Below are 72,089 nucleotides of genomic sequence, written 5' to 3'. Positions count from 1 at the left end.
GCGTTAACCCCCGACCGACGCGTCAGAATACCCGAGGAGGCCTCTTTCTACCCAACATCCACCCCCTCCCCATCACGCTGCCTCCTCGCTCACTCACAACCACTGGCGCACGTGAAACGTAATGAGGCTGTACCGACGGGAAAAACTACCTCCTATTTTTCGGCACGGACTCGTGACTCAACGCCAATTTTACGCGTAAAAACTATACAATAAAATTAGGCGCAAATTAATTTTCACCCAATACAGCTATATAACATATTCTCTATTTAAACATTTAAATATTTTTAGTAAACTCATTATTTTTTTATAGCACAGTAAAATATTAAATTCGTATATTTAAAAAAACTGCATGCCATAAATGTGCAGGGCATAATAACATTAAAATAATTACTAAAAAATGCTTAAATTATATACCTCTAACTAATGTATCCTCTAACTACGAGTACCTGGGTGAAGAAAAAAATATATCTGAAAGATGCAATACATATGTATGTAATAATTTAGCGCAATATTTTTAATAAACATTAGTCTTATTAAGTGATTTTATATATATGGTATAAATATGTCGTTGTGGCCATGGATGTAATTTACAGCATAACAATTGATGCAATTGCCGAAATTTAAAAAAATACTCATATATCCGAGTTAATATTGTGCAGCTGTGTACTTTGTCAATAACCGGTATTGATGCTTTTATTTATAAGTAATTTATTATTTATTATGGTAATATTTTTTAAACATATTTTATACAACAGGTATAAAAAATCGTAGTAGTTAAATGTTTAAAACACTCAATGTCATATTATTTTTAAAATAAAAATAAATTGTTTTGTTTTTTTATAACATGTGTTGTCATTAATTTAAGAATATAGTACCGTTAGCTATTTAATAATCGACTAATAATTGCATTAACAATTACCGCATGTCAAGCTATTTTGGAAACGGAAGAAATATATATTATGTAAGATAACCTAGATTAGAAGGTGTAGTTTATACCGAATTAACAACCAGATATTTCATGTATTAATTATCGATTTATATTAACTTAAGAATTTATCATGTTAGCTCTACCTGATAATATAAAGGAGTTACCGTAAATAGAAATTACATAAAGACCATCAGGATCTAAGTATATAAAAATCAATTAAGAAAGAGAAATAATCATAAAGTCAAACGGCACAAACTGGACCAACTTCTCATAGCTGACATTAAATAGAACAATGTGCAATTCCAGCATATTAAGAAGCCATAAGCTAGTCGGATATTGCGGACATCCTGACTGTAACGGACAGAAGTGATTCTCGAAGACTTTTCGAAACCCAAAACTAGAGTAGTTTGATTGTCAACAGAACCCTTCAGTAGTCTGAAGAAATGTTATATACTAATACTCCAAATCATTGATCCCGATACAAAAATACTGAGAACCAAGTAACAAAAATGACGAATCGTTGAAGTGAAATATGTTCCTCATAACAAATACGAGCATCTTGGAAGATTTTTCGCAGACGTCGTTTATGTATAAGGAGAACCTCTGTTTCGAAATTTTAAGTGAAAATCTGTTTGTATTTTTCAAGGCTTTGTTCCTTATGCGATATTTTCACTATTTTTTAAAACTACTTAATCATAAGCATTATTTAGTTTGCCAACAATTTCTGCTGCTTTACCGTTCATTTAAATTCATACAAATTAGTTTTATTGGCTCATGTTACACCCTTAAATAGAAAGCCAGATTCAAGATAAAATTAATATTAAAACCGAATTCTATATCAACGGAATACAAATGCGCTTTAAATTGCTATTTTCATGAACACGATTAAATGACATTTTCATTGATAAAGCTAAAATTTCAAATAGCAAAACCGCAATTATTTTCCCAGTAATATAACTAACCACACTTATAACCACGTTTGTGATGTAATTTTATTAAATTTCAATATAAATAGCAGTAGTTTTAATTAAGATAAATTATATAAAAGCATTTTATAATTTAAAAAAGAGAAGACAAATCAAAATACAAAGCAATTTTAAGTCAAAGATTTGGAACCATTGTGAATATGTACTTATAAAGCTAAAGCAACATGTGTTTATATTAAAAATTGAGATTGCTTTTATCTTTATCGTAGTCTCCGATACTTGAGATTAGTGGGATAGTGTGTTCACGAAAAATATTTTTATAGTATTTCCTGACGTTACATAAAAAAATCTGTTGCTTATTGTGATGTGTTTTTAAGATTAAGAATAAGTAGGTGTAATACTAACTATTTATATGCTATTATTATAAATAACTGTTTTCCGTATTGTATTAATAATTCACTGTTATGTAATTGCTTATGCTATTTATCAAGTTGTCCCATTAATCTTTGCTTTTTTTTCTTACATTTGCAAAAATGTATAACTCTTTATAAATTAATGATCAAATATGCGATTTAGTAACAGAATATTTTTTGTTTTAATATGTTCAACCCTAAATACATAATGACAGTGGTGATAAAATAATTCAGTTAAGATATATTATGCTTTATGAGTTTCAACTCGGTCTTAATGCAACAATGAGCAGGGATGGCATTAAATTCAGAAAAAGTCAAATGTGGTTCTAGAAATTTCGTTCCAAGAATTTTGACATTGAATATCTACGTAAGAACGTGTAGTCCTTCGGGGCTGTTAGTGAGTATATTAGAGCTACAATCAAAGCAGGTGTGAGATTAACGAATCTAGCACAAAAGCTCAAGTGGCACCTACATTAGTTCACAGACATTTAAATATTTCAGAATATGGGTTTCTTATAAATTAATCATTCTAGAACAGAAAGATTTATTTTTTAGTCGATGTTACTGAAGATGAAAAGTGGATCCTTCGTGAAAAGTAGCGGCTGGATGCCAATCGACCCCCAATTCCAACCTCTAGGACAAGATTACATCTTAATAAAACAAAGCTATGCATTTGGTGGCCAATAAATGACATAATTCATTGCGGGTTATTGGATTATGGACAAACAATTACAAAAGACACATAGTGTACTCAGTTAAACCATAAAAAATACATTCTCTTATAAATTATAAATGGGTGATTTTACACAAGACAGTAATAGCCCTCAGATATCACAGAAGACGGTAAAAAAATCAATGGGTTTTTCAATGAATCAATGGATCAATGGAGCAATGTTTCATTACCTTTTATTAATTTTTCAAAACCATTGGTTATAAATACTTGATCAACCAGTTGTAGCGTTTTATTTTTTAGGTCGGTGAGCTTTTCTGCTTAATCGTAAAGAGATACTTCCACCGATTTGAATTGAGCTGGTTAGTGATGAGAATCCGCATGGAAATATTTATTCGTATGTATATTTTTATAAAACCGTTTAGATTTCGTTTCAGATAGATAGCATACGTATAAATCATTTAATGTTTTTTTATCAGCTATTAATACTATCATGCATTGTCTGCATGGTATGGAAGAGTTTACACAGGCTTCGATAGTAGCAATGTTGTACTCGCGATGTGTTTAAATAGCTATGTCAACTTCTAATCCCGCGAAGTTCCCGTGAAAGTGCGAGGTTGCTTCAATGATCCATTCTCTTTGTACTAAAGGAAAGAAACTGCTGCTAAAACGTATGGCCAACTTGTTTTTGCTTAAAGCTATTGAGGTCTAGGCAGGTGTAGGAAACTTGAATTTTTTTAATGAATGGAAATATAAAATAATTTTAAAACAATTTGTTGAAAATATTGAACCACTTGTTGAAAATATGCTACAGATTATTTCGCTCATTCTGGAGTACAACAGAGATCCAATCTGGGTCCTTTGCTCTTTTATATAAATGCTGCAACTATTCGGAATATTTATTATATGCTGTTGACCTTATACTAAAATATTTTATAAAATTTTAATTCATTCTAATTACAAAAAGCCCTGGAGAATATAACGCTAAGAACTACTTATTAATGCATACTCTTGTATAAAACAAATCACGTTAACTTGTGCAAAAATTCAGCTGAAATGCAACCTAATAATAAAAGTATTTCCTTTAAAAAGCAATCATATCAAAGGTTAGTTTATTTTAATATATTTTACTATCAATAATGTTTCAATGCTATGATTTTGTTAAACTAAAATGAGTACAAAAATAAAGCGCCAAAACTTATTTGGTCATAAGCTTAATAATAACACAAGAGTTGAATAGTACAAAATATGTTGGAGTTTTCCCTTTTAGCCTTTTAGCGACCTTTTAACGTGAAAAGATTCTTTATCCATGGATAATGCCTAACGGTATATAAAGCAAGTTTGCTACTTCTTACCTATGAAACTTAATTAATTGAGGTGCATATATATTTAAAAAATAAAATGTTTATAATGACTATGCTAAAAAAATAAATGTCAAATATGTATAATATCCCTCGCACAATATATAGTAAATGCTTAAGGTTTTTAATAACTATATATGTTTTTTCACTATCTCCTCTCTGAAAAAAGCAATCCATTAAGTACCATATTTCTGAATCTACATCTATATATTTTTTAATAAAGATCTCTGCCCTCAAAAACACAAGTTCACTTTCCGTAGACGTAGGTTTAATTATTTGAAATGCTCTTTATTTCCAATACCTGGAATTATATTCTTGGCACGGTAATTAAAGTTCTTTCTTATTTATTATTTAGTACCATTTGATAATGAAATATAGTTCATAATAAAAATTAAATTAAAAAGTATTAACTATTTATGAACTGCTTGAATATTATTGTATTTTATAAAAACAGAAGTATTGTTTTATGTAATCAATGGTGTATGAAGTATATAATAATGATTTATAAGACATTATTATTTAAATTAATAAAGTAAATCCTTAACAATGGTGTTGAAGGCTTCTATTAATGTCTATTTTGATCTTGCAACTATGACAGTGTCATCAGCATAGCAAAGATTTGACTTGATTTATTATATATACTGTCGGTTATATCTAATTTTCAACTTTTTGTAGGGCAATATTAAATAGAGAACATGCTAGAAACTCCCCCGTTAAACAACGTTAAATGAATATCGTTATTCTATTTTTATGGTGTAGTGTCATTTTTAGTGTCATTTAGAGGCGCCGATGAGGTATTCACTATGGATGTATTTTTTTATAAGGGCCAAGCAATGCCTTTGGGTGGCAAGCCCGCTACTGTGTGGATGGCATCTGTAAAAACCCGACCGGCTAAGGGCAAAGCCCCGACGCTGGAGCTGAGAGCATATGCCCACTTTGTTGTGCGCATTACGGCCGTCTTTTGCTATGACTAAACATTACGTTTGTTGCAACCTGAGCTTAAGTTTTTAATATCTGGCGTAGAGAAGGACCTTTTATAAGCAAATCTTTATTCATTTAGTTTACTGATTAAAAATTCCATCGATATGTAACAATGAAATATATCATTTGATGTAAAGGTTGTTACGATACTTTAAATAAATACATGCATAAGAGGTTAAGCTACTTGATATAAAAAAATATTATACGCGATGCGCCAAATTTTTGCACTTTTTAAATAGCTTCTGAACAAAAATTGGTGTTCAATGCTTGGAAATTTAGTCGCAATGGATCGCTTCACGAGGGAACTAGAAAACCAAAGATTCTTATGTGATTGTTCTGCGCCTGTTTCGCGCTCATTATCGATTACACAGTGTGAAGCAATGCCCGAATATTAATTTAATTAACTCGTGATTCAGCCTCCTAGTTAGAGAAAATCGGTTCAACCGGAAAAACGAAGAGAATGTCATGCAAGTTAACGAGTCTGTACGAGAAGATCTGAGTTTGTTGACTCGCAAGCGTTCTGCTGCTATAGCGATGCCAAAATAAGCTTTGCGTCGAATTTTGAAACTGAACTTAAAATTACACGCATATAAGATATATACACCTGACATACATCTAATGGGTCTCTACCGGTGGTTAATAAAATGTTTTCTAACAAACCAATATCACATATAGGTGACATTCCATGGCTCCAGATAGCCCAGATTTTTTTATGGGATTATCGCAGAAGTTGTGCTTACTTAATTACACAGACAAGAGATAGACATTTTTTTAAAACATGAATTTCCGAATTGTGGTTTTTTAGTGAGATAAGCATTCATTATCTTTTTTATCTTTTATCTATCTTTTAAATGTGCAGAATCTTATATACCACCCTATATTTTAACTCAAAATTAATTTTATTGAGTAAAATACTTATCGATAGCCTGAACTTAAAAATTATAGTTTAAGTGTCGGTGGTTTATTCACGTACAATTTTACTTCCACTGTATGACAGCTATAGCTTGTAATGAAATTATAATTAAACGGAAAACTTAAGTGCTGCCAAAACGTCATTTTATTTTTTAAATGAAATATATTTTATAGAAATCAATGTATTGTAAAACACAGAAAAATATATATAATTTCATACTAAATATTTTGAACTTTTAGATCACTATAGAACTTATTGTGTACTAATTTATGTATTTGGAAGGAAAATATATATGTAACTACTATATATGTATGTGTCAACAAAAAAAAGTATTAAGAATAGGAAATGGAAACAAACAATTGTGTGGTTCGTGGGTTAACTTTTTTTGTAAATTTTTCAAAGGCATGTTGTGGTTTCTGTTATACGGGTTTTATGGGGTAAATGAGGAAATGGCAATGAAATAGAATATTATTCAAAACAACATAAAGTGATAAAATATTTACGGCACAGTTATTAGGTGCCTATTCAATAGGATTTCGGGTTTCATTGCGATTAAAACTTACTATTAATCTAATATTTACTATAATATTATAAGGACCACCACTTTATTTATAAAACTGTGATATATGAATACATTTTTTTTTTAAATAAATGTGAAATGAAATTAAATATAAATGATATTTTTAAAGCATGAATTAGTAAAAAAAAAACATGTTCGTGTGTACCTTATCTTAATAAATTTGTATAATAATTGTACACAGTTATTAATATTATCTTAACAGTTAATTAAATCGAAGTAATCGTAGCTGTGAGCTATCAATAGTATAATATAAGTATTTTTTACAAAGCCTCTCAATATATAAATTAAAATTGAGGGTTTTAATATAAACTAAATTAGCAAATTTAAATATTAACAAATAGTTTAATTGTATGCATTGTCAAGATTGGTCATAATTATTCTTCTATGCGTATATTTAATATTATTTTCCACGTCGTGGAGTACTATTATCCTGCACTACCAACGTAGGAAGATAATTAAATGACATAGCAATCTGCCCGACAATATTCTACGCTTCGACGGGCCGTAATCGAATAAACAAACCAGCGACACCAAAACTTTGTAACAATATTACCGACAAATTAACACTATTTATATAAAGGTAACTACCGAATTATTTATCACATATAAAAGTTAAAATTAATAATCAAAATATTATTTAAATACCTAAAAAAATATTTAGTACCTTTATAACACAAATATTTATTTTGTTGAGATATATATATCGTTTTAAATATTAAAAAATAATATAAATAAAAAATATTGCCATATTAGTTTTATTATGTTTTTTTAATATTTAAAATAGGTTGAACTCAAGAGTCAGTTGAATTTTAGAGAGAATGTATGTTATTTTATAACATTTTACGTAATTAAAGTTTACTGGTTGAAATTTTACAAAATAAATTTATTTTACTTTAATACGGGATACTTGATACATGTCGTAATTTTTATTACGATTGCGCTGTATCTTTATGAATGGTTAATGTTGAATTAAAGTATATGTGACGCTTAGTCTTAATTTCAAAAGATTTTTTTTTAATTATGCTAACTAAATTAAATACTTATAAAGAAATGTTCTAAAATTATTACAATAAAAAAAGTTTTCCTTATCTTCCAATTCAGTCATTGAGTCTCAATCACATTATTTTTAAAACTGTCTTCATTAATATTTCCGGTGATTTTTTATTAACAAATTTTAAGAAACATTTGTTAAATACATTGATTAAATTTGAAAAATATGTAATGCTAATTAATCAACCATTTCAAGCGTTTAAAAATTCATCTGCATATTAGGTTATAATTAAAAATAAAATAAAACACTATTTAATAATATAATTGTTAATTAATTATGCATTAAATATACGTTTTAAGTAGTTTTTCAATATATTATTAAGACAATCTTGAGATTGGTTTTTATTTGTGGAATACTTTTATTTAAGCTCCAAAATTAATTACAAAGTTTAGTGATATTTTTTTTTTGATATGTAATTGAATTATTTTTGATATAAATTTATTGTGATAAATACACACGATATGTGTTTTGATGCTTTCATTAAAAAATGTTTTTTTCTTTAAATTCTAATTATAAAAAACATTTACTGTATGATAATAGCAGTATTTTAATTGTCAAGATATATTTATGTTTAATTTTTCAGATACTTCATATACAACGATATGTAATATTGGTTATTTTACATATATAGGTATATTATTATTTTCTGTTAATAAGACTAAAAGCCGCAATGCCATTAAACTAGATCTAATTTCTGTAAATTTAAACTATCTACGACAGCAATTTATAAACGCAACCAAGTAACAAACTTCCCCTACTTAAAGTTTTACCTCTTGATGAGTTTTCAAAGCATTTTAGTTGGCACTAATCTAAACAACTAGGTATTGGGAATTTAAATTAAATTTAATCAAAAATGATTTATTGAGTGCCAATAACATTGTGCAACAGAAAAGTGTATGATATAAATAATCAACTTAATAAAAATGAACGACAAAAAATATGTTTCATCAAATACAAGTTGATCCAATTTGTTAGCAGCACTGAAAATCAGACAGCTGTCAATATTTACGCGTGTTCAAAGTGGCAAATTTTAGTTAGTAATAACACATTTTTAAAATAAATCGCTTAATCACCGCGCATTTGTTTCTACAGAAATAATAATTCTGTACAAACTATGTATCAAAATTTACACGAAATATTATAGGCAATTTCATCTTCATACTGAGCGAACAATTCGTAACGTAGTGAAAATAATTGAAGGAGAGAGGGTAAGGCTTTGCATTTCAGAGAATATTGCTGTAAGCGTGGCCGAAGTCGATTCGTTGGCGTTCGCAACTTTTGGGCTTTTATTATGGCTCCCTTTAGCGCATTTTGCATACTTGCATCTACGTATAAATTCAGATAACGCAAGAATTGAAGATCAGATTGCGTGTTAAAGCAGCAGTAAGTAGAAACAAAAAAAAAACAAAGATGATATATTTACAATTATAGAACAAAAACAACAAAAATTCGGAACTTAAATTGGATCAACCTTTATATACATCATGAAAAAATATTAATATTCATATAAATAATCATTGTGAATATACATATTTAAAAAATAATAAACGATATATTTATTTGTTAATTATAAACTTTGACGTTAAAGTGAGATCAATCTTTAAATTCATAACATTTGATAAGCAATGCTCCAAAAATAATTTAAGTCGTAGATTTAAGCCCCGCATAATTAGCAACGACTTACAAGTTAAAATTATAAATTTGAAAGATCGATCGTATCTGATTAACCTGTTAATAATGTCATATAATTATAGTGTTTATCTATAGCTAGATACAAAAATAAAAACATAAATACAACAGATTCCTTTGTTTATTTTTATTACAAAATGAAGGTGTATTTAAAATAATAAATAATAGTTATAGGTCACGATTCGTTGTTCTTTAACCTGTACTACAATGTTTGATTTAAGCCAAGGAACGGATAGAAAATATCATTCTAAAATGGGAATGTTGAACTGGATATTCGGTTGTAAATTGGGAATATCATACATATTATATGTATGTAACCACTTTAAGTCAATCAAATTTTCTTTGGATATAGGGCAAAACATTAAATTTTAATCGGCTTTGAACTATCCATTTCTATGTAATACATATACCTGCATATATATAATACAGAATTTTTTGCACTTCTTACACGCCACAGAAACGTACAGTAACATATTATGAAAAAATCATTATTTTACAATAAAAGCGGTGTTTTGTTGGCCTGATCTAAATATACTTTACTACATGTTTTTTATAAAATCTTAACAGAAATATTATTATTTAGATATATTGTCAAAATGTATAAAAAACTATAAAATAAAGTCCCTGTATTGTTAAATTAAATGGTTCAAACTCCATAATCAACACCATACAATTTACGTTCTCAAAATTAAGCTATAAAATTACGTTATTCACGACAATCATTAGACATTTTGCCAATAGATTATCAATAAGTAATAAGTTAATTACCATCTCAGAAAAATAAATTTAAAGGTGATAAATAATATATTTACTTTCAATATATATCGTTTATATTTACATACCTTGTTTATATTTAGAAGCTAGTCATACACTAAATAATAAAAGCTAGGAAAATTATACGAAACTTATTTTATAGAAATCGTGGATTGGAAAAATATTTATTTCTAGATTTCCGCTATGCATTTAATTGTCTGAAAGTGAAAATTCTTCACTTTGACCAACAATAGATCGCCTTTATTGAAAAAGCAAATAAAATAAATGGAATTTATAAACCAATATATTAAATTATTATTGAATATCGCACGTATGCTTGAATATAATAATTTTGATTAATGATTAAAAAGTTCGTATACACAAATAATCGGAGATAAAAAATATTTGTTTTCTAAAATTAAGTTTGTTAGCTCACTATGTCACTGATACACTATAAAAAAATGTAAAATACTAATATTGTATATATTAAAAAAATGAAAAATACACGTTGCCCAGTACGGCCCACTCCGCTTAAACCACAGCCCGGGGCCGTCGTTTCCCGGCCGACGCCGTCGGCACGCGCCGAGGGTGGGCGACGGCTGCCCGTGGGCGGCTATTGGCAGCGGGTCGCCTGGACTATTGCACACCATATAGGCAGGGCTCGAATCTACTTCGATTTCACCAAAAGACCTGATGTAAAATTACGACGAATACAGTATGATAGCAAATCCGTAGGCGGCATTTAATAATATGAGATCGATTGTGGCGTATTTAAGGGTCAGACAAAATTCCCTATAACCACAAGGTTAACATAGGACATAGGGCAAAGTCAGTTATTTTTATACTGAGGGCATATCTATTATTTATAAATATATATCATAAGATTCTACATGATTATTTATTTGTACAAACTGTAACAGTTGTTCTTGTATTAATAATAACACAGATTATCATTTGATTGACTTAGAAAAACAGCTAAATATTTTTATCTGAATAATTAAATTAAAACATGTCTCAAAAGTTATATGTTTGGTTGTACTTTGGTTAGTATTTTTGACACGCTACTGAGAATACATTTTCACAATAAGATTTGCGAAATACAACTCAATTTTAAAATTATAGGGATCATACGGATGCATAACATAATTCAAGAAACAATTACTAATATTCAGAAGATTGTAAAAGCACATAAAATTTCTCCAGTTAGAAATAGTATGTTACAAAATTGCAAGATAAGTGTTGCAATCCAAAATAACGGTGTTTTATTCAAGAAGGTGCTAATTGATTCAAATATCGATATTATTATCACCTTGTGGAATGACAAATACATTGAAATCGCTGAAATATTACTGTCGATATCAATACCTCTTAGATCAATGACGAATGTTTTCGCAGATAAGTTTATAAGAGGTAAAGAAAAATATATAAGAGGTAAAATAAGTACATCGTTTTATCAACATGAATATAGCGTTAAACATAAACAGTAAAAGTGCTCAAAAAAATAATTCTCAATAAGATCAACTTAATTAGTATATAACAAAAAAATTACGATGATAAATATCAAGCTCTTACTAAGTAAATTAAGGTTAAACTGAGAAATACATTGCTTATGATAAACCAGTGTACGCATAAAATATACACAATTTTTCTATTAGTAATAATTAATAGCATACAAAACGGCAACATTATTATGTAAACCCCTTCGGGAGTTTCTCAAGGGACCTAGGTCTTTTGACTTTACTTATTATTAACGTAATAACGACAGGTAAAAATTCCAGTTTTTTGTATGCAAATTATTTATAATTGCTTTGATGAATTCGATTTTTTGTGGACTCTTTCTCTATACAGAGTGATTTATGATAGACTTCCGTTTACCATCTGCTTTTTAGTGTCGGAAATCGGTATTATGTGTCAATTTTTCGATATTGCTCGCCATTAGATTATTCTTACAATCTCGGTGGAACCGTTTTGGTTAAAAGAACTTCCACTAAGGATCTCGAAATCCCTTTTAAAAGCAATTATTTCTTCAGACCACTGAAGAGCGTTGCTGGCAAATAAACTACTCTCGATGAGTTCCAGGGTTGCCATTGCAAATTAATCTATTTAATGTCAGCTATGAGGAGCTGGTTCGGTTTGTATCATTTAAATTTAATATTTTATGACTTTTCTTTCAATTATTTTGTGCACTGTTTTTTATATATTATTTTTGTATTGTAATTATACAATATATAATAGCTTTTTACCATCGTGTCCCATTGAGCTAATCTCGTTGTCCCGATAAAAGTTTGGTCATGATGGTCTCAATTCAATTTAAATAAATAAATGTGCATATATTTTAATTGTATTTTACCTTTTATTATTTTGCGATCATATATGCTGCATAAATATTGTAATATGATCTGGAAGGCGAAGGGAGGGACTCAATCAGAATTCCGGATGTAGCACTCATGGGCTTGAGGGCCAACTTGATCTTGAATGGTGGCAGGTAATGCTGCTTGATATTGTCGCATACTGGCATAACTCGCATAACTACAACAAACGCAGAATAAAACAAAGCAGACCACCGAGTGAAAGATATTGAAGAATACAGGTCGTACATAGTTGCTTCGATAAGCTTTTATTACAACGGTAGGTCGATGTGCGAGTTTCGGGACACGATGTTCAAACAAGAGGTGAGACGTCGTCGTCGAAGTTCCGAAGATCTATGTGTAGTGAAGTCGAGTGTATCTAGTCAGGTTTTATACCACATTATATACACAGTTATGCGCTTAAAATGTATACCCACCCCGCACGCTGAAGAGGATCGTAAGAATTCGGTGTGCTTCTCGACGGCTGCTAGTTCCGTGGGCATGATTCGCGAGACTTCAGACGCCCGTGTCCGTGTCTCTTGAGTAGATACGCCATATTTGCTCCCCTCTTGAATTTTCTCAAAAAAATACATGTCATTTAATGAAATAATATGAATCTTAATAAAATCGAAATATTAAAATAATAACCATCGACTGGCCAACTTTTGCCTTCACCCCATAAAAACTGAAATAACATCCCTGAATCTAAACAGGAAATTCTTGGGTTATCCCTCAAAGAAATTCTAAAAAAAATAGTCTCGAATCTATCCTGAAAATATTTTTTAAGATATGGTATTTCAGTGAAATCTAAATTCTCATACTAGTAACTATGAAGTTGCGGTTTTGAGCCCTAGCAGCAGCTTTCGAATTTTTATTTATAAAAATACGCTATTATTAAAGACTTTTCGCACATCAGACTTAATACAGGAATTTCTTAATAGACCTTCTACTTCTGGCACTATCGATTATTTTATAAACATGAATTTACTTTGTGTAAAAATAAACATGTACAAGACTATTTCGAGAAGCGTATTATTGACTGAATTATTAAAAAAATCAGGTGTGTGTAGTTTGTGACGTTTTAGTTGGTAAGCATTAACTGATACTGATTAGGGATTCTGAAGTCTCGGGTTTTTTCAATTCCCGGGACTCGAAACCCAATTTTTTTAAATCCCGGGAATTCCCGGGACTCGAGACTTTGATTATTTTTCGTATAATCATGAAAAAAAATTATGGAAAAGAATTAACTTATTATTATTAACTTTAATTAACTTATTATTATTAACTTAAATTAATTTTTTATTATTAACTTATATTATTTGTGTTATTGGTACGATAGGTGAAAATTTATTGAAACAATTTAAAAACACTTTATTCGATATTTATTAAAATTTAATTTATTACAAATTTTTTAATCGAAATATTTATATCAATATTAAGTTAAAACCTTTACTTTTGTAAGGAAAAATATGTTTTTAAAAACACCAAGACGTTTAATGATGAATCACATAGCCTGTTCCTGGTTTTTGTGGCATATATTCCAGATGTAGAAAAAACTCTCTCGCTTTCTGTAGATGTTGGCTTAATTGTAAGCAATGATTTGAATAAAAGCTCTAGATTCGGAGTTCGATGGATATTTGAGTCTAATATCTGAAACTCCTTTTTAAAGTTGAATTTTTTATTTCTAGTCGTTGAAATATTTTGGTGGTTCGTGTGACAGAGTTGTGCTGATTTCAAATATTTTTTTAAAAGGAAATTAACAATAATTTCGGAAGTTAATAAAGTGGCATCTCGACGACTTAGAGCTTCAACTGCCAGTTTTATAGGAGCGAGTACTTCACAAATAGTTTCCAATACGTGAATGTTCGATTCATTCCAAATTTGGCCGATGCCAAGATCAATTAATGATTTTCTAATGCAATTTCGTAACTTTCAAAATCTCGAGATCATGGGTAATAAAGAATTCCACCTTGTCTTCATATCGAGACATAAATTAAGCTCGACATCAAATTCGCTCTTTACATATTTTTGTGAAATTGCGCTTCGGAAAGTCTCGAGTCCCGGGTTATTAATTTTTAAATTCCCGGGACTCGAGACAGCAAAAAATCTTTGAATTCTCGGGAATAAATTCCCGGGTTGTCTCGACACAGAATCCCTAATACTGATCCACAATGCAAGTTGTATAATACGTATAATTATTGTATTAATAATAATAATAATAATAATGTCACAAATAACTTAAATGTTCAGTTAATCGTTTTAAATTCGTACCCAGGCCGAGTCGTGGCGCGTGGTCGTCGCTTGAGCGAGCTTAGGGGGCGCCGGGCTATGGAGGCGCGGGGGTGGCTGGGGCGCGATGACGACAGGGGGCCGGCCAGGGGGGCCGGGGGTGGACCAGACACAGACACAGGCACGCGACGACACCAACACATCATCATCGCTGACGTCTTCTCCGTCGTCGTCCTCTTTCTCCATCGTTGCGTCTCCCGTGGTCGATTGCATCGATTTCCAAAATTGGCCAAATTGAAAACAAACTGCCGCGATCCGACCCTGGACTTTCGCACCTTCGCGTCATCCTGCCTTTGGCGGCGCCTTTGACCTCACTCTTCGAACGTATCGATTCACAGCGTGTCAGGAAAAAAAAGGTTGCGGACCGCTGGTCGTACGGTTGTAGCAGTCGATTGCCCGACACGGTCTATTTTATCGCCACTGTATTTTATTTGATAATTTTTATTTTTATTCGAAAGCTTCGTTCGTTAGGCGCTAATTAAGGATCGTGTCAGATTGGAATGGAGAGTAGGGGATAGGGTCAGTGTGTCGAGCCACCGTCCCCCGCCTCGCTGTTGAAATTATTATGGAGTAGTGGACTGAGTCAAAGAAAGCTTTAATAACATTTCCAGTAGTCTCTACGACAGTAAATAGTTATTTGAAATGAAATTCAAACTTGTTTTTAAGTCATAAGAAAAATATATAAGCGCAAGCGCTAGAGAAGCAAATATAAAAATATAATAATCTTACTTTTCATGATGATTATATTTGGTAATCCTAAAATGAATGTTTTTTTAATGAAACTAAAAATACAGATATAACAAAATACGAACTCATATATCAACAACCAAACTGATAATTCGGGATTACAGAATACATTAAATGGTTAGGTATTTTAAGAATTAATGGTCATTAACATTTTAACAGACTGTCAATAAATCTCCAATTGCGGATGCTAACACGTCATAGCGACAATAATAAAATTACTTTTGTCATTACATATGTATATATGTACATACAATTCGGAGGAATATGTGTAATTATTGTATTAAAATATTTTATATTTGCTTTTCACGAAGCTATTTTATAATGCATTTATAATAATAAATTTTATGGTAAATATATAATTAATTATTTAAAATAAAAACATAAAAAAATTATTTAAAAAAATACCATTTACCAACTTCTCATTTTAATACATATTACAATATAAATTACTAATGTACATACCAATCTATTTTTTTTTTAAGTCATCCCTTGAGCATGAGACTTAACACTGTCGAAATTGCTTGTTAAAATTAACATATAATATCTTAGTTATTTACGACTTACAAAACAAGCTTATTTGTTACGCCGACACATTCTGTTTGGGGTGACCGGGTTTTTAAAATTTCCAGGATTTAAGATACCCGTTTTAAAAGTTCCGTGAATTCACGCTACTTGAGACTTTGACTATTATTCATTTAAATCTATCAAAAAGGCTGAAAACTTGTGTATTATTTTTTAAAACATGCAATAGTGGCGATATTTGTTTTATTATGTATACAACTGTGAACGACGATATTGAAGTACTTTATATTTCGCATCAATAGTCAGACTGAAGCGAGCACCCGACTCTTTGATCACCCGATCGCTTCTTCGGCAATGTATATCCCTTTTGCCTGATGAGATATCGAATGAACGCACTATTTGTGATTATTTTAATTGACAAATCGTCTTTAGCAACTAACTGAGCGACAGTTTTATTGAGCGTTTTTTTCCTTCACTAAATTTGATAGTTATGGCGCACTTAATTTTATTATTTTTGCACTGTTCTTCGGTGTAAATTTTATAATAATATACGTAAACAAAAGAAATATATTTAATTATATTAATAAAATAAAAAATTGAATTTGCTTTGATTAATTTTCGAGCCGTCGGTAATGCATTCGGTTGTTTCGACCAATAAAATACAAGCATTCAAATATAAAACAAAATGGCCGACACTACCGTGACAACAGTTTTAAATAATTATTATTTATAAACAAAATTTTGCTTTAATTCGTCATGTACGTTGTTCGATTTAACTGAATATAAATAATCAGATTGCAAATTAACTAGGTGTGTTATAACTATGAAAATTAAATACATACATAATGTGTTGAGGAGTAGAATAATACATTGATTAAGCTAAATAAACAATCATAAAACAATCTTCGTAATGAAATCTTCAAATTTTGAATTCCCAGCGACGGGCTCCGAGGCCGAAAAGTGAGTTTTTCCTTTTATAAATTATCGGATTGCAAATTAACTAGGTGTGTTATAACTATAAAAATTAAATATATACATCATATGTTTAGGATAAGAAGAATACATTGATTAAATTAGATAAACAATCTTCGTAATGAAATCAACAAATTTTGAATTCTCGTCGCAGTGCTCCGAGGCCGAAAAGTGAGTTTTTGCTTTTATATTACATAAACATTATCATTGCTTCCGATTTAATGCACATATACGGTAGATTTAAAAATTGCAAATAAAACAGGTACATTTAAACGTGAACGTGTAATATATCATTAATATGTATGTGGATTGAAAGTTAATGTCGATCAAATCGGCGCTGTCGCAGTGGGAACGCTATATATATAAGCCAACGGACAGCTTATAAATGTGTAGTTTTTTTGATGTTATCTAATAAACGACATTTTACAATGATTATAAATATGTGATTGCATACTTGGAATAATCGATAGGCAAAATATCTAGGTGGGCTATTTTAATTCCGATGTGGCAAAATATGTATACGCCATGGTTTTTATTCAATTTTTGTTCTGTGCCATCATTCCTCTTTTGGAATAGCCAAATTCAAGATATTCAGTTACATCAAACTTATGTTGTATGTCCTTTATAAAAATATAATACTTGCTGACAGTGACTTCAACATGAGAAGATTCACTTTTTGTTTATATATACCAATTCTCGATTTTTAAAGATATCACTTGAAAATACGATAGATTGTGCACATAATAAAGCTGCTTCTATTTTAAAGGTTCATTTTACCTAAGAAGAACATAACAAATGTATTTTGCATGCACTGCATAATTCATCGTTGGTTTTAAGTTGTGAAATGCTTTGAAGCACCTTTGTATGACAGTTTTTATTAAATCATAAAAATCACTGCAAGATAGCTTTTCCAAAAATTATATGAGGAAAACAGTGAAAATATCGAGCACCTATTACTGCATACAGAGGTTCGTTTGCTGTCAAAAGGCATTTATCTTCGTCGAGTTGTTTCGGTATGAGACAGTGTCACGTCTTTCGTAAGTGATAAAAAATGAAATAGTTAATATAACGGGTGGCATGTTTAACTTGTCAGATATATTTATATAATAAATTTTGGGACACCCTATATGATATATTGTAAAATATTATTTATTATTGTTTTTTTAAGTGCTTTATAGATGTTGACTCACATTTAAAATATTTAAAGCGACATAATATATCGACGTTTGCAAATCATGGTATTTTGCAGTTTTGGTATTTTGATCGTTATTAATTAATAAATTACCATTAGAAGAATCTTCTATGGCTTTACTCAAACTGAAGTTTCTTTATAAATTAAAGGCTCGTGAATAACCTTTTCAAAACAAATGTTCAGAAATATTGACACGCTTTTGGTGGTAGTTTATGGTTTCAAGTTTCACGTTTAAAAATTTTCACGTTCTTCCTCATTATGTTTTTTAACTAAATTTAATTGAATCATTTATTTTTGTTTTTAAATACACGTGTTATGCACAAAAGAGTTATTGCGTCATTAATTTCAACTTTCATATTATTTGTGATATTTTATTTTCGGAAAAATTGGGTAATTAAAATATACTAAGCTATACGGCCTAATAAAATACAACATACAATTTTACTCATAATGTCGATTACGTATAAAACCTGTTGCTTATTGTATTCAAAGAAAAAATAATTAACTCTCGAATCACAAAGCTTTTGTAAATCTTAAAACCTGGCTTGATCCAAGGTTAGACTTATTGCTTCATAATTGTCGTTATCGTGTGTTATCTCAGTATGTAAACATTTTAAATTCACAATGTAAAATAGAAGCTCTTATTTAATTGAAAACCGCTACATTGAACTTTTGTACTCGATGCATTTTAGCGGAAGATATTTTATTTTAACATGGATTCAATAAAAATAATGTAACATATAAATGCTATCTACGACAAAAGCTCCACGAACTTTTAGTACATAGCAAAATATCTAGCAGACTAATGCTCCAGCTGACAAATGGTACGCATGACATTTGTCCCAATATCATAATACCTCAAAGAAAATATTCATAATGATTTTTTAAAATAGAGCGCTTAATAAATTGATAAATCGAGGGGTGACAAAAACTTAAGAATATTTTTTTGCAAATGCAAGTAAGCCAAGCAAATCAAATCCGATCGCGAAATATAAATTTAACGTGGGAGTGTCGAATTCTTTAAAATAAAAAACTTTATTTACATAAAAAGCATATACGCTCCTAAGTCATAATGCTTGCACTACACTCTCTGGAAGCTGTCCGAACCGAAGTTCAACTGAAGTCGGCCGAGGTCGCTGACTTCTGAGTAGCGGTCACACTGCCACAAATTTCATATGCCGTCCGGACGGCGGGCGTGAATGATGTACAGCTGGCTTATTTGCGTGCGATTGAAAAATGTGCCAAATAATCGCAATTTTTAAATTGTTTTATTATTAAAATTGCGCTACTACGAAAAAAATATTTTATAAACCTCGTAAAAAAGCCATTGTTTATTTCGTCCCACGTTATGACAAGACAGACAACATTGTTTTTACTTGCAAAATGTGTAATCTTTAATGAAAATAACAAATTTCAATAACTCGATTACGGGAAACAATGAATCGTTTGCGCCCGATTTATTATATTATAAACCGGCCACATCAAAAATCCATTTCTTTAACTATGTCAGCAGGTTAATGCGTTAAAATGCATAAAATCTTCCCTTTTATTAATTTTCCTTCAAAACGTCTTTTACGTTAACTCTCTCTAAAGGTAAATGAAATGTTAATGCAAATTTAAAAAAAATCGCTTTTACATTTTAATAGAGTTTTCATAGTTGATCTAAAAAAAAATTCTGTTTATGTTATATATGTTTAATTAAAATTTGTTTGATGTAAAAATTAGCAGATAAGCTAAATAAATTAATAAAATAATAAATAAATAAATCGGTTTCGAGAACTTTATTGCATCGTTAATAAATAACCCACTGAGTTTTGTCACATCAGCTACAAAACCGAATGAATATAAGATAAATCGTATTATTGAGTGAAATTAGTACGAGGTCTTTCGATTATGGATAAGGATGCCAATGAATGACTAATTATTTTTTTAATTTACACGTGCAAGTGTTCTATGTTGTTTTCCCATCGAAGTATTAATGATTTATTTTTTGTTAAGCCAATGGAATCCGAATAGATATAAATACTCAATAATGTCGAACGGCAAATTGAATCTTACATTAATTTAGGAAAATTGCATCTCAAGGAATATAATTGTTATCGTAGTAATAAATAATATATATAATAAATCTTACTTGGATATCATATTTTCATTAATTTCTTTAAAGCTAATTCGTAATGACACTTCAACGAGTAAACTTATAATTTTTGTTTCTGTTTTAGGTGACACTAGTGTAGACCATTTGTCAGCTAGATTTTTGGTAGTGGACTTACATACATATATTTGTTATTGCAAAAGTCAAAAAATAATAAAAAAGAGACGTAGTAAAACATTTACTATATGATATTTATTTTTATTTTCATCTCTCAAATATGAGATTAATTTTCAGATTAGGACAAAAATAGATAGTTCCAATTATTAAAAATCCGATTTAATACAATAATATAAATAAATTGTATAATAATATGTTTTTTATTTCGAAAATAATTATGAATCGATTATATTGCTTATAAATAGATATATTTGCTGTTACTATGGTTTTCTGCTCACCGTGCGATATATTTATTTTTAACCAATCTTCTTAACGCTTTCTTCTTTTAAATACAATAGACCCTTTCCTCCAACGAAAAAAATCGTCTGGTATCATTTAGGCACAGCAGTAATTCACATGATTTCTTTTATGCTTAAACATAGCAAAAACGTGCCTTTTTCCTTCGTTCAATTAAAACATTCTCCCAGCCGAAATATAAGCAATAAAAGTTACTTAAAATATATTTTCTATTACTATATTACAACGTGCTTAATATTAATTAAGTATGATATCGTACAAATATTATTTGTATTATGAATAAAAATATATTTTTCAATTAACTCACAAATCACAAATTCATAATATATTGTACATAACTACCAATAAAATATTATTTAGTTTACTCCCTCTATGTTTAAGCATCTTCAGATATAATATATTTAGCAAATACTATAACCATCAAGAGCAATTATATTAATTAATTATAATAATACATTAATAAATTATTGAACATATCAATATTACGTATTTATAAATCTAATTGTAATTTTTATTATTTTTAACAGATGTCGCTATAAATCATATTCTCGATTACTGGTATTTATCTAAAGCTGCATCTACGAATTGAACAATTACTTAGTGAATTAATATTATGTATTTAAATTATAGATTAAACATTATTCCAAGTATTAAATATGCTTTTATAATTTTTTAAAATATTTTACAACGAAAAGGAAGGCTACATACTTGTGTAAAAAATATCATCAAATTGCTAACCTTGTTTATTTTATTTTCTATTCTTAGTCCTTAAGCCTGCATCAGGGCCATGACCTCCTGGACAAGGTTTCGCAATCTCCCCGTTCCTGAATTTAATCTCCCACTGACTCAAGATCAGCGTCTAATATAGACGTAATCTTTGCCAGCGGTTAGCTAAAACTTCGATTCAACTACAGCAGTATCTTGTATTCTAGCTAAATTTTACGATCTCGAAAATGTCGATAGAAATAAATCTCCGTGATTGTTTTTATTAAGACCTTTTTTGCTACTGCAGCGGTCCAACGTGGCCTGAATAATCTTGAAGCTGTGTTAAAACTTGGTTCTTTCGATAACAGCAAATCATTTAGTATTTCTTACGAGTCGTAATAGAATGTTATTTAATAAGCTTTTATGATAATTAATAGCCTCTGCATATTCAAATTATTGTAGCTATTCAACTCCATAACAAATTAGCATAAACTCTCAACCCAAGGGTCAGTAAAATGTGACTCGCAAGCTAAATGCAGCCCTTGGAGATATAGCTTTCTAAAAATGAATGTACAATTAATATTGCATTATTTTTAAAGTTATAATATACACTATGTATCATACATTTAATTTAGCTAATTAAAATTACTATGTATTATTTCGAACTGCCGAAAAAAAATATCATAAACATTATTTTTAACTGAAATATTTCATTTAAAAAAATAATTCTATTTTTAAATTAACTTGTACTTTTAGTAGAAAAGTAGAGATAAATAAAAAAATACACATGTAAGAATACCTCTTTATATATAGAGGTATGAAATGATTGTGATTAGTCACTTTTTTGGCACCCATCGCGCGAATTTCAGTTATCCTTGTTCCACAGATTCATGATAAGGGAAATTGCGCTTCATCAAACATCATACAAAGTTCAATCATAAACTTTATCTATCTAGTCATAAACGTCAATTTATATTTCTTTAAATTTACATTAACGTGTGTTTCTTAAGTGCCCAACTCAAGCCCTCTGTTCTATGCGCTATTTATTAATGACATAAATACGGTAGTTACATAATCCGTTTTTTTTTTCTATAAGTCGATAGATGTATTCAGTATGTTGCAGGAAGAAAATCTCTCTAAGGAATTATTTAGATATACTATAGAGATAGACTTCTATTAACCATCCACTATTTAATGTCGGAAAGACATAATTCCGTCAAACATCTCGAAATCACATCAACGAAAAATCTTTGTTTTAAGGAACGCGTTCCACTTTGACGATCCGTCAATTATGAAACCTAAGGATTTCAATAATGCCGTAATTTTTAATACTTTTAATTAATTGACCGAAAAAATAAACCGAGTACGCCACGTTTATTGATTAGCAAAACCAAATCATTTAAATACTATTGGTTCGATATATTAAATGGCAATACAAGTGACAAATGGGTGCCGCCCGAACTGAATCTAAAACTAAAATTTTGTCTTAATAAAATATGAAGTACGATTAAAAGTGGATCCTTTCAAGGAAAAAACAGAAAGTGATCTGCACAATAATTGGACAAAAAAGTCAAATTGAACTTGAGTTATTTTATTTCTTTGCGTGTAGCCGCTGATTAAATGTCTTATGTGACTCGCGAGGCTATACAGGTTGCCGACCTTTGCTTTATATTAACTAGACAAAAAAAGTAGCAATGGCCTTAAGTGTAAATTTGCTTGCACTATAATTTTTAACATTTCTGCATGCACAATTTTTTTTATAGTATTGAATATTTTTTCAACTGGTTACAAAATAACACTCACTTTTAATACATATACTAATGCTAATACCAAATAGTGGGAATAAAACTTGAAAATATAAGCCCTTAAGTTTTATTTTATTTTTTTGTATTATTAATCTTCCATTGCAACTAATGCGTTACAACGGGGTAAATCTGTACTGTGATTTTAACGTAAAATCTTTCATAAAAAAAAAATATGTAAAACATAAATTACAAAAAAATATGTTTGATACAAATGACTTTTGTGCCAGAAATTATATTGAAATATATTTTTGCCGAACATTTAGGTTTGATAATGCACTTTCACAAAAACTTCAATGATTTTGATTTCACAAAGTTCTCATTGGGCACAGAATATATTTTTCTAAGAGCAACATGATTTGGATAAACAACTTTTAAAAACTAAATTCTGATTATCATCTAAAACTTTATTGAAACAATTTTTTTAAACTAAAACTTAAGTTTAATTTTAGTTAAATAACAATGAATAGCTTTTGAGAGATTTTGTTAAATAGTGTTGATATTCGTAACATCTTTTTAATGTAAAATCGGATTTTCTACAATAAATATCGACCCTGTTTTATGATAAAAAATCACCCCGAGTTATATTTATATTGCAAAACTTTGTCTTGATAGACAGTTTATTAAAAAAATTTCATTTTTAAACATACATATAAGCAAACCTAATTGTTAATTTTATGTAAATTGCGTTTTTTCGCTATTAAACTATTTAAAAATATGGCTGAATTATTTTATGAAATCAGAATTTTTAAATATGGATCGCAGTAACATAGAGTTTGGAAAACACTGCTCTAACATGTATTCATATATCTCGAAAGATCTATATTTTTAATATTTTCAACAACAATGCAATATTTTAACGCACTCCTTCAAAAATTGTAGATGTAATTGAAAATTTGCCCTAGACTCCTACTTTAATATGGAGGTAATAGACAATCTGTTTATTATAATTATAAAATTTTAAAATCAGAAATTTCAGATAATCAGTATTTCGACTACAAGATTGTATTATGAAAGTAGACACGCAAGGCAAGTATGTCAAATTAAATTAATTGCACACTCAATTAATGGTATGACATTTTTGCAAGAAATTTGTGCCCAGGGCAATCGTTCCAAATTAACTCGAAACATCTCTAAGGATTGCTGTTTTTGCTCCATACAATAAAATATTTTAAAACGCAGTATATTTCGTTGTATTTAGAACGCTATATATTTTTTAAATACGCCTATCTTGTAGCTTTTTGAGCATACGTCTACAGTAGTATAATAACAACTTTGGCCGCACTTGATCTTGAATTACTAATTTATTTACTGCCAGAGGCTGGACTTGCCTTTCACTTGTCCAACCGAAATATTTTCTCACTCGTGTAGAAACTGTTGGCGACTGTCTGCCTCATCTGGTTCTTCTCCAAGAAACGCGAGAAGAAAGATTAATTAATTCTACATTAGGAAACTTTTCGCATAATCTCAATAAGCGCCGTCATCCGTGTTGCAATCGTTCGTTGAAAACAATTCATTGTTTTTATTCAAAATGCGTGGATTGTTTTAAAAATGTGTTTCATTAGTCAGATTTCACGTTAAGTTTCAAAATATAATAAGAACATTTTTCAATACACTATTACAGATAACCTATGGGAAATAAAAATTCTTTATAAAATAAGATAAGATTATAATAATTACAGTCTAGTCAACTCATAGCAAATCAGTGATTTTTCAATTTGATATTCTTATAAAACACTACAATAAATAAATTTTAATTAAAAAAAAATATTTTTTGACAAAATAACTAATTGAAAAATTAAATATATTCTTGAAAATTTTAAATAAAATAATAGAAGGATCAAATACTAATTAAAATATATTTAGTCTAAGTTTTGGGGAATGCTTCTGTCTCATAAGCTAATAAGTTCTTTGACATTTTGTTATAATGTTTTAATTTCTGTTTTTTTCTATTGTAGCTAATGATTAAGTTTTTTAAATTAGTATAAAAAAATGTATTATAAATTATTTTTATCGATTTCTTTTAGATGACTAATTGTTTTATTTAGAGATGTTTTCGCCTTCCGCTTGGTCGCTTTCTTCTTCTTTTACTTGATCTTTAGAATTGATCATCAAAAAAATTGAGCACCTTTTTGTTGCATCAACAGCATGGGCATGGTCCTACCCGTCCTACTGTTACTATCCTTCATCAAGTTCATCAGTCAGAAAGAGCCTCACAGAGTCATTTTTTCGTACTCGTTCGCTAGATTAGATTACTCCTTGATCTTGGGATTATTATATTTTCCAAATTCGTATTAATAATACAATGAAATCGAAGTTAAATTGAAAAAATACAAGGTTTATAGAAATAACTTTGAAGTTCTACCGGTTGTTTCCATTATCATTAATTATTCATTTATATTCAATTCTATAATTCGAAAAGTTCATTTTCATATTTTGTAACATCCACGCCCGTTACAACATAATATTTTTTACGAATGGGGGGAAAGAATCTTCTTATACGTTGAACTTTCTTATTTTTATGTTGTGTTCTTAACATAAATTTAGTCACTTTTGGAGAGATTGTATACGCGTGCTGATTAGACAAACGATCGTTGGCGATACAATAATGTAAACGGAGAAAACCGCAAGGTCAAAGACCAAGAGCTATAGTCACTTTATTATCTTGAATCATATGAAATTCCGGCGTGTTAATGGGGGGTTTAGAAACAAAGCCGACAATGTTCATTCATTCAAGAATAACGTATTAATTCAAATTAAATACATTTTATCATATTATAATTAACTTTAAAATTTAAAATACAACTTGTGTTAATTTAATTTGCTCACCGGTTTTTTCATAAAAATAGAGCCGACGTTAATGTTCGTTTTAAATATACCTTTCAGTAACGAAACTGAAACTAACTCTATCAGAGACATAATCTAATTGCAACAATTAATTTATAAATATATTTATTTAGCAATTATCATTAAAAATAATAATATATTAATTGCAATTGCGCTCAAGAGATGTCTCTAAATAAAAATTCCTTTCCTAAAATGGGTTAATAGGATATGTGATAAACCATATATCGTATTAATAAATCTAGTTGAAAGACAACGGGATACCACTAAACCTGTTCGTAATATAAAAAATATCCTTAGTGACTGAGAAAAAGTATTATGAAAATATTCATAACCACTTATGTTATTTATTATAATATTATATATAATAAATTACAAAGTTTGAAAGTCAAAAATGATGTGTATCTAACCAAGAAAAATATCGCTAGTTTCATGGGCAACTTTCTGATACAAAATTAGTAATTAAGCTTGCTCTGTTTTTAGAACAATGGAACGTAAATATTAGAAAAAATACAATGATTAGTTCATTTTTCCATAATATGTTTTAATATGATGTAACAATTTATTGTAAATAAAATATATAAATAATAATTATTGTTACATTCATGAATTAAAAAGAGAACTTCTACGATGCCAAAGGAAAAAGTGAACGGAGCTTTCGTCTCTCTTTGAAAGACATAAATCTTACAATAGAGGCCAAAGAAGCAACCATAGGTTACGTTTATACATACATACGTTTTTTATTCTTGTAAAAACAATACATATAACAACGATCGATGCATACAAATTAATTGTAGCAATTTAAAAATAGATATTTTTAAACAATAGCGTTGACATTGATCTCCTCAGAGTTTTAATTTGCCAGGCAACAAATGTTCCTGGCAAACGTGTGAACGTTGATGGAATAACTTTGTAAATGACTCATTGTATCAGTATTCCTTTTATTAGTATTCACAATATATTCAGTGACGTGTTGGATTTTTTCTCACATGTAAAGTAAATTGGAGCTCTTAAATTTATTAGAATCTGTAAATTTTCTCTATTTTAAAACCTTAAATATTTTTATTTGCCCCATCAGAGTTGTGATAAACAATAAGTAAGATTTAAAAGACATGTTGCTGTTGCTTTCTGAATCTATAACTTCCTACTTCATTCGTACATTTAGGTATGCAATTATTTGTATTAGTATATATTAACTTTATTAACACCTTTTTATATATTTTTCAACATAGTTGATCAGAATCAGAATTTAAAATAAATTTCTTCATTCCAACGTCATAAAAATCTCATACCGTAAGGAATTTTCTAGCGACCTTTTTTAAAAAAATGTTTCATAAAGCTTATCAATCGTTTAAACTTCTTAATATAAGTTCATCAGTGCGAACAGATGACCTTTCACTCATTTATTCTTGCTTTAATTTATTTACATATTATATTCATTGCGGCATTGACATAAACTGGTAATAAATTTCAGCTGTAGTTTCACTTTTTGTACAAAATAGACAATTCCTTGCATTAGACAAAAATTAGAAACTGACACAATATTTTTTTATTACAAATATTAATATCACGACTTGACTGGTTTTTTCTAATGTGTCACGATAGTCATTATACACAATATTTATATTATACAATATTTGGAAACAATTATGGTGCACACATTACGTAGATATACCATCGTATATATTTTTATCTAGGGCCTCACAACTATCGCCAAAAACGTTCTCAAGCACTGACGTCTTGGTCGAAACGTTCAAGAATACGGGACGCGATCGTGACTATCTAGCGTATTATAAAGCTCGCAACCGAAAATTGCCGAGCATTGATGAATTGTCGACAGCACCCCTTAGCAACTTTAAATATGCTTCATTGAGTAAATACTACGATTTATAATTAAGAAAGATATGCAAAATTTAAATTTTCTCTAAAGCACACGATACCGATATATTCTTGATATACTTATCATTACTCCGATTGATTGATAAATATAAAAAAAATTAGTAATGACTTTAACTTTAAGGAGTAATGATAAGTATATTTGTATCGTGTGCTTTAGAGCTAAACGTAAGGGCATAAATTCAAACTTGGCATTTATTTTTTAATTATGAATAATGATGAAATAGATAGCTCTTGAACTGACTGTGTTAACGCAAATATAATATAGGTTTGAGTCCCATATGATCCCTAGTGTTATATATTTATAATGTATATATATAATTATATTCCCGATCAATTATCAATAATCTCAGGGATGAAGAATCGTAATGATAAATTAAATTCGAGCTAGGTCGTGTCTATATACATATATGAAATAAAAGTTTCTTTAATAATGAATTAATTCATCACATTAGCATAAAAACAATATGAGTGCAAAGTGTTAAACAAATGGCAAAAATACTCTAACGGTTATATAAAAAATAAACAACATGTAAAATTACTTCATATTTTATAATATATAGAACTGACTGTGTTAACGCAAATATAGTATAGGATATACATACAGTTACGACTCATACTTTTTGTATAGATATCTCAGAAATTAAATTCTCTCCAACAACAACAAGTTCAGGCAATAGAGTCATATTTGATGTCGCTACAAGTGTATCGTATAGATCGCGAATCGCCAATAAATTATCGGAGCTACACGCGCTCCGCATAACGAAACCGAGCATCCTCAACATCATATTGTAAATTTTGGCAACGTGCATACAAAATTTTCATCGGCACACTGTGATGTCTTGTCGTGTATGTAGACGACTTTGTTTTCCTGCTGTAAAAATATGTTTTATTATTGTGTGCACATACGGAATGCCAGGAAGTGGGCTCGAAACGTTATGTGCAGGTTGGTGTGACTATGCGGCAAGCATAGGGGTTTGGTTTACAAGTATTTACACGCTAGTCTAAATCGTTAACGTCTATTCTATTAATTATAAGCTATTACTAAAATATACAAGTAATGGATATAATTTTACAAATGGAGCACTTGTTATTAATTATATAAATTAAAATCTGAGTCAGCTACGGGACTCGAACCTGCAGCTTTAAATTATTAGTCTAGTACTTTACGAACTGCGCTGTTTCTGCCTTGACTTGATTATGTTATTTTAATTAATAATATGTACACCTGCTTCAAAAATAACGTTACTTCAAATGAGTATCAATAAAAAAATATGTTGTATACATACATTAATAAAGTTCAGATCTGTTTTCACAGATGATTCTGAACTTATTGCGACCATAAATATCGATCAAAATTGGCAAATTGGATCTCTATCTAAAACATAAACATTACTGAGTTAAAATACTACGATATATTTTTGCTGATTAATGTCAAAGACAATTCTAACAAATTATTCCATTAGAATTTAAATATGTATTAGTAATTTAAAATACCTTCGCTTTAGTTTTATAAATAAAACATACACTTTCGTTTAATGTCTCTTATTATTTTACCGTTGAATAAACCAATTAGATTACAATAACATACTTTCTCTATAATTTTATATTATGTTTTAAATAGATCTCGGTTAAATTATGACAAAGTTATAAAATGTATGTGATTCAACAATGAAAATCCAATTCGACCGGTTTGCACAACTAGGTGACGAATTGGTTCAACGCAATGATCGATTTGATATTCCAAGGTTATTATTAATGCTTCCGAAAAATCCTTATGACCGCTTACAAATTTCACAATCTTAAATAAAAATTTTCGTACAGTAAATATCATGTCTATCTAATTTTAATTTATTTTTGACACATTTTTACTGATAATTCATGAATCATGCACTTCACAGATATTTTATAATGTTTTAATTAACGTGTTAGTATTTGAATTGTTAACTGATATCAACACATTACCTAGCTTTTGGAGATGGGAGGGCTCGCATATCACGCCTTTTTTCTCTCATCTATCTTGCTCACGTTTCGACCTCTGATGTTGGAATTATCGTCGCGGACCTAGTCTGGAACTTATCTTGGCTGCCGCAGATTTTTTAGCTGCATCGTTTTTGACTTGATATTATTTTTGATTTTTCAGTTTAATTGTTAAGGATCAACAAGTACATTAACTTTCGATTATGCTTATTTGTGTGAATAATATTAAAATTGAATTTAACTTGATATAAAACCGGTAACCAAGTGTTTGAAATTGCTTTCGCGTCGCCTCTTTTATGTATTGCTAACATTTTTAATTACTTTTCTAAATTTACTAACAATTGGGTTTTAAATTTTGCATAAAATTTAGGTTTTATCAACATTTTTGAATTTTCCATCAAAATTTTTATCGCATTTAATTTTCTTTGTGAAATTCATTATAAATTTTGTCTTTTACAATCGGAAAATGGTTCATATTACATTATTGTTTGGAAAAGACAGAATTTTTTTCCAGGTCGCTCAAATACGTGGTAAATTTTTTATTTTTATTTCAAATATTAGTGAACCCGTTTAATTTTAATGCTTCTTTGACTTTTTTCAATCCCATCTTCAAAAGCTATGTAACGTATTTATTTTTGTTAACAATTCACTATGGAATAAGTCTATCATATATATGTCACGCGGATTAATGCGCATTGTCGATTACTGTAAGCCAAGTATTACCTGTTCAGGTAAAAATTGCCAACTTAGCCGAAGGTGTTGTCTCTGTCTGATGGATCCCGGGGGCCTCAGTGGCAGGGGGCCCCGTCAGTCGAGTGGTAGGGGCCCATACTATAAAATAACCACCAGCGACAGGCCGCGGAGCTTAAGTCAAACAGCTTCAGCTGGCGTTCAAGCTACATCCACCAGCTCTTCAACTTTTTCCTTAAAAAAATCCGAATCCTCTCCGATAAACATAATCAATTGTGATGGTGAGATAGTGGCCAGAGACTTTTGGGGTAATCGATAGATAAAAAAATCATTTTGTGATATTGTTTTATTGATAAGAAAAGATTAAGTTCAAAGAAGACATGCTGCCCAAAGTGATACTGTGAGTACTCAATTTTTTATTTTTATTTTTACTTTATATAAAAGCAAAACTCGATTGCCTAATGATTCAAGAAGATATATATAGTGATACAAGTGAAAGTTAATGCTGTAAAACTGGTATTGATAGGTCAAGGCTATTTAAAACATATACAAAAGTAAAATCCTTAGCGTTGTATTGCAATGCGTCTATACATTATTTTTTTATTGCTATGCGTTATACAAAGTTTGCTATTGATGCGTTTTTATATTTTTTATTAAAGCTCAAAACCACAGCTTTCCATTTTGACAATAATTTTTAATTTACACGTTTTATTTGAACATATTATATAGTATCACTTATTAGCCATTTGGGCGATTATTAGAAATTCATTTCAATGTCTCGGACCAGCGAGAGTTTAGCTAAAGGTCAAAAGAAGCTGTAATAACTTTCGCTTTTTTAATGGCCGTCACGGTCGTCTCTTATCAATACATGTGTGTGTGTGTTTTACATGAGTATATATTTATATATATATATATATATATAAAATAGAATACAACTTTCATGCTGACCAACTGTAGTGGTAGTAACAATGTGGCCAGACAAGTCGTGAAATAAGCCACATGCATCGAATAGTGACCGAACAATATTAATCAGGTTTTGCCGGGTCCACCGATTGGCTAAGTCAAACGGTGACCCAATTTCTTGCGACTCGTGAAACCTTGGCAAAGAGTGTGTACTAGTACAATGCCTGTAGACCAGTACAATCACACAATTGAAACTTATCTTAAAAATCTAATAGGTTAATTCTGCAAATTCACATAATTATTACCGAAATTTAGATTTTGGAAAAAGACAAGAGACAATCCTCTTTTTCGGTCATTTCTACCAATTGATATATATTATCACATACATCCACAGAGTAATTTTATTATTTGTCATAAAAATTATCAATTTATATAGAATCTGTTTAGTTTAATTAAATTATGAAAAATAACGAGTTAAAAATCGAACAAATTATATTATAAGTAAGAAACGAGTATTTTAAATTTTCATATCTACTAAAAGCCATACCAAAACACAAAACACACTTTGTCAAATAAATAAAAATCACAGTAGTTAAACATTGAAATCAGAAATCTATAATATTTGTACTGTGCAATATATATTATATGATACATACTTTAAGCGACGATAATGTTGAATTTTAATGTTATTGCACGTAAGCATTGACATCAGAAATAAACAAGAAATGTGCAAATATATTCAATCAAAAATTAAGTATTCACAATCTTCTCAATTATGCAACATATGCAAAGTTAATTAAACGGATTAATGTTAAAAAGATTCTACTGCATTTGAATATTATGAAATTGTAATGATTTATTTCACAGAAGTTATGTTTACTTAGATTGTAAGTATGTGATTATTTAAAATATTAAACCAATTAAATATTTAATTGAATATCTTATTAAATTAAAAAAAACAAGACAGCATCTTAGATAATTTTAATGTTAAAAAAATATGATATAAATCTAACGATAACTAAATTACTTAAATCATATTTTTTAAGTGATTGAAACAAGCGGAAGTTTTTACCATTTTTTTTAACGGAAATATCGGTACATAAACGAACGGATGTTGTTGTGTATTTATTATAGGCACATGTGTAGTGATACTTGATTTTCCGGTCAATATGGGGAAAACTATCACCGGAAAAAACTAGTTTCGCTCTTGGGAAACTTACCTTGAATGTCGCACAATTATTTCACTAGTGGTGCTAATTACTTTTAGCATTGACGTAATTTATCAATTATTATTATTTCATAATGGTAAATAGCTTGGCTTTAACTGCAATAGATATTTTTATATGGGGTTGTATAAAAGTCTACTTTACTGTAGCCATACATAGTCAATAAATTGAGTTAATCAACAATTTCAAGGGTAAATGAAATATAATACATATGTGCTTCTGTATGGGAAAGAAAAAAAACTGTTTTTTAACTATGCAAAATTAAAAAAATTATAGTAATTGAAGTATTATTAATATATAATTTTAATTCTGATCGATCAACACAGATTAGGTTTTCGTAGCTTTTTATGAAATTACAGATTAAAATAGTGATGATTAGTTAAAATCAATCTAGAACAATCTAGACCAAAACACACATAATATAAAAGTTATATCAGAAAAAAAATGTTTTTAGTACTTTACAGAACAAAATTACAAATAATCAATATAGATTTTTTTAAGGCCAGTTCATACCTTTTTGATGATGTTTTACAAGATCAAAATGTTTTTTATTATTATATACATAATTTATCTTTACGTATTAATTTTTATAAATATAATAACATAATTTTATTTCATTTTTTGCCCATAAGAGTAACTTTTTATCGATTTATATCAGCTTTTACAATCACCTGAATTGCTTAACTCAATATTTAATTGCAAAATTTTAGTTTTTATTTTATATTCACATGAGTGGATTTACAGATAAAACAGGTCATTAAAAAGAAGAAAACCGAGAGCAGCGTTTGATTACGTGATCAACAAATAATTATTTCAATAGTTATTAGAATACTGCCACTGGTTGTTATCACTATTATTCTTTTATTTTTTAGAATACATTCTCAGTCTATATGAATTTTAAAATTAAAGAAAAAAATATCTAAACTTAAAATTAAAATATTTAAAAATACATTAAATTCTATGTTTCTCACTCAAATGTCTGATATTGATTCTAAACATGTGAGAAATTAAATTAAGTTAAATTCTAGATTTATATAATGATTTTTTTATTCAACCTATTTATGCATATAAATCATTCCGTGCAGTAGCATTCCGCGTGACAGTATAAAAATATTACGACAGTGTGTCAATCGCGGTCGACAGTACTCATTTCAATATTTGCACAAAAGTCATTTTGCATAATTGGCCTTTAGTTATGTACAAATTAAAACCGAAACGTATTGAATATTCAAACGCAATCACATATGTAATTAAGTCTTTTCATTTTCACTTTTTCGTCAATAATGCACTGAAATGTAGCGGTGAAATTAGCATCATGAATAGAAAACACATTGGTTTGCTACGAAATTGCATCGTTTTCACTGATCATTAAAATCGCCAATTCTCTGGAACGTTCATGATTTTTTATTGATTTTTTTGGCTTAAGTCTTGCGAATCATGTCAAGTCAAGGCAGAGTCAAATATCTAATATTTTGCAACGTATCTGACCTTTCACAATCGGTCAACATCGCTCATCGTGCCGAATGTTTTGAAATACATTGCCCAAATTGCTAAACTTTTCAAAATCAGTTTTTAAAATAAAAATTGTACTAAATGCATATATCATGCGGTGAAAGCCGATTTCAAATTAATTGCATTAGATGGCGTGTACCATCATCTTTAGAGATCACTTGAATGAATTTATATTTTTTACTATCGACATGACTGACGAAAAAGTTCCATTGGATCGAAATAGAGAGATTTTTAATCGAATGTTGGAAAAACACTAAAGGAAGTAAGTGGCACTGTAATGTGAATGTCAAGTAAGCGATGTTAACCTTATAAACGTTTCATGGCAAGGACGCATGAAAACTGGTGTGCCATTAATTCTAAATATGTAGTTATACACGTGATTGTATGCTTGGGCGTTTCTCTTTGAGTGCAAATGTGCTGTGCATCGGGCGGCAAAATGAAAGGAGCACCAACTTATTACCTCTCGTTTTTTTACATTTCATATTCGCTTATACTTTAATTTATTGTAAATTATCCATAATTCATACAATTTCATTAATATTATTAACTTAATTTAAAATATTTTTTTAATACTATATTACAAATAAATGACAATTAAACTACTATTTTTGCTATGATAAGCTATGTTAAGTGATGTAATTATAACATAATATTTTACACTTTTTTATAATAATATTAGGTCTCTATTAAATACATATAAAAAATGCACTTTTTCGTTTTATTAAATTGCATTGAAGGCAATATCATAATTATTTTTTAATCATGAAATTAATTCTCAGTGAACGTACAATAGTAAATTATATAATATCTAGGCTCACTTTAACGATATATATATATATACATATGTATATGTGTGTACATAGTTCATTTTAAGTGTTAATAATGCATAATATTTGCCTTAAAAATGAGTAAATGGAGCATTTTTTATATTGATTCTAAACGTCGATTATACAGGAAGTTGATTAAAAAAATTAAATCAAATCACTCATGACCCAAGAAAAACCCGAGCGATAGACAACGACGGCCATCGCTATTATAGCGGTCTTATGGCTTAGGGCTAACCGATCGCTACGTCCATTGTCTCGTCGAACTGTTTCGTCATCTCGGCTATAACCTATTTGCCCGCCTCGATAAGTTCACAATATTTCGAATAACAAGAACAACAATAAATCCGAGCCGAGCGTGACAACACAAAAGTAGGCAACAACTTTTGCTTTTGCTCGCTGAGCTATTAGCTCTCGCAGTAGTTGCGATAGGCCGTTATTACGCCAAGATGATGTTTTGCCAGAGAAAAATTATATTACGGCATATTTTGTGGACGGTGTGTTGAACTCTTTTGTAAGCCAATTTTTTCGGTCCATTACGGAAGCTTTTATCACACGAGCCGTTTCAATCGCGACACGCAACAATCGTGTGCCTATCTGGTTACACTGCACGCAGCCTTCACTCAGCTGGCATTTCGTAGGCCCTTTACAAGGGTTTGCTTTCCAATACCTTGACCAGCAATTGGATCATTCTTGGAATGAATTTATCTATGCCGGAAATACAATGAGCAATGACAATGCTATCACAGATGAGGAATGCTTGAAAAATTACCACATCAAGATCAAATATGGTGATGAAGAAAAATGCTCTAAATTCTATAGAAAGCAATCAATCGATATTGAGCTTCAAATCGAAGACAAATTATTGAATATATGCCTGAAAAAGAACCTCCATTTCATAAAATAAACAAGAATATTTTAATCATTTAATACTACATGTTTTTTTTAAAACCCTAATATATATTACTGTAATTTTACAATAGGTAATGATGTATTTAATCTATTTATGTTTTTGTATGGTACCACCATATATTTATACACATTTTATCATTATATTATATTAGCTGCTCCCTTTTTCAATGATACTAATGTTAGTATTAATACACAAAATATTTAATTGATCATTGAAAATTAAATTCTCAAATATGTTTTAAATTATTTTTTGTATAAAAAACCTGCCAGCTTAGAGAATTATTAAAAAATTAAATCTGTAAAGAGCTTAAAAACGATAGTAGAAATTATTTTGTAAAATATTTTATAATGTAATGCGTTAAAATAAGACTAAATATATGCTATCGTATCAAGGACACTAAAGACTGATATTTAAAATATTTTTGCTAATCATTAAAATAACAAAAAAAATATTTTCCTTATTTAAATTCTATTAAATGATTATTTTATATTACATATAAATCTAGTTGCCCATTTACATTATTATATTTTGTAATAGTTTTAGTTATTATATTTTATTTTATTCAGTTTTGTATAATAAAGTAGTTTATTCAGAGATCGTATTAGAGAGCTTATTTAGTGTGAAGCTCAAATCATGTAGTTTCATAGGACCGAACTTAATTCGATATTAATGCCCTGTTAAGTTAATCTTCTAGCTTCCCTTTGATTAATTTAAATTTTTTAGAGATGCACAAAAGACACACTGATCCACAAAAAGGATGATACATCCTTGCATTAAAAACTTGCTAAATTGTTTGATATAATTATACACAATCACTATTGGCAAGCACGGGTTTCGTCCGCGTCGTTCCATGGTCACTATTTTTTTGTAAAAATATTTCCTCGATTATAAAATCCTTGTTGATGTAGTCTATACAGCATTCCACAAAGTTTGCCATTAACTATTTCTCCGGAAGTTGAGCTTCAATTCAATATGTGAGCTATGACAATCGTATTTCGCAAGTACTGCTCTTTTCGCGCTTCATTAGCGACATAATGCGGCAATTAAAAATTCGCAATATTTCATATATGCTAATGACTTGAAAGTCTTATAGGTTATTAGCATATATTAAATATATAAGACCTAAAGTCGTTGTGCAGGCTGTCGATCGACACTCGACTACCTTTCAGCATCGCCAATAGTCACGTTTTCACATTTTTCGTATCCCCTTAGTTTAGACGGAAGTGTTTTAAAAAGAAAAACACCTTGACTTGAGAGTAACGTTCGAACAGGGGTGAAAATTTTATACACACATCACCAAATTTGCGATAAATATTTTTTTATAAAGCATATTATATATTCATATAAGTAATAAAATCGCGTCTCAATAGAAAAAACTTTTGATGATACAAATACAAATAAGTTTAATTTAATATAAAGAATTTTTCTGTTGTAAAATAATTAATTCTACTAAAATTTAAAAAAAAAAATTTTCTAAAAAACTTTTTTATATTTTGTATTTGTCTGTAGCATAAGTTTTAAAAATACAAATTATATTTTTATGATATAATAATCAGTGTGTAATTTTACATATAAATCGATCATATCTTTGTGGCTAAAATATTGGTGTCATTAAATCGCATTAAGTATATCTCTATTTTGAATAAAATTCCTAATAATCCAAACTATCATTTTTATAAAATTAAAAAATCTTTTTAAATAGATTTATATAGAAAACACATGACTATGACAAAACAATTGATTTTTGAAATTAGCAATTATAAATTTGCAATATAATATTCGTGTATCTATCAAGAATTTCATTTTTAGTTATTTTAATAATTAAAAATATGTGTACAAAATAATTGTGTGTGATTTTTCCACATTACAAGAGTTTGAAAAAAAATTGCTTCCTAAGCTTTTAAAATTAAAATTTAATAAAACGTGTTTTTATATATAATACAAATAAAAATGTAATAAACATAAGTATTTTTGTTACATGCATATAATTATGTATGCAAATAATATATTGCAAATTTTCGAACATAAAACGAGTGCTTGTACTTCGAATATTCAGCACCGAATTTAAAATTTCTGATTTCACACACCAAATTTTTTTGTCGTTGCTAATTGTATGACATCGGAAATATATAGCTTGTCATTTAATAAAATGCTATATCATAAAAAACGTATATAATGAAAAAGTTTAAATGCCATTCAATGCCGTTTTGAAAGTTGCGGGAGGTCCCATAAGAAATATTTTCCCAATTTAAAAAAAATTCACATTGGTCACTGGACAGAGGACATACTGAACGAAGGCAGTGCAGCGAAAAGACCTTCATCCGGTTTCAGACAGGTGTTGCATCTGTATGTAGGCTGGCACGGTGTGAACAGTGCCAAGATAGTGAACACCCACACTCACACATACAAACAATCGCCATGTATGACCTCAGCTCGTTCGCGTTATCAATCTCGTACTCCGAGTCCATCACCTTCACTTTCACTTCGCAGCACACGCCATCACACTCCACACAACAATGCACATACGCCACGTTGTGGCCTCGTTTCGACAAATTCACTTTTTAGCATCTGCTCGTGAAACGCCCGGTCTTCTCTACACTACTCTCGTATGCGTACGTATGTACATATATGTGTATGTGGTTATTCTCTAAAACCAGAGTTCACTTTCTCCGGTACATCGAGTCTCGTAAATATTGAACGCGGGCCACATCAGGGCCCGTCCTCGCCTCGGCCAAAAGAAGGTCATTCTTCTCTTGGAGTCGTGGACTTTCCAACGATTTGTCTCTATGAATCCTACAGATGAACTTTTGCCAACAATAAGCTCGTGTATTTACTCGAACAATATAAGTCAAATATGCGGCACGAACGTAGAGGCATAATAAAACAGTATTTTTTTTATTTAAAATAAAAAATATATTATTCAACAATTGTAATAAATAAAAAAAATGATGCAAATACTTAAAAAAAATAGTAAAACGATTCTACAAAAAGCTTAAAATATATAGCATATATGCTATTTGATGTTAAATTATTATATTATAGAGTACCTTTCAGCATCGCCAAGAATATTTCAAATTCATTTAAATTTATACGATATCTCTACAAGAGGAAGTACAGATTGTATCCTAGTGTATTTTTTTAAGAGCACTTTTTGAAGACCCTAAGTAGCGAGGTTGACAATCCATCAAAGCTAGAGATTCGCGATCGCGTCCCCTATTTCTATGCATCACGACCAGGACGTCAGCGCTCGAGAACGCTTCTCTTATTTGAGCCATCAACTCAATGATGATTTTAGCGATAGCAATAAGATACTGGAAAAAAGTATATAGGATGGTGCTCATCTATTTTAGTTGTACCCCAAAACTGTTTTTAAATATTTATTTGTATAAATATTTTTTATATATATTCGATCGTGACGCATTGGGGAAAACTGTCTAGTTGTAAGATACTATCAAGATAACATTAAAAATATTAATAAAAAAAACGTTCTTGACAGAATATAAGTATATAAGTATTTCAGTAAGCATTCCAAAAAACACTACTTAACATTTTCCATAAAAAAAAAAACATTTTTTTATCTTCAACGAGTTCTTCAGTAATATTAAAGAACGTCTTTTTTCATTTTTACCATATGCTAAGCATAAAAACAAGCTTCTTGATTCTAACTAGGATTTGCAATCGAATATTCGATAATTAAAAATGATCACCTGATTTTAAACCATATATATAACTAATTAATCAAATATTCATTTATACTACTAAATGAAATTTGAAAAAATCATATACAACACAGGAAGTCGTTTTTCTGTGTGTCTAGTTCCACTTTAAAATCCATAGTATTTATGTGCCTTTATTTTGTTTCGAAATGCGAGATAATATCTTCATAACAAAAAATATTGCTATTACGCCTTCCAAAAACATTTGCAAGTAAAATGTTTATTAACCGTATGTACTATGACCGAAATTCGCAGAATTCGTTCTTTCAACATTGAAGTTCGTATTAAGTTTTTGTATTTGTTGTTTCAGAACGCAAAGATTTGATTTTAATCCATTGATTTATCTCTAGATGTTTAATTTATACACCTACAAATTCACACAAAACAATCGCCGATACTTAAATTCGTTCCAAACATTATTAGCTATTGTATATACAATAAATTCGATAAAATGATCTGAAATCTGGTGATTTGAAAAATCTGAAATGACGACCCTGATCAAAAAAATTGTAATAATAAATTAATTATTGACACCTTTACTGATCAGTGATTCGCACAGCACTATGTTATGCATATTTGATAAAATTTAAAAAATTCAATAATTATAAAAGTAATTAAATGCTTAATTAAAATAATTATAATCAAGCATAATTTTTTTAAATTAAATAATATTTTACAAGCAAATAATATATTCCTATAACTTTGCTGAATCTAAATTATATATAATTTATATTTATGTCCTACTAAAAACTTACACATATATGTGTACTAAATTTTGTACCATCCGTTTAAATTTTTCATAGTTGTACTTTAAGACCCTAATGAAATTATAGTCACTTGACTACAAATATTTTCCGGACATCTCACCTCTATAATGCAATATAAATGCCATGCATTCCGATATAAATTCAGAATTTTCTCAGCTGCACTATATAAGCCTAAGTAATATATATGTTTTTCTCCTGAAGCAAAATGTGCATACATAGATATTCGCTGATTCATCTTATTTATCTGTATTTTGATACTCTTTCTAAAGAACCAACTTGCTTGTAAATGTATCAATAATGACTATCTTAGACTAGTACTATGAAATAGTATTCTTATATTATTTTAATTAGATTTTAACTATATGTATAATAATGTAACTAATAAATTGAAATCGTGTCAGATCACGTTACCTATAATTAGTTGTATTTATTCTGCATTTGAAGCACAGTAATATTTAATAAGTACTAATTTCTGTGAATAAACTTGTGATCTCATTTAACGCTTAGAAAAAATGTACGCTAATAAGATATGCGAATAGTTGCATGCGATCGTCAGTATTTTACTTTTACTTAGGCGCCGTTCAATGAACACTATCGCTTGACCAATAAAACACGTTTTATTGTTACGCTAACAGTAGCAATATGGAAAATTTCTTAAAGGCAATTGCATTGGTTGAAAAATAAACAGGTATTAGTGATGAATCTTTCAAAAGTGTAATTCCGTATCCTTGACACTTTGACATTTCCTTATCGAGTGAATAACAAGTTTACATCGCAATTTTTTTCTAGTTATGTCGTATCGTGACTGAACTATTTTCATATACAAAATTTACCGTGAGAAAAGCATTGTCTCAATCTATGTGAATTCAGGGAATTAAACTACTCAAAATAAAATTGCTCGTTTACGAAACTGAGATAATATTATTTATTACGCTAAAAATATTAAATAATAATTTGTTTATACTATATTCTATTAAACTAAATACAATGAAACCTCTCATTCTATTCAAATACAATCAAAATAATTTAGTTAGATTTGACTTGATAAACGAGCAATACAAGCAGTACGTATTGCGTCTTTTTCTCCCCAATTGAGCTGATGATTATTCTCGATAGTGGCTAATTTTTCTTGCAGTGAAAACATTTTTCACTTAAAAGATTGTTGGTTATGCTTCTGCTTATCTAGATCTATAAGACGATGTATTGGATGAATTCGAGTTTAGCTTCAAAGTAACTAAAGAAGACCCAGAGAACCCTTAATTTTGCTTGCGGAAAGCTGTAGTCTTACTGCATTGGTGGGCTTATATAAACGAGACCCGAATTGTCGATAAATTGTGTCCTTTGGGAAGAATATGGGACTGGAGTTGAATGAGTACAATATTCAAAAGCTAGTGAAGAAACATGGCAACGAACAACTAATAGATCCGCATCGCGAGCAACAACACGAAATCTGAAGAGGTGGAGAAAAAGGCTGAGAAAACCCTAACTTCAAATCTGTAAAATGTGAAAGCACCACCCGAGTAAGACTATATCACTGCAAGCCATGAATATATTAAATTTAAATACAATGCCATATTTTCGCGAAGTTTAAGTGAAACCAAGTGTCAATAATATTTCATTGAGCTATTACTAATAGACAGCAGTGCTTCCGATATGAATAATTGATAAATTCAATTACTTTATAATAAAAAAATATACGTGTACTTTGCAGGAATCTATTTTATAAATTCTCATTATTTCTGATAGAGAATCGGAATTATACTCGAAAATCGTTTTATTGTAGTTTTATTTATTAGATGTTTATCAGATGTTATTTAAAAAAGTATATTTATCAGAATTTTATACTTTATCTTTGTATTAAAACAAAGCTTTTTATTTAGCATAAATAATATGTTTCTTCATTATTTTTATTATACTCATAGTATTTTAAGTAAACACTAGATTGAATAAGGACAATACAAATTATTACGAGCTGATGTATCAAAGTTTTTCTGGTGACTATATACAATATTAAAATTGTGATTCACAAGTATTTATATTCAACTTATAAAACTTTACTTGTCATATAATACATAATGTCCTTCAATGTCGCCAGAATTTTAATTAATGAATGAAAATATTATAAGCATGAGGTGTACAAATCTAAACCAAGTAATAAGAATAAACTAAAATAATACAATTAATAAAGTAATAAACGTAGTGTTGCTCATGAAAACTAATAATATAAAATAATACAACTCTATGGTGAAAATATAATTAATATTAATATTTTAATGTAGCAATATTTTTGCCTCACAAAAAATATTATTATGCATGCATATAATACATATATCATTGATAAATGCAATAGTATCGGCCTTTAGAATGCAACTGATATTTTACATAACATCGAGTAGTAGTAGTACTAGTTTTAAAAGTTTACCAGTCTTCTTGGTTTCCATCTGACATTTAAGATTGCGTCTACTACCTTGAACAAAAGATGTTTCGTTGTTAGCAAATATGTATACACTTTGCGTTGCGCAACCGCATTTATATTGTATAATACATTCATAATATTTTTATCAGTCCTTTCTTCAGATTAGCTGAGTTTTCTTTCATAAAACAAAAAAATAGTATTATATCTCTAAATTGTTTATATTTATAATTATAGCATATATTGAAATGCACACTAATTAAAAAATAAAAATATCAATATATGCTTTGATAAGAGCTCAGACCATTGCGCCACAATTATTACTTCACTGTCACAAGCATTTCAGGTGAACACCTCTATATAATATACATACATAATAAGTGCGCAAATATTTGTGAACCAATATATATGTATCAAATTTCTCCTTCATGCTCGAACGCGGCAATTACTAGTACTCTCGTAACCGTTTATTATATTCCGAGTGTATAATCACCCATTCTAATAATATTCATACACCTAAGCTATGTCTAAAATACGCGAGCGTGTGATATAATATGCAATATATGTGTATATACATACATATATATTATTTTTAAATTCTAAAAACGATTTATTCAACACGTTACTTAGCTTTTTATGATGAGAGGGCGCGTCTTTTCTTACTCGAATCTCGATTGTTGGTGTCTGTCATCTTGGGCGTAATATTGACCATATCTCAGCCGCCACTAACCCTTGAACTGCATTGTCCTTGACTCGATCTTGTATTTTATTATTTTTTCGTTTGTTTGTTACTAAGAGAAAAACAAATGCATTTATTTTCAAATTAGTTTGAATGCATTTATATATATTTGAATATTATTCAAATTTTAATTAGTTTGTTTTATAACCTTTTAATCAATTATCCGAAAATTCTTTCGCATCAACCTAGAGGTAATATTAATATTTTTATAATAATATAAATAATATCATCTCATCGATTTTAAAATAGTCAAGCAGCTTATGGACCTTCCTGTATGTATTATATATAAAACAATATTAGTTTCATATAAATATATACTATACACTTCACGGTAGTTTTTCAATTACATCGATTTGTTATTAAATAATTGTGCCATATTTAACAATTCTTTCTCATTATTAAGTGGTGCTCTTACAGATACAGCTTATTTTAAATGACCACTGAGTATTGCAATGTTTCTTTAAAGACACATATATTTGACAGTAAATATCACCATTCTTGCCACTCAAACAAAAATATGCAAATTCATTCACTTAATAGTCTGAAATATTTAATATCAAAGTCCTGTTTTGATTCGATAAAATCAATGAACCTTTCTTCGATGGAATCAAGTTTTTCAGATCAGATTTTCATGATCATAAAAAAACATTTTTACATCAAAATTTTATATTTATGTATTTATATTAAAACCCATCCAGACATTCACTCTTTCGACTCAATATAGCAGCTATTATATTATACCAAAATATGTTGATAAAAACTTTGATTCATTTCCGTATAAATAAATAAAACACCACCTTTCTCACATACTTTTATTGTAAATTTTGCTTAACACTTTTTCACAAGTCTCTTCATAATAAAATATGTAAAAGTTCTGAATTTCATTTACTCACAATCTTATTGGCACACCCATTTTCAATTTTATCTTAGTCCACAATTAACAATATTGTTGATATTACAAAAAAGTGAGAAAGCGGACCTTTAATAAGCAATGAGATATACATAATCATAATATTGGATGTCTCTGGTTCTGATTTGGATGGATTATTCCTTGCATAAAGAGCAGGCTTTCATCGAGCACCTGTTATACATTTCGAATTGTGTTCGAGGCTGGCTAGATTTCGGGTTCTTGGTATAATACAAACCGATCATGCACGTATGCTCATTATCATTCCTCACAGATATCGAGTGGCGAGCGTTCTTGGTGTCGCATTTCTCGAGAGCGCGTTACTGGATCAAGGTCCGGACAGGAATTTGCTCGGTTCGATCTCTATACTTGAGACGATTCAACTCTTGCCTCTTCGAATGCCTCGTTCGCATCCTTGCCACCGAACAGCTTTTGAAAAGCGTCTTGAAAATGACACAGATCCAAAATAACTTGAAGTTTAATTAATATCTTTCGCTTAAATGCTTATAATATTTTTAATAAATATACTATCGATGTAAACACTATTCCTTTTAATCTTTCATTAAAAATATGCCTGTTGATAATTAAATGAGAACTACAAAACTAAAAATTAATTAGACATCGGAAAAACGAGCAAAATTAGACCTAAATTATTTAGATTATATTTATTTGGAAATATATACGTATATTTTAAAGTAAAGAAATGAACTAATTGATTTTGCTTTAAAATATTTTCTGAACGATGATTTAAAATATATTTTAATTTCGCAATATTTTTTACAATATAAAATATTACAGTATTTTAAGCTTTAGTTCTGGGAGCTAAATGAAATTAAAAAATATAATTATAAAAAAAAAGTATTGTGTATTGTTGTAATGCTTCTTAATCTAATTAGTATTATATTATACTAGCTTATAGTTTTTTGTTGTTGCTATAATTGATTTTATCGCATTATTATTCTGCTAAACCAAAAGTTTGATAACAAAGTTAAAATATATGCACCTGGCAGTATCTATTAACAGTAATGCAGCGATTACGATTTTGCAATATTTATTTGCGCATATTTAAATTAATGAATTTTGCTGAAAGGTTCAAAACATTAACAGAATTAACAATATCTAAAAAATAATAAAAATCTAACCTATCTAAGTAAAATAAAGATTTATAATCTTCTCAATATTTATTAATCATCAATAAAGGCATCCCAAAAATTAAAGTAATTCTTTAAAATCACTCCCTCACTACTGAGGATCATGATTATAAAAATAATAAATAAGTAAAAATATTTAAAAATCAATAAATAGATATAAAAGTATACACTAAAGCAGCAAATAAGATTGCATTATTTAGCGGAACTACAATTAAACACTAGGAAGAAAAAAATATCCTTTCTATTTATTAGCACATTTTTTACATTGCAATGTGTTGCTTAAAAAATAAGTAATAAAGTTACACTATCAAAATATAACGTATTTATAATTACATTATTCAGTCAGTCACAAAATATACGTAACAAACGTATTTATATATTTATTTATTAAAAATGTTTAGATGCTCTTTACTTATTATATATATATATTTTCCAATTTTGGCAGATATGAGAATCTTATAAACTATTTACTATATTTTATTTTAATATTATATATAACCGAAATACGTACATAAAATGATTTTATTTTATTATAAGCATTAATGAAATTGATATATGTATTATTATTATTATTATTAATAATATAAAGTTTATGGCAAAACTTTCGCACAATCTGGCCTTGCATTGGCTCAGACTTTCACTGCATCCAAAAGTGTATTTTTAATGCTTGTACAGCTTTACGACACTGTTGTGCGAAAAGAAAAAAAGCGATAAGATGATGTGTAATAAGAATGCGGTTATCCTTGGCATTTCTGCATTTTTGGACGACCGAATAAGATTTTATGTCGAATCGAAAAACACTTATACATACAATGATATTAAAAATAAAAATAAAATAATTGATTGTCTGACACTTTATAAATTATATTTGCTTTTAACCATATATTTATGCTACCTGGAATCAATCAATTGCATTTTTTATTTATATGTATAGATATAAAACAAATTTTCATTCTCAGATATATAGATAGAATTACATTAAATAAAGACAGTCCACGATGCAAAATCCAGACAATTTTCTTCGTGAGTAAAAAGTTAATTACACTATTAATATTAATAAATGTTTTTCATTTCTCGAGAAATTGCTATTCTTATTTTAACTCCCCGAGAAATTTTGATCAATAAAAAATATATATGTAATATATAGTATGTGATTATAATAATGCAGTATATTATTATCAATATCTTTATATTATTGAATGATCGTTGAAATAATAGACTTGTTATAATGGATACGAATAATCGAAGATCAATCTACTTCAATTGATTACAGAGCGTTGAGTTACGAAGGAATTTCAAGAATCGTAGAGAAAATTGTCAATAACAGCTGTTACAACTTTACATTTTTCATATTTCGAACAATATAAATATTCTTTGAATTATTAAAAAACCGATATTTAAGTTCGCTAACAGGCAAATTTTATAGCTCTATGGAAAGTTCCCATACATTTTTGCAATCTGTCGATTTTCACGCAAAGCGGTTTCTTCTTATATAATTATTAATCTAGTGCTTAGTTAACCAAAACAAAGATTAAATACTTGCATATTTTCGAACATCCGGCACAAATCATCATTTCATATGCATTAGTATAAAAAATTCGTGAAATTTTTTAACAAAAATATTGATGAAAATTCACAATAAATCAGCGAATTTTTCTAGAAATGAGATTTCTCAATTTGGCATTTTCTCGAGATTCTTATTAATTAAAATCATGTCGTAATTTTTGTCGCTTTTTTTTATACATCAACACTCCCAAATCATTTATAACTTTAAAATGAAAAGCTCTATATTTTTATTCTACGATCAAAGACATATATTTATATGAATAAATAAATTAGACCCAGTGTTGGTTAGGTTGTCTTTCTTTGCAATTCTTTGTTGTAATGTTGTATAAAATATTAACGTCATGCATTTTTCTGTACGCTACGGAATTTATACATACATATAAGATGTTGCTCAATTGCAAACATGACCTTTTTCAAAGCACGTAGCACTTAAGCGGTCAACTTTTGAATCAAACAATTAAATGACATAAATAAACATCGACGCCTAGACGCGCTAAAGCGGTTAAAAAATGAAAGTTTAGCTCTTTCTTTAATTAAAATAATAACGTATGTGAATAAGTTTTGTAATGTTTTCAATTTAAATTTGCATCTCATCAAAATTGTTATTTTTTATCGAAAATCACTAAAAATTAATTTATAAAATATTCGTGACGTAGAAGATTAACAATATTAGATAACAAGTGACATAATAGTATGTTTCTATAAATGCCAAAATCCTTGGTTTTCACAATCCAAAAACAATGCTAGATTGTATCATTCGGTTTAATAAATGACAAATATAATGCTATCTGAGACAATATGCCAATTCACAAATAATACAATTGCTCAATATACTACGTATTTTATACACAAATTGCCGTGTTTTTCGCATCATTAAATATTTTACGACACACCGTGAGAATTTTATCAAATCATAAAGACTAGGATTTGGTTGCTAATATTATAATAGGCACATTCAAAAGTTAACTGCCTAATATGTATTTGACAATTACAATAAAAATACCGTAAAATAGTAAGCAATTTATTTAAATATTAACTTTATTTTAGTCCATTCTTGATTTTTTTCTCAAATAAAAAAATTCATATAAAATATTTTGTCAGAGTCGAAATTAAAACATTGAAAACTACTGTTATGTTATGGTATACCGTACTATTCTATATGACATAATCGTTCAAATATGAAGGTAAACTATTTTCATAATCCTAAATTTGTATACATTACGAAAATTTAGAAGGAATTTTCAACAATTTTTTTGTGAAAAAAAATTAAATTTCTAACGAATATTTTTACCAATTATCAACAAGCTACACAGTAACAATACAATGAGTACCTAATAACTTTACTGTGACAAGTAAACTTAATTTGTTCAGTTGTGTAAGAATAATGCAACACACGTAAAATGTATTTTCGTTCTTTTCTTTTCCATTGCATCACATATAAACAAGATGTGTGACACTTTCGGAACACCCAGTGAAAGTGAAAATCGAATAAAATCCGTAGATGTACATGGCAATATCATCTTCGGCGAATAATGCACAATCCGTGATGAATCGCCAATGTTGTTTTCACTGGAAATATTCCAATTCGTGTGAAATCTCTACCAATACGGCCACGCCTCATTCAGTTGCAGGCCAGTTGTGTCAAACATTTTTGTTTTTAATTACACACACGATCATCTCACGATTGTGTGTTGTATGTGGAAGATTTAATAAAACAATTCCCGAATCAAATACGAAAATAAGAAAGTCGATTCATACTTTTTTTTTAAATTCAGTTAAACAATAAAGATTTCTTTATTATTATTATTACACTCAATGATTCATTAGTAATTTTATATTAAATAAAATCCATAAAAATCCACAGAAAGATTTTCATGATATTGTCTCATTATGTATATATTATGTTGCTTGCTTCATATTATATTAGACTATGATATGCTTGCATTAAAAAAAAAATGATTTGTATATTATATCATTTCAATCATTCAATCTGCATTCTGCAGTACTATCAATAAATAAAAAAATCACTGTAGCTTTGAAATCAACTCATAATGTCTGTGTCAATAATGTTGTTATGAAGTTTTATGCTAGCATAAAACATCTTTAGATGTTGAATGCCGGAAACTAAAAATAATGGTACAAGTTCATGAAAACTACTTATAAGTTTATTGGTCGTTTTGATTTTTAACCGTTTATGTCTACGAAACAAACGACTCAATTTATATTCATATACGACTATACCTCGCTGATTTACCGTCCAATATAAATAGCTAAACAACGGTAACCGATTGGAATTTACAACCGTACGTTTAGCTAAAATCCATAATAATGCTGGATAATAAGGCGAGAAAAGAATGTCTAGGTCAAACCGGAGAACACTTTCAAATGATACCTGCGCGTATAGAAAATGAAAGTGGTCAGCCCGGTTGTGCTAATATGACTGAGGAAAAATGTCCACGCTCGGGTAATATGCTCATTAAATCCGAGTACAGTGAGACTCGGTTATTAATATGACGACGGTCATTTTTAGCAATAATACTTTTTCTTTAATAGCCGAGGTCAATTACTTAAAAACACGATAGACCGTTGGTGTGAGAAAGACTGTCTGTCGTATTTTAAATAGCTGAATAATAAATTATTTTTATTCTAAATCTTTGCCAACTGTTCAAAGTTTTGTGACAATGCGTCTAAAAAGACTAGGATGTATGGATGGTAGAACAGAATTATAACATAGCTTGGTATTCAAGAAAGTTTTTTAGTGTTATGCATATAATAAATTAACTAGTTTTTTAGATATATGTCAATATTTAGACGATGAAAAATAAGTGTTATGCTACACGTTTACATCAACAATTAAATTAATATTTTATAATAAAATACAGTAATTAAGTTATTCAAATAGTCAAAAAAAAAGTCTGCACGTTGTCATTACCCTAGGACTAAAATAGCAAAGAGTTATTAATAATATTTTTATTTAGATAAAAACATAATAATAAACAAACATATCGATAACCAGATAAATTGCAAAGAACTAGATAGAAAATAATAAATACTATATAGAATATAAATATATATTTTTTTTAACAGATTCCATGATGATATTTAATATTAGGTAAAGAATACGACCTTCGTATTAAATTGTAAAATAGTCAAAACCGTATTGTTAGCTTGAAGAACAATCGCCTTTGATATTTTCAGCACTTTTTACAATCAGAAATTTATCTGAAAGCGTTGCGCAATTGCAAAATCATGATATGTACGTATATGGGAAAAACAGCTGGGAAAATTCTACATAGATATACATACATATAAATGTATTTATTAGTCACAATCGTCGACCTGCTTTCGGCGTGGCTTATTGTTGAAAAATTCACTTGCATTTTACGTAGGAAGCCGTGGCATGTCTTGCTTAAATTTTTGCGTGGGTAAAAAGAAAGATTGTTCTTAGTTGAATCATGCTGGAAAACAATACAAGTCCGTGTTTAAATATGTTATCAAATTACAAAGTTTTTATTTTATTATATTAGATAATTTAAATAAAACAAATATAAAAAAAATCACAACTGTATAATCATATAATATACCTCTTTTTAAAATTAAAAATCATTCATATTTTACTTCTTCTTACCTTGATGATAATTTCCAAGTATTCTTTCCTAGATGAAACACTTATTCGGCTTCTTCTTTTTTTCGCTTAATTTTTTACCTTTTATTACCATTATTGTGGCATTTCGAACCTCGAATCATATGTCCGAGATACTCCATCAGCTTATATCTGGGAGACCCAGAGTTTAGTCATTGGACACCCTCTTAATCCATGGAACTTTTAGCATACGCCTATAAATCCACATTTCAAACGTTTCTAGTATATGAATTATATTATCCAGATAAGTCCAGCATAAGTCCAAAAGAACACGCCCCTGTTTGAATTTGAATATTTTCAGCCCGATCTTCCCCAACGCATATAACTGCTGATTTGTCTTACATCTCCCTCTTCTCTGTCATCTATCTCAATAGAACTTATGCTCTGTATAAAATGTTTTATGCGATCAAATACTTTCTGAAAATCAAAATCATATTTTGCTTAAATCTGCTTAGACCCAAATCAAATCCATTCTCTAGTGAGCTTATAATTAAACTTATGCGTATTTGGTAACCTTTATAAATACCAAGAAGATGAAAAAACAAGTTTGCCCAGAAAGTAAAAGACCTATTATAGATGACCCTGTTCAATGTGAAACGTCGCGGAAGCACTTTGACGAAAATCGAAGGTCGATTCTATTTTATATATACACTTATTATAGCCGTAAGAATTATTATTATTATATTCAGGAAAATTGTTAGTCACCAATGAACTGTCGTAAATCACTTGCCCTTGTCGGAATTGCGAGAATTTCAATTATGAATCGCTTCGCAACGAATGTGCCATAACTAGTTCTCAAAGAAATGTTACGTGTGATTGACCACCATAGTTAAATAATAAAAAATTGCAAATAATGTTTATTTAAATATATATATATGCATGATTTTTTAATTAGTGCTCCTTTTATGTGGGCTTCTATCTTGGATGCACGATTGTGGAGAAATACAGTTCAAGTAGATTCTTAGTTCACCTTCGGCCAGAGACCTAAGGCGTATTGTCGCCAAATGACATTTTAACGACATTGGCAAATAATGTAAATGTTCTTTCTTTCATAATAGCACAGTGCCGTGTAATATTTAATATGATTATTTTTTTCTAATACTTTACTAACAATCGCCTTGAGACATATTGATTGTGTCCAATGAATTATATTACCGATTAATTTCCTATATATAGAAGTTTTTATAAATGACTTTAGAGAATTTATGAGTAATTATATTTGCACATAATCTTAAGTCAATTAAATACATAGTTAAAAATAAGTTTTTAAATACATCACAACTATTAATTATAAAAAAAGTTGATTGTTGTAATAGGTACAAGTTTAAGAACCTATAAATGAATAAGATACGTTTTTTATATGTTTACATTAAATACATATAGGTAGACTCAAATTCAGAAAAAATGCTGTAGTACAAAAAAATGGATCGGAAAATTTATTTATTAAATATTATCATAAGTAATATTAATTATTTTAATACATGATTATGACTTGTCAAAAAATAGGTTGTCTGACTTTGTAGATAAATGTGGAGCTTAATTAAAATTGTAATACTAATAAGATTTAGCACAGTACAATTAAACATAAATAATTGCGGCACCCTTATTTTTTTTTGTATTTGTTAAAATATTTGCAATTAATCTTGTAACGCTTTTCGAATGTTGCATTGTTATAACACTCTTGCTGACTCTTCCCACAGCCAAATTTACATAAACACATTGAGAAAGCAAAATGTCGACATTTATCCATGACCGTTACTCAATCGGCTGCAATCCGGTGATCTTTCAGGCTCTTCAAGACTTGCAAGAGTCGCAAATTGCTAATTATATAATATGCCATCTTCAGCCAGAGACCAATGTATTATAGAATTTGCTTTCCAATCTACAACCTCATAGCACATATTGCACCGCTATTGAATGTCATTCACCAAATTACGTAGGATTTTATAGTATTATTTTAGTCGTAATTTTAATAGAAGATATATGTTTTTAACGATTATATGTTTTAATAAAATACATCTTTGTTACCATGCTTATATGCTAAATGCCTCTTTAATAGATATTAAGTTAAATAAATATAAAATTATCTTATGAGAGACAAGGCAAATTTTAGATCATTTAAAGTGAAAAACATTGTTATTACACACAACAATCGCAAATTTTTATTTTTTAAGTACACTAGAAACTATTTTACTGTATCGTTAAATTATAGTAACTTTATTATTAAACTTAATGCAATAAATAAATAATTGGCAATTATTAACATTTTTAATTTCATTGCTTTTGAATAACAAAAATCTTTAGATGATATATAATTGTGATTTTAAAAGTTATTTATTTTAATCACTGATATTTTATAACAGTAACTTCTTGCTAACAAACTACTATCAAACAGTTTTTCTAACATCAATAACAATATATTTATAAAAAAATATGTACGATTTATATAGATTTAAAATTAATTTTAGTAAAATTTTATTATAAGGAACGTTAAAGAAAAAATGTTAATTAGAATTAAAACGAAAAAAAAAATTTTATACATAGTGCGAATATTTTATATTTTATATTTTAAAAGTGTACGTGTAGCGTAAAATTTTACGCAATTAAATACTGTATTTATAGCCAGCTATACTAATTAAAGAAAAAAAAATCATAAACAAAGAACATAATGCGAAAATAAAATAAAAAAGAGTTGTGAATAAAACTTCTGTGATTTCCCAAATTAACTTGTGATCAAAATTTTCCGAAATCCTTAGTTGACAAATTGCTTATTACAATAAAAAAAGTAATGGATAGCTCGAGCATCAGAATGTCTATTGAATAACAATTGCCACATAGTCGGCCTAAATATTTCAATATTATCAAACCGTAACAGGCTATTACGTGAAATATGATCGAATATTATATCCAATGCGTTTTAACGGCAATGAATGATAATGACAGTGTAAAAATATATTCGCCACGCCTAGTAACTAGGAAGAAATGCGACTGCATTTGAGCCTTGAAAGGAAGGACGTGAGAGGATTTTATTAATATCGTTCATTGAATTATATTCATAGGCCGTCGAACCTTGTATTAATGCGATATGTGTATATACAGGATGTTAATTTAATCTAAAACGTATTATATTTTTATATAACAATATTAAAAATGATTTTCTGATTACTTCTTAACAATTAAAATTAAAATATATATTATTTATATTTTACGTAAATTTCTCTAACATGATTAATGTATTAAAACTGACTCTTGAAATACATATATGCGAAAGATGAAACTAATAAGTTATATATGAGCTAAACTCTTATATATAATCCATATTTTTAAAACGCAAAATGCAAAATTTATTTTGATATTACCATAATATATGTCTTGACTTTGTAAAATCGATTGTTATTACTATTTTTTTTTAAATAATAAGAATACAATATATGAATTGAATTTTTTTTCATTTGTTATTAAAAAATCTGTTTCTCTTCAAATAGTAATATTGTTTAAATTCAGTGTGTGTTTTTAATGAAAATATTTAACCGTTAAGTTCCGGGAGTTTTTTTAGCACTTAAATACTGTAATTTTTATTTGTTACGTAAAAAAATATTTCCTATATCATATTGCCATGAAACGTATAAATTTATAATTTATTATGAATATTTTCATTATTATTTTTTCGACGATAATTTCCCTATCGTCTTGCAATTCACCTATCACGAAGAATTAATTGCAGCCATGACTTCTTCCAAATAACAAAATGTAGTTTTCCTTGACATTATGGTAGAAGCGAACTTCCATCTCGGTCGTTACAGATTAATAAATTACAGTTACAGTACAGTAGAATTTTTTTTAATAATTATCATTCACATGAATGACATTTTAATAAAACAAAAATTACTATATGGAATAATGCGAAGTGCGAGACGTGTTTATGTATATACAAACAATCATGTTCAAACTTTAATTTTAAAAAACTACATTAATTTTGGGATTACCTAATCATATCTATATAACATATTATTGGTAAATAGAAAGAGATATCCTTATTTTAAAGTTAAAGTTTCACAATGTCGTGTACAGTATGTATGTCGTGTATATTATGTGAAACATGAAGGAAATAGACGTGTCCCAACGAGTGAGAGTAAATTTTTATTTTTTTACATAATTTATAATTCATTCATTAATATGCCAAATCCGGTCAAGCAAATCACGCAATAATTGCCTGAGGTAAAACTTAATATTGAAAAGTGTAGATTAATATCATTTTTATTATCAATTATGTTCGTCCGGCGTGTTGATAAAGTAATTAAATAAACAGAATAGTATATTAGCGTCGCCTTTCAAATAATCAGAACATGAGATTATTTGACTTGTGACGTCTTGACATAATATGAAACTTTGTTTCAGAAATAAAGAGCTGTTAATATATATATAATTGCAATATATATATTCTTACATATTCTCTTTAAAAATCATTTTAAGTTTATGTTAACTTATATTCAAGTAAGTCCTATGAAATTTAAATATTTAGATGAAAATCATTTTAGAACATTATCAAAAATTTTTTTTACCAATGCTTTCCTTTTATAAAATACATATATCTTTCAAAAATGTAGTGTAATTATATAATTAAATACAAAAATGTATGCTTTTTATAAATACATAGTTGACTTTTAATGTAAATCTTAATTACACTCATTCACATTATATGCAGTTAATTTATATCTGAACTTAAATGAAAATGTAAATTAGCAATATAATTTTCTTTGTGCACAAAGGTGAATATGAACTTATCTATCCTTTCTGTTTTTAATGTATTTTTAATTTAAATTTTGAGATATAATATAAAAACTAACACAATTAAATTAACCACCAACTCTAGACCATTTTAAGCATTTTCATATATTTACACATTTTATCTGTATTTAAAAAAACATATCATCACTTAATATTTATTATATTTTATGAACACTTTTTTTTTTATTAATAATTTTTATGAATAAAAGTATTAAATATATATAATATTTACTTTTTCTTATTCCGTTAATGTGTATCTCAATCTATTTTTTGAATTATACTATTTATTATTATGTCCAAATTTTCCCTATTTCTATTTTACTATTTAATAACATTAGCTCAGCTCTACTTGTATTAAACTATATTTCTTAGATCTAGGATATCTAATAATAATATCAATCAACCCTGTAAGTTTTTTTGAGTATAATTCCTGAAATCGGATGCAGTATTTATATAAAAATATATGTAAAAATAATTCTCATCAAACCAGAATCACAAATATTGATTTGTAACATACAATGAGTGTACTAGTATATGGCAGATTAATCCTTCCATAATAATATTTATATATATTTTTTTACAGATTATCTTACTAAGAATATTTAATAATGATACTGAAATATTGTTGCTGCGTAATTTTTTTTTTTTTAATCACTTGGAAACCTCTGATCTACACTTTCGATGTTATTTTGTTAAGCACGCTGTGTCTGTGTTATTCATAAGAATTCTCTACCATTTTAATATGTATTGAGCGTTCTCGGCGATGATTTATCTATTTTTGATGTCTCGAGATGCGTTCAAAAATAACTGAACGCATTAGTATTCTCGATCAAAACATACCCCGCGTACCTATCTTCAGAATGTAAATAAATACACATGCGCCTTTCAATACTAAACAAAACATGAGATATACACGTCGCATACCACTTAGTTTTGTATAATTTGTTACAGATTTGCCTTCGCATGCCTACTGGCGCTGGCGCTGGCCCACGCAGAAGTGGACATAATCACCGAGCCGAGGCCAGGCGAGGAGTACGTTTTGGTACAGAGTGGCCAACCGCAGCCGGTGAAGAACGCGAAGAGCGAGGAGCTCTTCGAAACGGCTCATAAGATACCAGAAAAGTTACCCTCTCATCACGTGAACAGACAAAGCGAGGAGAAACCGGACAAGTACAGCAAAACCAAAGCCAAATTGGAGAAGACCGAATTCAGCCCGATTCTGGACTTATTATCGTCGAGTCATATAGCGCCTTCTTCTAACTTTAAGCGCGAATCAGGCGAAGGCATTATTGAAATAGAAGAAAGCAAAAAGTCTAAGAAGAAGGCCACTTTAAAGAGTGGTAAAGGGGAAGAGATCGAAATCGATACACCATTGTCTAAGCTGGAAAACATCAAAATAAATGAAGAGCTGAAAGATGTAGAGACCAACCCGGAAATGGACATCGAACTCACTCCCATCTCTTTTACAACTCAAAATCCTATCTTGACTACCGGAACGCCGATCAAGACTAGATCTTTCGATATCCTTCCAGTTAACTCGGCCGCGTCCATCAACGGTGGACTCTTGGCCGCTTCTTCGGATGCTGATATTCCTTTAGAAGTTGCCGGAACTGAACAGAAACAGCATTCTCGCATTCAAGTAAAGAAAGGTCCTAACGGAGAAGATTACGAATTGGAATATGTATATTACTATTATTACGACGACGACGAAGAAGGCAAGCCAGTGAGCAAAAAAGGCGAAAAAGGCGAAAAAGAAGAGAAGAAGACCACCGAAGCTCCGACGCACAATTCGCACGATGGACCGCAAACGAATCAAATAAACAGCCGCAATAAAAACAAGTATAGCACAATAGAAAGGACTTCCACTACGTCTAAACCTAATTCTGAGAACGAAGTCATCCCGACGGGAAGTAGAGGACGTTATCACGGAAGAAACTTGCCTCAAGTCGCTCCCGTCGAAGAGGAATCAAACGAGGAAAGGTACAATATGTAATGAACGATTTTCTTAGTTTTGACACTTACATTTTAGTGTTTAATTATTTGTAAAAAAATATATATATAATTTCAGATTGCCTGCCAATACCCGTTTTCCACCAAGGTCACGAAACTTGAACACAACACCCAGCAATCAAGATAAGCAAGATACGGCTGACTCACCATCACCACCTTTGAGGCAAAGAGTTAAAACACACCATGACAGTCACGGAGAAGAAACAACAGGACAATTGAGAAATAAATCTAGGAGCAATGTCAAGTAAGCATCATAAAAATAATACAAAAATTATAATTTTATATAGTATCCATATAAACATATTAAACTTCTATGGTTATATTATTTTTAAATAACCTAGAAGTTAGATTTATATATTGTAGTATACATAAGTCTACTAAATCTTACTGTTTTTGTAATGAGCACAGCAGACTTTTTAGAGTTTTGAGATACATCTATCAACTGTTTTTACAATACGTTATGAAAAAGTAGATTGTCACTTTAATTTTTTTCTGTAACGTATTATTTTTGTACAATAATATATTACGACACTTTTAAAACGAGTTTAATGCACATTGGAAAGCACTCGATATAAACATTAATTTCATGTTTTTCTTTTCTCAAAAGCTCAGCTCTATTTTTTTCTTTAACATTAACAGCACTGCCTGGTGAATGTAAAACAGTAGTGAATTTCAATGTTTTTAATCTTAAATTACATACTAATTCTATTGAGAATTGTATATATTATATTTCCTACAACCTGTCTAAATCTGTATGATATTTACAATATATATAAAATACGTATATATAGACATTTATAAAACCGGGTTACTTTATTTTTAAAATAAGTTTTAGTTATATCATTTCATGTATATAATATTATCCTAATCTCGTTATAAAAAAAAGTATAGCTTATCACAATAAATATTTAATAATGTGTATATTTAATTAATTGACTTATTTATTTAGAAGGCCGAGCTTAGAATTAGTCGACTCTGCGAGCTTCAACACTCACGCTAGTGACGTTCCCGTATCCCAATACAAAGAAGCCAAATCCAAAGTAACAGCCGTAGAAAGCAAAGAAGAGAAGTCACAAGAAGAAGTCAAAGGAAACACAGATTCAGTCGAAGATTACGAAGAGACGCCTCGCAAACTCCAAGAAATCGACGATTCCGATAAAAAGGTTGACGAAGATAATGAAGAAAGTGAAGCTTCTGAGCTGACCACCATGGCAGCAATGGACAAAGTCGCCTTGGAGCTGTACGCCATCTTGGCCGGAGAGAATCTGAACAATGAAGTTTCAGGCGGACAAGACGAGGTGCCAACTACCACGGATTCAAGCGAAGACATAACCACTACTGAAGCTTTGACCACCACCGATGAACCGACGACTACTACGACCACCACCACGACGACGACGACTACGACCGAAGCGCCGACGACTACGACAACCGTGGCGCCGCCGTCCACTACTACCAACAGATTCTCTAGATTGAGAGGAAACAACAGAAGTAGAGCGCCGGTCACGGAAGCTCCAGCTTCTGCGTCTTCAGTATCGGGCGTCGAAGCGCCTTCGAAGCCGAGAGGTGAGATAGAGTCATAAAAAATACTTGCGCTAATTTATATACATACATATATGCATTGCGAATTTGAGATGTCCATCTCAACATCATTGTAAGCACTCGACATCCTTTCAATTGCTTGCGTCCTTCAGTCTGCATATCCATCCACTAATCCTCATTATACCTACAGAAACACTTGACATTCTTTCCTTCGGAGGCTATTGGTCGTTCGTTTGTATTACAGTTATAAAAATGACATCTGCCGTATTGCATAAACTAAAGCTCTTTTACCATATGTTTCAATATATTACCATGATTATTAAATAGCAAGATAATTCGTGACCATGGCTGGAGAATCGCACCCGAAATATAAAAAGAAAGTAAGCAAAACCCTAAAAATATATTTACTTTTACAGTACAATTTTTATACGTTAAAATAAAATTTATAGCGTAAAGCTCAACTTAAACATTGATTTTCAGTAATGTGTGTTCTACAGTAGAAGCAAAAGTATAAAAGAAAATTATTATTTTTGTGGCAAAATATTGTTGTAAAATATGATTTAAATTTGTAACCCAGTTAGTGCTATTAGAGCAGTCGTCACAGTTCGATGTCGTCAGATTGAACGGAACATCCAGTTACGATGTCAAATGCTTTGTCAAACTTAAAACAAGCCATACATGTATCGTGTACACACAATCCACTATCGTAATGCACTAAGTTGTGGACTTATTTAATCAACTTCGTGACAGAAATGATTGTGCGAGAGACGCGCTTTTGCGCAATTTCCCAGTTTCTTCTCTAGGGCCAGCCCGGATAAGCTCTAAAGTCGTTTCTCTTGCAATTCCGCGTCAGATTTTTATAAAGGTTAGTTCCTGGTCGATTAACAAATATCTTGACGAGGAGCACTTTCACATTTACAGCTTTCACTGCAGAAAGCACGCGTGTGTGTATCAGTATGTGTGTGAGTGTGTGTATGTTTATTTATAATTTGTTCGTATGTGCGAGCCTCAATGATGGACATCTTGAATTTGATCTGCCTGCGTTCATTGCTTATTCAGAATTGCTTATGTAATTGCGCTTCACTATTAAGCTAAATGTATTGAGTCGCTTTCAATTTATGCATGGTTTCAGGACGATATGGAAGCTCCAGACCACTTTTTGGCAAGAGCAAGACTGCCAGCACTCCTTCGGCAGCCGTAGAAGAGAAAGTCATCAAGCAAGAATCAGCTCCAGTTCAAAGCTCGAGGGTAAGTTCACCGTCTTTATTTTAAGTATTCCCAGATTTAAATTTCTGGATTTTGTGTGACTTCTGGTAGATTTTAATACTTCATCCATTATTCATATTTTCTTTAACCTTAAAATTACATGTTGTAACTCCTCTGCAATCATCTTTATAAATCAATATCAAATGTCCATTTGTTATGAAAAGGATGTCAACAAGCATTAGTTCTTCGCCCTTTGAAATTAATTATTTTTGGATACCTTGATATTCATTATGCGATATATCGGAAAATCTAGATTGTTTAGAAGTGCGTACGTACGCACTTAAATACTAACATCTATTACTTCTGCTAATTTTTTTATTACCGGTATTGTAGAATATTAATATTTTTTGTACCTGAATTCCTCTCTCCTTCGACGATCTCCAATCGGTTCAGTACCTTATTCATATTTAACGCTTTCAACATAAACTATTCAATAATTTTTTTTGCGACTTACATAATCTACTGTTTCATAATTAGTTAATCAACCAATTCATGCTCCATTTTAGTTCTGAAACACTGCAAGTTAGATTTATACAACCTGTTATAATAAGCAATATTTTATTTATTTATTTTAAGTCTACCAACTACTAAGCAGTTATTGAGTCATCAGACTGAAATTAGTATGTTAATCAGTGACATAATTTATGAATTATAAACTATTATTACAACTTACAATATATAATATCACTTTATCTCAATTTTATTTTAATTATCCAGCAGTGAGATTAGGAAAATATAGGAAAACCAAATCGGAATTATAATTTATTATAATAATCACTAAATCCGACACTAATGCTCATATAGGATTTGAACCCAGGTCACCGACGGCGACGTATACTGATCTAACGTGCTTGTAAAACGTGCTACAACGTGCCTCGTGCGTTTGCTACCCACTATAATAGGACATTCAATTTTCCGCTGCGTGCAATAGTACAGAGCGCATCTCATTGTCTGTCTCCTGTCTAAATATTTTCACAATTGATTATTTTTATGTTATTGATTTATATGTTCAGCTTTCATTAGCTTTAAGCTCTGCAGAATACAATCTCTAATTAGGTTATCAAATGCTTTCTAATTGTTCCAGAGACCCTTGTTAATGTTATGTATACATGTTAATACAGTATCGATAAGAGGGCGATATTTAGAATTGGAGATCTTATGCTTTAAAATGGAATAAATAAAATTCGTGGTATAAAATGTTTAAAAAATATTTTTAGCACGTCAAAATTAAAAAATGTTATACACAAGAACAACATAAGTTCCTAGATTATTATATAATTAATTAACGCTTATACTCTTATAACAAACTATCTTATAAAAAAAAATCTTTCTAGCCAACTCCGAGTAGATCTCGATTCGGAAGCAGATCACGCGTAACTCCAGCTCCTGTTACATCTGAACAATCTGCTTCACCTGCGGAAGAAAGCACTCCAGTTACAATTTCCAAGTACCAAATTAACCTATTATTATGTTATAATAAACATATATGATTGTTATTGGTGTTATTCATGTTTAAAGACCTAGAGCTAGACCAACTTTCAATCTGAGAGGTCGTCGCCCATTGTCAGGAACAACGTCCACGTCTGCGCCCGTCGAAAGTGACCCATCGGCTGACGGTGCCTTAGAAGCTTCTTCTTCAGAGCCATCCAGTACAACAATAAGATCTTTGATTGGGTATACTGCAATAAGCACCTTAATTTTCATATTGATATTGACTAACTCAAATATGCCTTAATGTTCAGTCGCAATAGAATAACTGCCTCCAACATCAGACCTTTGAGACCAGGACCTAGGTTGAATTTAAGCAAAAAGGTATCTACTACTACCACCACAACCGAGGCTACCTCTGCAGAAGCTGAACCCAAAGAGAACAACGCGAGCGACGAACAAACAGACTCCACTACGTTGCCGGTGAGATATAAATATCATTTTAAGAAAAACTATTATTTATTTAGTTATTTTATTTATATTAAACCCACCACACAATGTGTCACGATGGTCAAAAAAATTAACAATAATTTTTATTATTACATTACACAAAAATATTAACATTAAAAAAAGCCAGTTACGTGTTAAGAAGCTGGATGGTGAAAACCCAAAAATTCTCGTAAATAGTTTGTAACCAAATATCCTCTTATAAAAGTATCTCAAGAACATCATCTGAACTTTTTGATTAAGAGGAAGTATTTAGTTATTCAGGGATTCCAAATTTTAGATCCCGATTTAAGAATGCTGCGAACTGTCACGAATAACTGACGGACAGACAACAGACGGATCTGTCCGAGAGTTTTAACCCCACACACTGGCGGATTTGTCCGTCGGACAAATCCGACGGGCAGATCCGCCCGTGTGTGGCCAGCTAAAGAGAAACGCGCTCCTCAAAACAAAGCCGAACATCTTGGAAGATTTACGATTCTAAGAAAGAATCTCGACTTACCCTCAAAAGTGATTCCAAGATATTTAGTGGAAGTTCCCACAGAGTTTGTAGGAATAATCTGATGTCGAATGTACACAGTATGGCACTTTCCGACACTAAAGGGCAGACGGTTGACGGAAGCCTATCTCCATATACAGGATACTCCAGAAGTCGCGAACCAGTGTAAACAATTTATAACTTATTAATTAGGTGACTTTGTTTTGTTTTTTCTAATAATAATTTAAACTGAACCCTTACAACTAATCATGGAAAGTTTCGCTACGAAGCAACGAACGAAAATGGTTGAATTATTTTTTTACAAAACAATCGACGTCATTTTAAAACTGCAAACTGTCCATCGCGATCGACTATAACGTGAATAATCAACGTTTTCGAGCACAAGGATTAGTTAAAGACTTGCCCCGGACCTTAAGAACACGAACAATTCAAATTGCAGCCAAGGGTGAAAGATAGTGTTTCTGAAAATGCAACAACATCAACCAGACGAGGTTCATCATTGCTTTGGTTAGCCAGAACATCACTGCAAAGAATTTTGAAGAACGATCTGCACCTTCTTCCATACAAAATTCAAATGATGCAAGAATTGAATCCATTGGATCCAAAATACCCTTGAATATTTCCTTTGACTCCAAGATTTTGTCAGACAAAAAAATAATTTTATTCACGCTCTCATCATGCGCGATGAAGCTCATTTTCATTTGAGTGGGTTTGTTAATGAAAAAAATGGCAGGCTTTAAAGTTCGGAAAATATATAGTTTTTTACACACAATTTATCACCCTTTTTATGTGACTTTTGTGCATTTCCAAAGATCAGGAGATTAGAACGTCTTGAAAATCGGATCAAAAATATGTTTTTCAGGAACAGCGAATTTGACTTTGTAAACATTCAAATTAAATCAGGCCCAAAAGGACGCACTTCAGCTTCTCAAAGACGTATCTAGTTTCACTCAGTTTTCTTGGTTGTCAATACTGAAGATCAAGTACAAGAAAAAGGGAGCAACTGAGCAAAAATTTTTTTTATTAAATTAAAAGTATTTTATTATTATCGTACCAATTATAAATTCAACATAAATTCAACATAAAATTAACTGAAAGTTTTATATATCATTTTTCCATGTAAAATTTAATTTCTTCATAATACAAACTCCGCCTAAACAATAATGACGCGTGAGAATAATATCAGGTGGTGTGTTATTATATACATAAATAGATCTAGTATTAATATATATATATATATATATATATACATATAATAATTTTTATTTTATTTTGACATATCAGAATAATTAATTAGATTTAGCCAAGCTTCATATCATTTATGGCATAATTATTATTTTACTTGCGACTTAGTAATCTTAAAATATGTATGTTTATTTGCGACTTTTGTTTCAGTCAAATGAAAGTACCGTTGGAAGTGCCTTATCTCGCTTGAGAGGAAGGCCAAGACTTCAGGTCCAGGCAGCTGCACGCCCAAAAACAACGCCATCACCTGCTGTCCGTCGTCCTAGTCCTCTTCTAGCAAGGAGAAGGCCAGTAGCCGAATCAACTGTAAGTGATTCATGATTCTTATTCTCAATTTAGAAATAGGTACTATGGCTACATACTTCTAAAAATATTTTAGATACGAGTTAAATATATATGTACCTACCAGGAGCGTACGGTGAGATACATTCCCTTTCGATCGCTCGCGTGGTAAGTGACGAGAATGAGTGAGAAATGAGGGCGTGCGTTACATGCGTTCCGCAAGCCCACTTCTTCTCACTCACTCTCACAAGAAAATGTATCTCACCGTACGCGCTTGGTACCTACATAAATATCGTATCATCTATACACTAGAGCAGGAATTATGAGACGTCTTTAACGTGAAATACAAGATAAAACAGATATTTAAAGCTAGACATAAACCTAATCCAACTGTGAAATTAATATAGCAAAATAATAACATAAGAAATTGTGCCTTAAAAATAAGTTAGTTTTTACTAGTTATTACCGAAGTATTTTAGTACGGTAAATGATCGGAAATAAACCGCTAAAACTAAGCCGACTATATACAATAAAACTTTAATTAAACACACATTGTCTACGTTACAGAGCTTAGAATCTTCGTCCACTGAATCTACGTCCGCCGAAGTATCAGAAGCAAACCAAGATGCTGTAAATTCCTCAGAGAATTCTTCAAACGGTGAAAATGAAAATGCAGAGAAAGAAATTTCAATCAACGAAGAACCCGCTACCGAAGCACCTAAAGGATTAAATTCTTTGTTAGCTGGCAGAAGACGACTGGTCAATAGAAAGCCTGGAACGATTCATTAAAATACTATATTTATAATTGAATATCTTCAGTCTTTCTCAAACGTATATATGTACATATATACATACATCTTTCATATCTTATTATTTATAATATATGTATATGGTAAAGTAAGCCATTCCTTCAATGAGTTTATAAATTTGGTGATTTTATTATAATCGTATATATGTATTATATACATAGGTATACGTAAATATATACAAAATATGTTACGTATATATTTTTGTATAAATATAAATATAATACATACTCTTATTTTTATTTTTTATTTTATTTTAACGCTTGATCTAATATTGAATTGATAATGCATTAGATGAAATTTTGTATCAAAATATATTAACTGAAAATTAAAGTAAATTTATAAAATATGTAGTGTGACACAAAAATAAGTAGAATGTGAATATAATTGTGTTAAAGCTTCTACTACTATATATATTCAGTTAAAAACATTTCTTTCGTTTCAAAGAAATCTTTGCTATTTTCTTATATGGCATGACACTATTATACTACTCCCAAATATTCATTGAGCTCTTTGTATCATAATTTGATTTGAATTTGCGATAAATGCATGTACTTCATTGTATACAAATAAATCTATTCGACTGTAGATATATTTATATAAAATTTCAACTAATCATTTCGTACAAATTTTATCGATTCGCGGGCGTCTCACATGCGCGAAAGTTTATTTTTATGTATATTTATTTATGGACGATTGCATTTCCAATAATATTACTACATATTATACATACACTTGTAAACCATAAGCGAAATATAATTATATTTTTAGTTCAATTGCATCATTCTCCGTGCTCTTCTTATAAAATCTATCAATCGATAATGTAAGCATTATCCATGATGAGACTGAATTTTTTTTATTTTTATTTTCATAAAAACTACAAATGTAAAAAGTCTCTGATTTGAAATGCATTTTACAGACATGTTCCGATTTTATACGCCTTGTATTGTAAATATATGCATTTTATTTAATGATGTGTGTAAAATTAATGCAATAAATAGAATAAAATAAATTTTATAAACACAGACTACTTATTTTAATTGAAGGTGAAAATCAAACACATATTGAAAAGAATATTTATATGTATTCTTGATAACAGGAAAAAAACCGCTATGCTGCACACATTAAATATATTTCTAGTTCTTTGTTTCTGAAAACGCCGAACCTATGTATTTTAAAAGGTAAGCTTATTTGATGAAAATGACGAAAAAAATTCTGGTTAGGGACAATGAAGTGCTTATGTTCAAAGTATAATGCGATCAATTTTACTTATTGAACTTACTAATTTTACCTATTTTTATAATACAAAAGAAAAGTACAATAGTCTATAACCCTATGAAAGTCATCGATTTTTGAAAATATAAAGTGACTTTTGGCCCACTTGTATATATAGATTTTGAACAACTTTCCTTAAGACATGATATTTTCGCAACTAATATGAGAATTGTCGAAAGCTTATTGTATATGATTAGCCATAAACAAAAGAGAGTCGCAAGGATAAGATCTTAGTCCAATGCTATTTCTTCTGTTTATATATAACTTACACATTTGCTAACTCTCTTTGTATTGTATGCTAAATATTTTGTAATATATAAATTCCTATTCGTCTCAACAATATGCTTTTGAATCATTCTATAAATGGGCTTCGATAATTCGCCTATTGTTCAGCAATTATAAGCGTCATATTGTAATATTACCTTGAAAGCTATACTCGCAAGGATTACATACGATATCGGAATAACTCTTCTCAAATGTGAAAATTTTGGCATTATGTTTATTAATGTGGACTTTACTAAGGCATCAAATATTTTAGGATTTGTGGTGCGAAATGCGAGGCACCTCAATGTAGTTAAACAACTGTATATGACACATATGAATCGGTAACATAGTCCCAGTAATATGAAATATATCTCACAAAGTACTGAAAGAACGCTGGAGTCGCACTGTATGCCAAAGTGATAACAGAGGCATAAAGTTTCTAGTAAACCTGACAGGCGTAAATCTGCACCAAATGGGTGAGTCATTCAGACATAATGAATACCTACAATTAAGTATTAACCACCAGACTTTTCAGTCTGGAATCTGTGACATTTATATAATTAATTATTAACTAATATGTGTATTATAATTTATAATCAATATATGTCACTTTGCAGCTGAGGCAAAAATATAAGTCTGACTCAAGCCCGCAGCCTTTCGGTTACGGCTCAATGTACCGTTATATTCTAATTAAAATCCACTACTATTTGCCTCTCAGCCATACACCGTGAAGATGTTACCCTGCGCTTCTACATAATAGATACATAAATAGCAAAATTATGGAATAAATTAAGTAGTAATATATGGTAATAAGTTAATTAATTAAAATTAATAATATATTTTATTTTAATTTAAAAATACATGCATAAAAAAATATATTAATACCGTTTATTAAAAATATATATTTATATAAAAAATTGTAGTATTATTATAGATTCCACAAACCTCACCCTTTAGATAGAAGCATAATTTTATAAAAACAGTTAAATCAGATTAAAACTACGTTTACGTTTATATAAAACTTATGATTACTACCGACCAAGGGAGACAATTCGAAAGCGCTCTATTCCGCGAGTTAAATCGCATTAGTGGCACTACCCACCTAAGAACGACTGCTTATCATCCACAAGCTAATGGGATGATAGAGCGTTTTGTATGGACAAACGTTACGTCTTCCAGGCGAATGTTTAGCCCCAAGCGCTACACAAACGCCAAATACGCCAAACGAGGTCCATTAAGACCACCTTATCAAGTGCATGCCAAAAGTCTACCATCAACCTACGAGAACGACCCACTATAGTTTCAATAGACCGTCTGAAACCAGCGTATGCGCAAACGTCAGATGATTCGACATTCCGCTACGCAGCACCAGAAAACAGACTTCAGTCACAAGAATCGAAAGAATACGCGAACGAGGAGACACATTAATATTCCTAATCGCCTACAAGCCGGGAAATATTTTATTATTATAATATAACTATTGAGTTACAAGAGTTCCATCTCAATTCCAAGTTTATATTTTTTATTTTATTTTTCGTAATTGTAAATTGCCAGGGGGGAGTATTGTCGATACCAACAAATGAATTACCGCTTAATGATAGGAGTCAATAATCTCACATTATTTATTAAAAATAAATTCGCATAGCAACAACAAATGAATTATGTATTAGACACATGTTACACATTATTAAAATTGTATTTTACTATTTACATGTTATGCGCATTAATAGGTAATTCTTATTAATCACACTTGTATCAAATTAAATATTTACTATAAATATGGAGCAATTAACCAAATATAGGGTCATTATTTAGTCATCATAACTACATACAGTTGTATTATTTTTGGAGAATTCGTTTGCAATCTTCACCGTTCCTGCGCAGAATAATTAATGTAGTCTAAATTCAGGTTCTACATACCTCCATTCCTGATTCGTTTCACTCCATTTAAAATTATTTTATCAATAAATATTATTAAAAAAAATATTTTAGTCGTCGGTTATTAACACCACATATCTCAATTTAATTAGATTATTTTAAATAAAAATAAAACAATAATTAAAGTCAAGTACTAGTACAGCAAGTGTACACGTGAATTATAAACATATTTTATATCAGCAACACATTAACACCAGAAGTATTACAATTGAAGTTGATTAGTGTAAAAAAATCACCACAACCATAATGCAAACAATTGTTGTAGAAATAATTATAACGTCTTTTTACATTTCTTTGATCCTTTAAAATTTCAAATTACTAATATATAAACTAATACATTAAGTTGTGACGGCTTTTTGACAGTTCTCAGTGTTGCCACACCACCGCTCAACTTGAGAAGCGGGTGTTTTTCATACCAATGTTTAAAACCTATATTACGTTTTTTTTCCTTGCCAATAAAAATCTTGTATCACTTCACTTTATCCTGTAAAAATTAAATAATAATAAAATGAATATAATTTTTTTATAAACGTGTGGGGGCAAAAATGCACGCAAAAAATACCGTATGCACTCGCTATCAACCCAATACTGGCTTACGTTTGTACTATTTCCACCTTGGGATTTGTTTCGTCCTAAGCCCTAGAGCAGGGCTCGGCAACCTATGACCCGTTTGATGATTTGAAGTAACCCATTTCAGTTCTGCAAATATCATTTTTTTAACGTGTTACGATGTCACGACTAGACCACATATATGATTGTTAGGACCAAAAATATTCGCTGACCCGAATAGTCTTTTTAATAGTCACATTTTAATTATTTTGACCCGCAGCCAAAAAAAGTTGCCGAGACCTGCCCTAGAGCCTAGACCTTAGTGCTTACCGTCGAGCCGCGCCAACATGCAGATAGCGTTTTAAGCCCTCACACTGGCGTGCTATATATGTGTATACGCAAGGAGCAAAACTATTGCTTATTATATGGACGAATTCTATCTGATACTTAATCTCCGCGTAAATGAGCGATTGGTATTTGTTTACAATAGGCCGCAAAGCAAGAAAAGCTTATTTTGAAAGTCCTGTTCCACCAGCATGTAATGGGCTTCATTTGCCTTAAGCTATGTCTCTCTCTTGCTATATGCAAACAGCACAAAAAATGCCGTTCGCAAAAACGCAAAGTTAACAGACAGGCTCAATACGTTGTCAAATAAAATGTTTCGTGGTATCAGCAAAATGACCGACTTTTGTGGAATCTTTTAGACAGTTTAGACCAGCGATGCTCCTGTATCGATGACAACCCGGCAACTTTGTAAAGATCCAGTGGCACTTATACGTGATCAAACGCCCTCGATATGTCGAGAAATACTCCTTTTCCGTATTTTCTATCTCAGATTGCACAAAAAGTCTTAATATGCACTCCAAAGCGAGCTACCAAAACTTTCTCGAACAGCTTAGGTAGTATTAGGATGTGATATTGATGTGATATTAGGATACTTTACGCCTACATGCTTTCATGCATAATCTTTACCATTTATATTTCCCAGTTAACCAATCAATAATTTGATAGAAGCTAAAGCCTATCCCCTAACCGTACCTCTAATGATTCTCACATTATTGGGCAACTTATAGAGGCGATGGAAGAAAAAAATTTCAGATCAGACGAAAAGGTGCGCTCAGTCAAAATATTTTTATATTTATTTTCTCTTTAGTATTTCAACAATAAAAATTATACTCCTTGTTCAGTTTTTTTTATTTTGCACGTATTATATTATCATTATATTTAAATTTATTATTTTATTACTTATATATTAATTTTTAAATATTATTAGTCGCTGATAAATATTTTTTATTTTGGTAATTAAATTCACAATAAATGATATAATAATAAAAAAAATACAATGCGAAAAAATATAGGTTAGCTTATTTGCTGTATAATTTAAATATTATTCATTTCCCTTTTCAGCTTTAGCACAATGTTCACATCCTAAATATTTCGAATGGCAACACCCAAGCTGTCAAATGACGTGATGCATCGGGGGAGTGTCAACAATTTGGACCGTCTATTTTAGGTTGCGTATATACGATTAAAATATTGAAATTACTGTTTTACATGTTTATAACCATCTAAAAATAAAATCTATACACAAAATTCATAGATTATACTTTACACAATAATATATATAACTTATAGGTTACATCAGTAAAATAGTTGTATGACTATTGTCATACGACTGTTTCATTAATGTTGGTGTTTTATTAAACACGAACATTAATATTAAAACATTCACTGAACTCAATTGTTAACTTAACATTAAAATATATTCTTTTATCTATTTTTCTTTGCTATTACTCTTAAAATTTTAAAATTTAACAGTTCACTTAGAATAATATTATGTAAATTGAATGCTGGTATATAATGACGAAGTTAATTTATAGCAATGTTTTTATAGTCAATATCAAAGCTCAACTTTTTAACTGTACGATTTTAATTTTTGATTGCAGAATGTCTGGACATCGAAAGTCTTTTTTGAGGGGGATGCTATGTGCATCACTGACTTGGGGAATGTCGATCTATTTGTATTGGCTCTTGACCTCTTCCAATGAAGACTGTAAGTATTTATTTTGTTAACAGCGTCCGAATATCCTAAGCAGAGCCTTTCACTTGAATCGATCAAAACAAAATCATATCATTTTATCTGAAATATGTAAAAATCTTAAGATCAGGGAATAAAAATATTGATTATGAAACAGATAGTAGTGACTATATACTTTTATAATGAAAATGTCTTTGCTGGGCAATGTAAGTGAACACAATGTTTATTCGAAAATTGTGTGCTTAGTGACAGTGATATGAATGACCTACTATTTGCTAGTTATTGACAGATCACTCTGCTACGCTACGCTCTCGCTCTATCACACGCACTCATCAGCACAGTATTTTTACTATAATGTTTTACCGGCTATCAGTAATCCATACATTCAATGATTCCAAGGCGGCTTACGACAGCATATAAATACTGAAATTTTACAATGCAAAAGAAGAGATTAAAATTCCATTCTTGTTAAATTAACTATAAATTAAATTAAAATACAGAAATAAGTGGAAGATTTTAATACTTTCAATGTGCTGAGTCACATTACTGCT

The 72,089-nt window shown here is 29.8% G+C and overlaps 2 protein-coding genes across 5 annotated transcripts in view; both read left to right on the top strand.

Annotated features, from left to right (window-relative positions):
• The first annotated feature begins 30,936 nt into the window (after positions 1-30,936).
• LOC148234125 (uncharacterized) lies at positions 30,937-66,501 on the top strand. Of its 2 annotated transcripts, none has more exons than XM_088187711.1 (10): positions 30,937-31,221; positions 56,841-57,869; positions 57,958-58,143; positions 58,849-59,465; positions 60,574-60,689; positions 62,042-62,154; positions 62,226-62,381; positions 62,450-62,618; positions 64,537-64,692; positions 65,236-66,501. In XM_088187711.1, exons 1-10 carry the CDS (start codon positions 31,202-31,204, stop codon positions 65,455-65,457), a joined length of 2,784 nt encoding a protein of 927 aa, XP_088043837.1. In that variant the 5' UTR covers positions 30,937-31,201; the 3' UTR covers positions 65,458-66,501. The 2 variants fall into 2 exon arrangements, with proteins under 2 accessions (XP_088043837.1, XP_088043836.1); XM_088187710.1 differs by having other exon boundaries at positions 56,841-57,878.
• Positions 66,502-70,958: 4,457 nt separating this feature from the next.
• Positions 70,959-72,089, top strand: part of Pgant35A (polypeptide N-acetylgalactosaminyltransferase 35A) — an 11,045-nt gene continuing 9,914 nt past the window's right edge. For 2 of the 3 annotated variants that reach the window (XM_088187925.1, XM_088187928.1), the window contains exons 1-2: positions 70,959-71,013; positions 71,447-71,553. In XM_088187925.1, the coding sequence (XP_088044051.1) occupies positions 71,448-71,553 (106 nt within the window). In that variant the 5' untranslated portion in view covers positions 70,959-71,013; position 71,447. Of the gene's footprint in view, positions 71,014-71,446; positions 71,554-72,089 lie in introns of those variants that run through there. The other variant, XM_088187927.1, reaches the window with a different exon arrangement.

This window comes from Plectrocnemia conspersa, unplaced genomic scaffold (assembly GCF_051122295.1).
Source record: "Plectrocnemia conspersa isolate PC_06_02 unplaced genomic scaffold, ASM5112229v1 ptg000006l, whole genome shotgun sequence".
NCBI lineage: Eukaryota > Metazoa > Arthropoda > Insecta > Trichoptera > Polycentropodidae > Plectrocnemia > Plectrocnemia conspersa.
The sequence above is the reverse complement of the archived record's forward strand: the minus strand, read 5'-3'. Positions and strand labels throughout refer to the sequence as shown.

Coding starts and splice junctions, on each gene's coding strand:
- LOC148234125 (XM_088187710.1), top strand. CDS start 31,202: ATGCTGCCCAAAGTGATACT. Junction 58,144..58,848: donor AAATCTAGGAGCAATGTCAA/GTAAGCATCATA, acceptor TTATTTATTTAG/AAGGCCGAGCTTAGAATTAG. Junction 60,690..62,041: donor CTCCAGTTCAAAGCTCGAGG/GTAAGTTCACCG, acceptor AAATCTTTCTAG/CCAACTCCGAGTAGATCTCG.